The 72,089-nt window shown below is 44.8% G+C and overlaps 1 protein-coding gene across 2 annotated transcripts; it reads right to left on the bottom strand.

The window, feature by feature from the left end:
• Window positions 1–42,379: 42,379 nt before the first annotated feature.
• LMNB1 (lamin B1) lies at window positions 42,380–58,999 on the bottom strand. 2 transcript variants are annotated; one of them, XM_040415977.1, is made up of 11 exons: window positions 58,387–58,998; window positions 49,948–50,104; window positions 48,018–48,143; window positions 47,520–47,690; window positions 46,757–46,882; window positions 46,429–46,649; window positions 46,102–46,327; window positions 45,909–46,013; window positions 45,443–45,562; window positions 43,737–43,853; window positions 42,380–42,927 (listed from the first exon to the last, which is right to left on the bottom strand). In XM_040415977.1, the coding sequence occupies exons 1-11, from the start codon at window positions 58,734–58,736 to the stop codon at window positions 42,895–42,897; spliced, it is 1,752 nt and encodes a 583-aa protein (XP_040271911.1). In that variant the 5' UTR covers window positions 58,737–58,998; the 3' UTR covers window positions 42,380–42,894. The 2 variants fall into 2 exon arrangements, with proteins under 2 accessions (XP_040271911.1, XP_040271910.1); XM_040415976.1 differs by lacking the exon at window positions 42,380–42,927 and adding an exon at window positions 43,641–43,664 and having other exon boundaries at window positions 43,710–43,853; window positions 58,387–58,999.
• Window positions 59,000–72,089: the final 13,090 nt, after the last annotated feature.

The following is a 72,089-nucleotide window of genomic DNA, read 5'->3' as shown; positions in this document are numbered from 1 at the left end:
CTTTTGGTTGTAGATGTAATAAGAAGTGGCTATTGTATAGAACTCGCCACTCATCCCCCAGACAGGTATGTTATAACACAAAGATGCTCTCGCCAAAAACAGCTTTTGTTACAAAATGCAGTAGAGGAGTTTATTTGAATGAACATACTAGAAACAGTTCTGGAGCCAGAGATTATCCACAGAGTTTATTCCAGAGTTTTTCTAGTCCCAAAGCCTCAGATAAGAAAAACAAATTTCAAATGAAAACAGTACTGCCAGCCCTAGCTCTAATAGAATCTGGAGATTACCTAGCAACGATCGATTTAAATGATGCATACCTACACATCCCAATACACAGGAAACATCGGAAATTCCTATGTATCGCGGTTTACAAACTTCACCATCTTCAGTTTATATCACTGCCATTCGGAATATCATCAGCCCTGTTTGCATTCACAAAGGTGGTCGCAGCAGTGGTAGCAGGTCTAAGAGAATCAGGAATGGCCGATGTCCCATATCTGGACGATTGGCTAGTAATAGCCAACAGCGCAGAAAATCTCAGTACTCATCTACAAATTATATTCTGTAGAGTGCAAAGCTTCGGATGAATCATCAATTGGCAAAAATTGAATATCAATTCGCACACAAAAACAATTTCTTGGATTCATACTAGACACAAGAACTATGATGGTTTCTCTTCCTACCCAGAGACTGAGAATTCAGAGACAGAATATATAGTACTTGAGGCAGGCCAGACTGGTGTCGCTTTGTCAAATGATGAGGACTTTGGTTCTCATGACGACCGCCAGTCAGGCAATATCATGGGCAAAGTGGCATACGAGACCATTGCAGTGGGAACTGCTTCAGAAATGGAACCGAGACCTCAACTCTCTGAACGAGAGAACGAGGAGAGAAGACAAGAGACTACCTGAGATGGTGGCTGGCCATAAAAAATGGCAGAACGTTTGCGCTTCCTGTGTGGACCGAGATAACAACAGATGCCTCAGCAACAGGTTGGGGTGCCCACAGAAAGGGCCAGATGGTGAAGGGCACATGGTCAGCAGTGGAACTTTCTTTACCCTCAAATCTCAGAGAGATGAGGGCGGTCCACTATGCACTGCTACATTTCCACCAGGCCCTGCAAGGGCAGGCTGTAAGAATAAAATCAGACAATGTCACCACGGTCACATATATAAACCGACAGGGAGGTACCAGATCCCTAACCCTCTGGAAAGAGGTAGACCGGATCTTTGCATGGGCAGAGTCCAGCATTCAGCAGATTATGGCTGTGCACATCACAGGGAAACACAAAACTATCACAGACAGACTAAGTTGCGATCTGCCCCTCTGGGGGAATGGTCTTTAGTCCAATATGTTTTTATTTGAATAACGAGTTGTTGGGGGTTACCCCAAATAGATCACATGGCTACTCGGGCCAATGCCAAAGTAGCCCGATTCTGTTCCCTTTTCAAGGAGGACGAACCTTGGGCCCTAGAGTCCCTCTCAATTCCTTGGGATTTTAAGCTTATGTACAGTCAGGTCCATAAATATTGGGACATGGGCACAATTCTAAAATTTTTGGCTCTGTACACCACCACAATGGATTTGAAATAAAACAAACAAGATGTGCTTTAACTACATCCAAATCAGGTGAACGGTGTAGGAATTACAACAGTTTGCATATGTGCCTCCCACTTGTTAAGGCATCAAAAGTAATGGGACATAATAATAATCATAAATCAAACGTTCACTTTTTAATACTTGGTTGCAAATCCTTTGCAGTCAATTAAAGCCTGAAGTCTGGAATGCATAGACATCACCAGACGCTGGGTTTCATCCCTGGTGATGCTCTACCAGGCCTATACTGCAACTGTCTTTAGTTCCTGCTTGTTCTCGGGGCATTTTCCCTTAAGTTTTGTCTTCAGCAAGTGAAATGCATGCTCAATCAGATTCAGGTCTGGTGATTGACTTGGCCATTGCATAACATTCCACTTCTTTCCCTTAAAAAACTCTTTGGTTGCTCTTGCAGTATGCTTTGGGTCATTGTCCATCTGCACTGTGAAGCACCGTCCAATGAGTTCTGAAGCATTTGGCTGAATAGGAGCAGATAATATTGCCCAAAACACTTCAGAATTCATCCTGCTGCTTTTGTCAGCAGTCACATCATCAAAAAATACAAGAGAACCAGTTCCATTGGCAGCCATACATGCCCACGCCATGACACTACCACCATCATGCTTCACTGATGAGGTGGTATGCTTAGGATCACGAGAAGTTCCTTTCCTTCTCCATACTCTTCTCTTCCCATCACTCTGGTATAAGTTGATCTTGGTCTCATCTGTCCATAGGCAAACTCTAATCTGGCCTTCCTGTTTTTGAGGCTCACCAATGGTTTACATCTTGTGGTGAACCCTCTGTATTCACTCTGGTGAAGTCTTCTCTTGATTGTTGACTTTGACACACATACACCTACCTCCTGGAGAGTGTTCTTGATCTGGCCAACTGTTGTGAAGGGTGTTTTCTTCACCAGGGAAATAATTCTTCGATCACCCACCACAGTTGTTTTCCGTGGTCTTCCGGGTCTTTTGGTGTTGCTGAGCTCACCTGTGCTTTCCTTCTTTTTAAGAATGTTCCAAACAGTTGTTTTGGCCATGCCTAATGTTTTTGCTATCTCTCTGATAGGTTTGTTTTGTTTTTTTAACCAAATGATGGCTTGCGTCACTGATAGTGACAGCTCTTTGGATCTCATCTTGAGAGATGACAGCAACAGATTCCAAATGCAAATAGCACACTTGTAATGAACTCTGGACCTTTTATCTGCTCATTGTAATTGGGATAATGAGGAAATAACACACATCTAGCCATGGAACAGCTGAGAAGCCAATTGTCGCATTACTTTTGGTCCTTTAACAAGTGGGAGGCACATATGCAAACTGTTGTAATCCCTACACCGTTCACCTGATTTGGATGTAAATACCCTCAAATTAAAGCTGACAGTAAGTCAGTCTGCAGTTAAAGCACATCTTGTTCGTTTCATTTCAAATCCATTGTGGTGGTGTATAGAGCCAAAAATGTTAGAATTGTGTCAATGTCCCAATATTTGTGGACCTGACTATGTGTTTCCACCCATCCCAATGATCCCAAAGGTCTTACAAAAGATCAAACAGGACCAGGTCTCAGCAATTCTAGTATGCCCATACTGGCCCAAGAGGGCATGGTTCACGCCTCTGATGAAGATGAGCCGCAACACTTACTGGAGACTTCCAGAGATTGCACGTTTGTTGACTCAGGGCGACAGATGTTTCCCACACCTGCGCCAGTTACAGTTGACTGGCTTGGAGGTTGACCATGCCATTCTAAGGCAGGAAAGACTATCATAGGCAGTGGTAAGCACTCTTCTACAATCAAGAGCGCAGGCCACAAATAAGGCATACTTGAGAGTTAAGAGAACTTTTTTCTTATGGTGTCATAGAAATCAAGTATCGCCAGATTGTCCTTCTGTCCAGGAGATCCTAAATTTTCTTCAACAAGGTTTTGATAAAGGACTAAAACCTTCGACAATGAAGGTTCAGATCTCGGCTTTATCTGCTGTACTAGGTACAAGGCTATCACAGGAACCGCTGGTGCAGAGATTTGTGAAGGCGGTCCAAAAAATCAGGCCACAGATTATTGAGCCGGTGCCAAAATGAGATTTGTGAAGCCGGTGCCAAAATGGGACCTTTGTGTGGTCGGTCCTTGACTAGCTATGTGAGATCCCTTTTGAACCTTTGCAGGATGTAGAATTAAAGGGGTTATCCGAGTTAAATAAATGTATTCTAATTGCTCTTATTGTAGTTCAGTGAAAGTTTCTTCAAATCACTTTCATAACCTATCTTTCACTATTTGGCCAGTTCAATTCAGGGTCATGTGACCCCTGACGTCTGCCAGCCGGCTCTGGTGATGACGTTTCGTTTACAGGCTTCTCCCTGCTTGAGGGAGTGGCCAGCCTCTGGTGCCCGCCCCTCTCCAGCTCTTCTAACACTGCCTCGGCTCTGGTATGCGATCGCTCATGCGCAGTACATACCAGAGCCGAGGCGATATCTTCTCCGGCAGCAGCAGTGGTGTACCTACCATATAGGCAGACCACGCAGCTGCTATGGGGCCCGTGAGAAAGAGGGGCCCGAAGTGGAGGAGAGGCCCCGCCCCCTAATTGCTCCTGTTTATCTTTCTAAAGCTAAAGGACCTTTGATGATGTCATCAGAGGTCCTGTAAGGGAACTGCACAGTGTAAAGTGTAGTTCCCAGGTTAGAACAGTGCATCTGCCAGGACCTGTGATGACATCATCTTCAACATCACAGGTCCTGCAGAATCTAGCAAAGGAACTGCACCAAAAATGGTGTAGATCCTAGGTTTCAAAGGTATATCTGCCAGGACCTGTGATGACATCATCACAGGTCCTTCAACCCCTAACAGCAAGTATTAGAAGTTCACAAGCAGCTCTGCATTGATCCATACAGACTGGAATGGAGTGGTAAGAGGAGGTCCTCCACTTTTCATCATTAACCCCCCCCTCCATGCCCTGTTTTTACTCATTGCTCACTCATGTATAATACTTCAGACAATTACAGTGACCACTACCTCATGTACCTCACACACACAGTGACCATAATGTATAACTGACCACATATTTCTGTAAACACTGCATCTGCAGTATTATACCTTCTATGTCTCACATCAATACACTGCTCTGTGTGTATGTATGTATGCATATATATATATACACACACACACACTGCATATATTACACAGTATTATACATGCAATATGTACAGATATAGTATATATTGCAGTGCACTGATATGTGAGGTACAAGGTATAATAGATGCAGTGTGTACAGATATATAGTATATACAGCAGTGTACTGACATGTGAGGTACGAGGTATAATAGATGCAGTGTGTACAGATATATAGTATATACAGTGGTGTACTGATATGTGAGGTACGAGGTGTCAATACACTGCTGTATTTACTATATACCTGTACACACTGCATCTATTATACCTCGTACCTCACATATTACACTACTGTATATACTGTATACCTGTATACACTGCATATATTATACCCCGTACCTCACATATCAGTACACTGCTGTATATACTATATACCTGTACACACTGCATATATTATACCGTGTACCTCACATATCAGAACACTAGGAAATATACTATATACCTGTACACACTGCATCTATTATACCTCTTTTGTGTGCCAGGGCTGTTTTGTAATCCCAATCTGGCCCTGATGGCATAAATTATAAAACGCAGCAGCAAGAATAGTTCATGGAACAAAAGGAGGGGCTATAAAAGGGGAATGAGGGCCCAATTTAGATTCCTGCTATGGGGCCCAGTGATTTATAAGTACGCCCCTGGGCAGCAGGGGCTAGAGGTGCCAGTTATTACCCGATCCCCTCTGCATCTGGGGATCGTTAGTTCAGCCCTGTCCCCTGTCCCCCCCCCCCCCCCCCCCCCCTCCCCTCACTAGTACACATTCCACATTGAACACCCCCTGGGAAAAATAAATAAATAATTGCCCATCATTTTATTTGATTCAGCTATATAAAATCCATATCTGCCACAAATATATGTATTTATCTAAGCAATATCCATATTGAATATATATTTGAATAATATAGATATTGCTTAGATACAGATAATGCTAATGGTACTTTCACACTAGCGTAAGTGTATTTTCACACTAGCGGCAGGACGTATCCGACAGGCTGTTCAACCTGTCGGATCCGCCCTGCCGCTGGACTGCCGCTCCGTCCCCATTGACTATAATGGGGACAGGGGCGGAGCTCCGGCGCAGCACGGCGAGAGGTCGCAGGACTAAGTCTACTTTCACACTTGCAGCATAGTGATCCGGCGAGCAGTTCAGACAACGGAACTGCCTGCCGGATCCAGCATTGCAAACCAACTGAAGGATGGATCCGTCCTTCCGGTCTGCGCATGCACAAACCGGGAAAACTGTGAAAAAGACAGAGGGATCCGTCCATCCGCATGACAAGCGGATAGATGGATCCGTTATTGCAATGCATTTCTAGACGGATCCGCACCTGGATCCGTCTACAAATGCTGTCAGTTGTCACACTGATCAGTGGATCCAGCAGGCACGCAGCTCCGACGACGGAGCTGCCTTGCGGATCCGACATTGCAAACCAACTGAAGGACGGATCCGTCCTTCCGGTCTGCGCATGCACAAACCAGGAATACTGTGAAAAAGACTGACAGAGGGATCCGTCCATCCGCATGACAAGCGGATAGACGGATCTGTTATTGCAATGCATTTCTAGACGGATCCGCACCTGGATCCGTCTACAAATGCTGTCAGTTGTCACACTGAGGCTACTTTCACACTTGCGTTCAGAGCGGATCCGTCTGGTGTCTGCACAGACGGATCCGCTCCTATAATGCAAACGTTGGGATCCGTTCAGAACGGATCTGTCTGCATTATAGTTCAGAAAAAATTCTAAGTGTGAAAGTTAGTCAGACGGATCCGTCCAGACTTTACATTGAAAGTCAATGGGGGACGGATCCGTTTGCAATTGCACCATATTGTGTCATCTTCAAAAGGATCCGTCCCCATTGACTTACATTGTAAGTCTGGACGGATCAGTTTGCCTCCGCACGGCCAGGCGGACACCCGAACGCTGCAAGCTGCGTTTGGATGTCCGCCTGCTGAGCGGAACGGAGGCCAAGCGGAGCCATCCTGATGCATTCTGAGCGGATCCGCATCCACTCAGAATGCATTGGGGCTCTACGGATCCGTTCAGGGCCGCTTGTGAGATCCTTCAAATGGAACTCACAAGCGGAACCCGAACGCAAGTGTGAAAGTAGCCTGATCGGCGGATCCAGCAGGCACGCAGCTCCAACGACGGAGCTGCCTTGCGGATCCGGCATTGCAAAACAACTGAAGGACGGATCCGTCCTTCCTGTCTGCGCATGCACAAACCGGGAATACTGTGAAAAAGACTGACAGAGGGATCCGTCCATCCGCATGACAAGTGTGTATTTATTTATTTTTTTGCAAAGTGCAGAGCAGGGTGAGGGGAAGGTCAGGTTGTTCACGCCCAGAAATATTCATGAGGCAGAGCTCAGGCTTTGTTGGTACACACCCCCTCAGCATGTACTTCAGCATGTAAACAAAGCAATAACAGAACCATGAAAAGGTGGACTTATGGGTTTTAACTTGATGAAATCTAGCTTAACCAAATTATATGTATATCCTGATGGATTTTAAGTGTTTTTTTAATTTTGCTTTCCCTCAAAGTCTGTTTTCTGGTTGCAATTACATCAGCTAAGCGCATTAGTGAGATTCAAGCCTTAGCATGTGCTTGATTTTTCTGCAAGACAAGATACTATTGAGAACGCTGACATCCTTCCAACCAAAAATATAATCTTTCAACAATCTAAACCAAATGATTGAATTGCCAATTTTTTGCCTAGATCCTTTTTCTGAGGAAGACAGAAGACTTCATTCCTTGGATGTGGGTAGGGCTCTGAAGATTTATGTTCAACGCACCAAGCAATTTAGGAAGACAGACCATTTGTTTATTTCCCATTCAGGAAGATCCAAGGGGCAAAAAATAACAAAAGCTTTCTTATCCAGATGGATAAGAGAAGCAATTACGAATTGTTATGAGCAAAAGGGCTTGGAATTTCCAAGACCTATTAAGGCACACTCAACCAGAGCTGTGTCCACATCATTGGCGGAAAGAAGTGCCATACCAATAGACCAGACCTGCAAGACAGCATCCTGAAGTTCACTCAATACATTCGTGAAGCATTATAGACTTGACATGAAGGAGGCAGGGGAACCAGTTTTTGGCAGAGCGGTAATATAGTCTGCGGTTTGAGATTACCCTCCCAAAAGGATTAATTGCTAAATCCCCATTGTGCTGCTGCTGCTGAAGGACGACAAGGAAAGCGTAATTTTGACTTACCGTAAATTCTCTTTCCTTTGGTCCAAAGCAGCAGCACATATTTTCCCTCCCAATAAACATTTTTTTGTGCTCAAACAGACGTGAGATGTAGTTTTATTAGGTTCAAGAAGTCATTATAAATGCACAATAGGCAATTACATAGTAGGGGCTCTTAAAGGGCAAAAGATTAATTAATTAATTGACATCTCCTCTCCTGTCTTCTAGGAGGATCAGAATCGCCATTGTGCTGCTGCTGCTTTGGACTAAAGGAAGGGGAATTTACGGTAAGTCAAAATTATGCTTTTTTCATATCCGTTCATTTATGTCATTAACAAAAAGAAAGAAAGAAAAAAAAAAAATACACATAATTGATATTACCATGTCCGTAACGACCTGATCTATAAAAGTATCATATTACTAATCCCGTGCGGTGAACATCGTAAAAGATAATGTAGAAAACAATGACGGAATTGCTGTTTTTGTTACCTCACCTACACAACAAAAAAAACAACAAGTGATCAAAAAGTCATATGTACCCCAAAATGATACCAATAAAAACTACAGCCCGTCCTGCAAAACACAAGCCCCCCCCCACACAGCTACATTGGTGGAAAAAAAAAAAGTTATGGACTTTAGTATATGACGATGCAAAATATCATTTATTTTTAAAACAAAAGTGATTTTATGCTGAAAAATTAGTAAAACAAACTATATAAATTTGGTATCGCCATAACCGTATAAACTGTAGGAAGGTGCAAGGGTCCATCGTTGACAGAAGGTATGTGTCACCGAGGTTCCTGGCCTCGATGAAGTAAGAGACAATATTTTCAGGTGTCAGCGGCAGCTAATGCTGATTGACACTTTGCTATTTTAGTATATCTGTATAGCTGATCTGGCACGGCTCTTACTGGGAATAGCCAAAGTGATGGGTTAGTGACTACTCCCCATGTTCCAGGCCGGGTCTTGACTGGCCTATAAAAAACCCAGCCAGCAGTGTCAGCTGAGAGTGGATTACTCCTCTTTGACAGTGGAGCTCTGTCAGTCTCTGTGTTGGGACCTGGGAGTTTGGGCCTGGATTAAGGCCTGCTACCTTGTTGGTGTGAAAGCAGGTGGATTTGGATTTGTCCAAGGACTTCTTCTTTGCCGCATGGTGCGAATGAACACGAGAATCACAAGGTGATTGTTTTCCTTGAAGCAGACTTTTTGTTTTGTCATTTACTTAATGTGTGAATAAACACTGAACTGTTTAATTCAAAGACTTTGTTGTTGCCTCTAAACTGCGTTCACTAACCTGCCTACCAGAGCGAATCCCCACAAAACCCACAGAATAAAATTATCATATTTACTGCAAGAGGAACCCCATAAAAAATAAAAAACACTGACACAATTGCCATTTTTACCCAATTCACCTCGACCATTTTTCTTATAAAACGTGATCAAAAAGTCATATGTACCGCCAAAATGATACCAACAAAAACTACAGCCTGTCCTTCAAAAAACAAGCCCCCACACAGCTACATTTGTGAAAAAAAAAAAAGTATGGACTTTAGTATATGACGATGCAAAATATAATTTATTTTTAACACAAAAGTGATTTTATTCTGAAAAAGTAGTAAAACATAAAAAAACTATATAAATTTGATATTACCATAACCGTATCAACCCACAGAATGAAATTATCATATCATATTTACCGCAAGAGGAACCCCATAAAAAATAAAAAACACTGACACAATTGTCATTTTTGCCCAATTCACCTCCGCAATTTTTTTTAATAAAAAGTGATAAAAAAGACTTATGTACCCTAAAATGATACAAGCCCCCACACAGCTACATTGGTGAAAAAGGGTTAATTACTCTTACCAGTAAATGGATTTTCCAATAGCCTCCCCAACAGCACTGACAGGAGGGTGTCCCCGCCCCCTGGAAGGAAACAACACGGAAGCTGAAGTTTAACCCCTTAAGGACGCAGGGCGTACCGGTACGCCCTATTTCCCGAGTCCTTAAGGACTCAGGGCGTACCGGTACGTCCTAACTTTAAATCGGGATTCCGGCGCCCCGGGGGTTAATCGCTTTCTGCAGTTTCTGATCCCCGCAGGATCAGAAACTTTAGTGTCCCTAAAATATGGATTTTACACCCCCCCCCCTGCACCCCTGCATGATTTTTTGCCGGCGGGTGGTGCAGGGGGGGGGAGTTGTGGGCGGTGCGGGAGGTGCGGCAGGCGGGATCGCGACCCCCCGCCCGCCTCCCCTTGAATAAATCGTTGGTGTACAGTGGGTACACCAGGGTGCCATCACATTGCTGACACCCTGGTATAAACGGCTGACATCGATGATGCGATGTCAGCCCTTTAACCCTTTCCATACCGCGGTCCGTACGGACCGCTGTATGGAAAAAGTTAACAGTAAGAGGGAGCTCCCTCCCTCTCCCATCGGGGGGCTGCAGTGCCTTTTAAGCCCCCCGATGGAGAGGGAGAGAGCCCCCAGAGAGCCCACTGACAGCCCCGTCCTTACCCTTCCCCGTCTGCGAAGTTCTGACCAGTACTGAGCAGACGGGGAAGGTTCCCATGGCAACAGGACGCCGTCTCAGGCATCCTGCTGTCCATGGTGCTGAACAGATCTGTGCTAAAAGGCATAGATCTGTTCAGACAAAGTGTAAAATACAGTACAGTACAATATATATTGTACTGTACTGTATTATACAGACATCAGACCCACTGGATCTTCAAGAACCAAGTGGGTCTGGGTTAAAAAAAAAGTAAAAATCAAAAAACACATTTATCACTGATTAAAAATGAAAAAAATACAATTCCCTACACATGTTTGGTATCGCCGCGTCCGTAACGACCTGATCTATAAAACGGTCATGTTACTTTACCCGAACGGTGAACACCATAAAAAAAAAAAAAAAAAAACTATGATGAAATTGAAATTTTGCCCACCTTACTTCACAAAAAAGGTAATAAAAGTGATCAAAAAAGTCGTATGTACGCCAAAATTGTAACAATCAAACCGTCATCTTATCCCGCAAAAATCATACCCTAGCCAAGATAATCGCCCAAAAACTGAAAAAACTATGGCTCTTAGACTATGGAAACACTAAAACATGATTTTTTTTGTTTCAAAAATGAAATCATTGTGTAAAACTTAAATAAATAAAAAGTATACATATTAGGTATTGCCGCGTCCGTATCGACCGGCTCTATAAAAATATCACATGACCTAACCCCTCAGGTGACCACCGTAAAAAAATAAAAATAAAAACGGTGTATAAAAAGCAATTTTTTGTCATCTTACGTCACAAAAAGTGTAATAGCAAGCGATTAAAAAGTCATATGCACCCCAAAATAGTGCTAATCAAACCGTCATCTCATCCCGCAAAAAATGAGACCCTACTTAAGATAATCGCCCAAAAACTGAAAAAACTATGGCTCTTAGACTATGGAGACACTAAAACATTTTTTTTGTTTTAAAAATGAAATCATTGTGTAAAACTTACATAAATAAAAAAAATTGTATACATATTCGGTATCGCCGCGTCCGTGACAACCTGCTCTATAAAATTACCACATGATCTAACCTGTCAGATGAATGTTGTAAATAACACAAAAAAAAAACGTGCCAAAAAATCTATTTCTTGTTACCTTGCCGCACAAAAAAGTGTAATATAGAGCAACCAAAAATCATATGTACCCTAAACTAGTACCAACAAAACTGCCACCCTATCCCGTAGTTTCTAAAATGGGGTCACTTTTTTGGAGTTTCTACTCTAGGGGTGCATCAGGGGGGCTTCAAATGGGAAATGGTGTCAAAAAAACCAGTCCAGCAAAATCTGCCTTCCAAAAACCGTATGGCATTCCTTTCCTTCTGCGCCCTGCCGTGTGTCCGTACAGCGGTTTACGACCACATATGGGGTGTTTCTGTAAACTACAGAATCAGGGCCATAAATAATGAGTTTTGTTTGGCTGTTAACCCTTGCTTTGTAACTGGAAAAAAAATATTAAAATGGAAAATCTGCCAAAAAAGTGAAATTTTGAAATTGTATCTCTATTTTACATTAAATCTTGTGCAACACCTAAAGGGTTAACAAAGTTTGTAAAAATCAGTTTTGAATACCTTGAGGGGTGTAGTTTCTTAGATGGGGTCACTTTTATGGAGTTTCTACTCTAGGGGTACATCAGGGGGGCTTCAAATGGGACATGGTGTCAAAAAACCAGTCCAGCAAAATCTGGCTTCCAAAAAGCATACGGCGCACCTTTCCCTCTACGCCCTACTGTGTGCCCGTACAGTAGTTTACGGCCACATATGGGGTGTTTCTGTAAACGGCAGAGTCAGGGCAATAAAGATACAGTCTTGTTTGGCTGTTAACCCTTGCTTTGTTAGTGGAAAAAATGGGTTAAAATGAAAAATTAGGCCAAAAAAATGAAATTCTCAAATTTCATCCCCATTTGCCAATAACTCTTGTGCAACACCTAAAGGGTTAACGAAGTTTGTAAAATCAGTTTTGAATACCTTGAGGGGTGTAGTTTATAGAATGGGGTCATTTTTGGGCGGTTTCTATTATGTAAGCCTCGCAAAGTGACTTCAGACCTGTAGTGGTCCCTAAAAATTGTTTTTTTGTAAATTTCTGAAAAATTTCAAGATTTGCTTCTAAACTTCTAAGCCTTGTAACATCCCCAAAAAATAAAATATCATTCCCAAAATGCTACAAACATGAAGTAGACATATGGGGAATGTAAAGTCATCACAATTTTTGGGGGTATTACTATGTATTACAGAAGTAGAGAAACTGAAACTTTGAAATTTGCTAATTTTTCAAAATTTTTGGTAAATATGGTATTTTTTTATGCAAAAAAATTTACTTTTTTGACCCAATTTTAGCAGTGTCATGAAGTACAATATGTGATGAAAAAACAATCTCAGAACGGCCTGGATAAGTCAATGCGTTTTAAAGTTATCAGCACTTAAAGTGACACTGGTCAGATTTGCAAAAAATGGCCAAGTCCTTAAGGTGAAATAGGCCTTCTCTCCTTACCTAAATCAGTAAATAATAGAGTACAAGGTAGAGATGCCAAAAAATTATATATTAATTCAAACAGAAAATTGAACATAATCGACTGAATGTCAGAAAAAAACAACATATGGGTGGGAAATACCCCAGTGCCGTTGGGGAAGCTATTGGAAAATCCAATTACCGGTAAGAGTAATTAACCCTGTTCCCGGCGCCTTCCCAACGGCACTGACAGTAGGATTAACAGAGAAATAAACTAGGGAGGGACTACTGCAGAAATAATTTTGCGTCCGAAGGAGAGGTCCTGGTTATGGACCACATCCAATCTATAATGCTTAAAGAAAGTCATTGGATTCACCTAAGCCGCCACTCTGCAGATCTGTTTAGAGATAGAAGCAGATTCAGCCCAGGAAGCTGACACGGCTCTTGTCGAGTGGGCTTTGAGACTTCTTGGAGGATCTTGATTCTTCTGGACATAGCCAAAGGTAATAGTGTCTCTAATCCATCTGGCGATTGTAGCTTTACTGGCTGCCCAACCTTTATTAGGCCTCTGGAATTGGAGAAGAAGATGGTCTGAATTCCTGAACTGTTCCGAAATCTTCAGGAAGGCCAGCACACATCGCCTTACATCCAAGTTATGGAATTTTTTCTCCTGATGAGATGAAGTTGAGGGGCAAAAAGATGGTAAGGTGATTTCTAGATTACAATGAAATCTCGATGCCACCTTCGGGGGGAAAAACGGGCAGTGTCATAGTACAATGCGGTCATCCAAAATTTAAAGATAAGGATGACGGCAGGAGAAAGTTTGGATTTCCCCAACCCTTCTGGCTGTAGTAATGGCAAGAAGGAAGGTGGTCTTCAGAGTTAGGAGCTTTAGAGAGATTTCCTCAATGGGCTCGAATGGAGGATCCATCAAAACCGTAAGGACTAAATTTAAGTCCCAGGGAGGGACGGAAGAACGGATGGAAGGGGAATCTCTGATGGCTCCTTTAACCTCTTTAGGAAACAGGGTGTACAGGTATTTAAGGACACAGGGCGTATCTGTACGCCCTGTGTATTTCCGATCGGAACAAGGTGCCTGCTCAAATCATTGAGCAGGCACCTTGGCTAAATGCGAGGGGGGGTCCCGTGACCCCCCCGTGTCGGCGATCGCCGCAAACCGCAGGTCAATTCAGACCTGCGGTTTGCGGCTTTTCATGTTGCAGGCGGCGGTGGTGCCATCAGGTCCCCGTGGGGCTGTAGGGGGGACCCGATGGCATGGAAGGCAGCGCGATGCCTTCCTGTGACGTGCCTGTGAGATCTAGCTCCCTGGATCTCACAGGCAGGAAGCTGTATAAGTAATACACACAGTATTTCTCATACAGCCAATGCATTCCAATACAGAAGTATTGGAATGCATTGTAAAGGGGATTAGACCCCCAAAAGTTGAAGTCCCAAAGTGAGACAAAAAATAAAGTGAAAAAAAAGTTGAAAAAATAAAGTTTCCCCCAAAAAAATGTAAAGTTTCAAGTAAAAATAAACAAAAACGTAATTTTCCCCAAATAAAGTAAAAAAGAAATTGGTAAAAAATAGGGGCAAAAAAAAAGTAGACATATTAGTTATCGCCACGTCCGTATTGACCAGCTCTATAAACATATCACATGACCTAACCCCTCAGATGAACACCGTATAAAAAACAAAATAAAAAACTGTGCTAAATAAACAATTTTTTGGTCACCTTACATCACAAAAAGTACAACAGCAAGCGATCAAAAAGGCGTACGCCCACCAAAATAGTACCAATCTAACCGTCACCTCATCCTGCAAAAAATGAGCCCCTACCTGAGACAATCGTCCAAAAAATAAAAAAAAACTATGGCTCAGAATATGGAGACACTAAAACATAATTTTTTTGTTTTAAAAACGCTGTTATTGTGTAAAACTTACATAAATAAATAAAAAGTATACATATTAGGTATTGCCGCGCCCGTATCGACCGACTCTATAAAAAATATCACATGACCTAACCCCTCAGATGAACACCATAAAAACAAAAAAATAAAAACTGTGCTAAATAAACCATTTTTTGTCACCTTACATCACAAAAAGTGTAATAGCAAGCGACCAAAAAGTCATATGCACCCCAAAATAGTGCCAATCAAACTGTCATCTCATCCCGCAAAAATCATACCCTACCCAAGATAATCGCCCAAAAACTGAAAAAAACTATGTCTCTCAGACTATGGAAACACTAAAACATGATTTTTTTTGTTTCAAAAATTAAATCATTGTGTAAAACTTACATAAATAAAAAAATTGTATACATATTAGGTATCGCCGTGTCCGTGACAACCTGCTCTATAAAAATACCACATGATCTAACCTGTCAGATGAATGTTGTAAATAACAAAAAAAAGTTGAAAAAATAAAGTTTCCCCCAAAAAAATGTAAAGTTTCAAGTAAAAATAAACAAAAACGTAATTTTCCCCAAATAAAGTAAAAAAGAAATTGGTAAAAAATAGGGGCAAAAAAAAAGTAGACATATTAGTTATCGCCACGTCCGTATTGACCAGCTCTATAAACATATCACATGACCTAACCCCTCAGATGAACACCGTATAAAAAACAAAATAAAAAACTGTGCTAAATAAACAATTTTTTGGTCACCTTACATCACAAAAAGTACAACAGCAAGCGATCAAAAAGGCGTACGCCCACCAAAATAGTACCAATCTAACCGTCACCTCATCCTGCAAAAAATGAGCCCCTACCTGAGACAATCGTCCAAAAAATAAAAAAAAACTATGGCTCAGAATATGGAGACACTAAAACATAATTTTTTTGTTTTAAAAACGCTGTTATTGTGTAAAACTTACATAAATAAATAAAAAGTATACATATTAGGTATTGCCGCGCCCGTATCGACCGACTCTATAAAAAATATCACATGACCTAACCCCTCAGATGAACACCATAAAAACAAAAAAATAAAAACTGTGCTAAATAAACCATTTTTTGTCACCTTACATCACAAAAAGTGTAATAGCAAGCGACCAAAAAGTCATATGCACCCCAAAATAGTGCCAATCAAACTGTCATCTCATCCCGCAAAAATCATACCCTACCCAAGATAATCGCCCAAAAACTGAAAAAAACTATGTCTCTCAGACTATGGAAACACTAAAACATGATTTTTTTTGTTTCAAAAATTAAATCATTGTGTAAAACTTACATAAATAAAAAAATTGTATACATATTAGGTATCGCCGTGTCCGTGACAACCTGCTCTATAAAAATACCACATGATCTAACCTGTCAGATGAATGTTGTAAATAACAAAAAAAAAAACGGTGCCAAAACAGCTATTTCTTGTTACCTTGCCTCACAAAAAATGTAATATAGAGCAACCAAAAATCATATGTACCCTAAACTAGTACCAAAAAAACTTCCACCCTATCCCGTAGTTTCTAAAATGGGGTCACTTTTTTGGAGTTTCTACTCTAGGGGTGAAATTTTATCTCTATTTTCCATGAATTCTTGTGGGACACCTAAAGGGTTAACGACGTTTGTAAAATCTGTTTTGAATGCCTTGAGGGGTGAAGTTTCTTAGATGGGGTCACTTTTATGGAGTTTCTACTGTAGGGGTGCATCAGGGGGGCTTTAAATGGGACATGGTGTCAAAAAAAACAGTCCAGCAAAATCTGCCTTCTAAAAACCGTATGGCATTCCTTTCCTTCTGTGCCCTGCCATGTGCCCGTACAGCGGTTTACGACCACATATGGGGTGTTTCTGTAAACTACAGAATCAGGGCTATAAATATTGAGTTTTGTTTGGCTGTTAACCCTTGCTTTGTAACTGGAAAAAAATGATTAAAATGGAAAATCTGCCAAAAAAGTGAAATTTTGAAATTGTATCTCTATTTTCCATTAATTCTTGTGGAACACCTAAAGGGTTAACAACGATTGTAAAATCAGTTTTGAATACCTTGAGGGGTGTAGTTTCTAGAATGGGGTCATTTTTGGGTAGTTTCTATTATGTAAGCCTCACAAAGTGACTTCTGACCTGAACTGGTCCTTAAAAAGTTGGTTTTTGAAAATTTCAGAGAAATTTCAAGATTTACTTCTAAACTTCTAAGCCTTGTAACGTCCCCCAAAAATAAAATGTCATTCCCAAAATGATCCTAGCATGAAGTAGACATATGGGAAATGTAAAGTAATAACTATATTTGTAGGTATTACTAAGTATTATAGAAGTAGAGAAATTGAAACCTGGAAGTTTGCATATTTTTCCAAATTTTTGGCAAATTTGGTATTTTTTTTTATAAATAAAAATTCTTTTTTTTTTACTCCATTTTATCAGTGTCATGAAGTACAATATGTGACGAAAAAACAATCTCACAATGGCCTGGATAAGTCAAAGCGTTTTAAAGTTATCACCACATAAAGTGACACTGGTCAGATTTGCAAAAAATGGCCTGGTCCTGAAGGTGAAAATGAGCCTGGTCCCTAAGGGGTTAATGAACCACCAGTTTGGTATCCATGAAGACCCCTAAAGCAGAGATCTGGACTCTAAGGGTGGAAGGCTTGAGACCTCTTTCCAGTCCTGCTTGGAGAAAGTCTAAGATCTTAGGGATATTTTCCAGGGCTTCCTGATGTATTTCGCATCCAGCAAACAGAAGGAAAGCCTTCCAAGTTCTGAGGTAGATTTTTGAGGTTATCTTCTTTCTATTCTTCAATAAGGTGGAGATCACAGCGTCTGAAAGAGGCCCTTCCCCTTAAGACTTAGCCGCTCAATTTCCAGGCCGTCAACCTGAGATGAGAGACCCCTGGATGAGTAACCAGACCTTGTTGCAAGAGACCTGGAAACACAGGAAGAGTCCAATATATTCCAGACGACAGGTTGAGAAGAAGAGGAAACCAGGCCCTTGTGGGCCAGTAAGGAGCTATCATAATTATTTGTGCTTTCTCCTCTGCCACCTTCATCAGGGTCCTCGGAATCAGGGTGAAGGGGGGAAACGCATATAGGAGCCCTACTGGCCAAGGGCAGGACAGAGCGTCTAAGATGTCCGGATGATCTTGAAGGAATAGAGAGCAAAATCTTTTCACCTTCCTGTTGGTTCGATTTAAGAAACAAATCCATGACTGGAATGCTCCATTTCTCCGTAATCTGTCGAAATATGTGGTGTCTAGCACCCACCCGCCCTCTTTCAGGGTCTGCCTGCTGAGAAATCTGCTACTAGATTGTTGCTCCCCTTCAGGTGAACCGCTGATAGAGATAGTAGGTGTTTTTCTGCCCAAAGAAATATCTCTCTTGTTACTGCTGCTAGAGATTTACTTCAGGTACCTCCTTGTCTGTTCAAAGAGGCCACAGTGGTGGTATTGTTCGAGAGAACTTTTACGTGCCCGAGAGGTCTGTTTGTATGAAGAGCCAGAAGGACTTTGTGGACTGCCTTGAGCTCTCTTAGATTTGAAGAGGCGATTGACATGGAATGGCCTCAGATGCCCTGAACCACTAAGTCTCCTGCGTGACCTCCCCAACCACGACTGCTGGCATCCGCAGTAACCACCAGTTGATTTTCCTGGCGCCAGAAAACTCCTGTCTGGAGATTTGTTCTTACTTTCCACCAGGCTAGGGAGTGCTTTACCCATAGTGGAAGAGTGACCTTCCTGTCTAGGGAACTTTTGTTGTCGTCCCAGGAATCCAATAGAAAAGCCTGTAGAATTCTGGTGTGGCTTTGCGCCCACCTGACCGCAGGGATTGTAGCTGTTAGAAATCCCAACATAGTCATCACATTTCTGATAGTCATGGATCTTAGTTCGCAGAATCGATTTATGTTCTGATACAGGTTTATCTGCTTCTCTTCGGGGAGAAAAGACATTAGTGAGCGGGAGTTGAGGAGGACTCCTAAAAAGATCTTTTGCTGGGAAGGAGCAAGGTCGGATTTTTTGAAATTTACTATCCATCCTAGTTCTGAAAAGGTAGTTTGAACGATGCTTAGATGGGACAGGAGACGGTCTTCCGTGTCAGCTGCAATAAAAAAATCGTCCAGGTACGGGACTATGAGGATACATTGCATATGACGATGAGCTGTTACCTCTGCGACTATTTTCGGGAAAATCCTTGGAGCCGATGATAGGCCAAAGGGGAGAGCCTGAAACTGGAAGTGACAGAGGCGGCCTTGCATGAAGACTGCAATTCTCAGGAATCTCTGGTGGTCTTTGAATATGGGCACATGATAGTATGTATCTTGTAAGTCCATTGTCACCATATAACAAAACTGAGGCAGTAGGTTTACAGTCGAGTTGATGGTTTCCATTTTGAACTTCTTGTAGGTTAGGCACTTGTTTCGATTTTTCAGGTTTATGATCAGCCTGAAGGAGCCTCCTGGCTTTTGAATCAAAAACCCTGGGGGATAGAATCCTTGCTGATGCTGGTCTTTTGGAATGGGAAGCAGGACTTCTTTCTGAATCAGGCCGGTTAGCTCGGATTCCGCTAAGAAGTTGGATGCTTGTTTGAGCATTGTCAGAGATGCTAGGATCTCTTCTCTGGGAGTACCTGCTGCAAAATGATCTTCCAGCTGGGACAACCATACGGACAAGGATCTGGCGGTACAGGTAGCAAAAATACTAGGCCTAAACATAGCCGTATTAGTTTCCCAAGCTCTTTCGAGCAGGCTCTCACACTTTTTGTCCATCGGGTCACGTAGTAACCCCATGTCCTCGAACGGGAGTGGCGACTTCTTAGAAATCCGAGCCACAGGTGCATCAATTTTTGTAAATTATTGCGAATCAGGAAAACACGTTTTTTAATTTCCCCCAGACCCTAGGAACATCTGGTCCTGAATGGATACACTCTCTTTTGTATCTTCCAGGTTCATGGTGGCTCTTATAGTTTTTAAGAGACCCTGGGTGTCTTCCGGAAGAAATAACGGTCTGCCAGACCCATGTTCTGAGGAGTTTGAGTCATCACTAGAGGCAATCTCCCCCTCATCTAAATCCAGCCCGTATAACAGAGCTATGAGATTTATAGAATGTAGAGGCCTGCAGGGAAGAAGGCGGTCACCTGGACTCCTCTGCTGCATTGACTTCTTCCTTAATAATGCTCCGCATGGAGTCCAAAAGAGAGGGAAACTTTTCAAACACAATCTTTTCTGTACGCTTAGGGCATAGGGCTTACTTGGCCTTAGAGCAAAAAGATTTTCGGCAAATAGCGCATTTCTTGCGGCCCGAATCAGCCCCAGGTGCCTTGGCGGTGGAGGTTTCTCTACCCTATAAGTAATCAAATTTACGAATTTAGTAGGATCCCAGTCCATACATAAAATTTCCACCAAAAATAAAAAAATAACTCTAGAAATCCAGCTCCAAGCAGAACAGGGGAATCTTTATTTCAGCGGTTAAAAACTTCCAGTACAGGATATATTGTTATGCGTTTAAGACCTCTTTTCATTTTGGGTCCTTCATCATGACATGATGTCATGATGAAGGACCCGAAATGAAAAGAGGTCTGAAACGAGCCGACATCATAGGAGCAGATGAGACACCGCAGAAACCGGCGTTCCCAGCTCTTTTAAACGCCGGCATCGGCGTGCCGCTGACGTCATGACGCAAGCGCAGTCATGTGATGTCGAACGTCATGCCTACGCCGCCCGCAGCTAGTAACAAGATTCCCGATAGTCTGGGGAGTCTCCGCCCACAGTACACCAAGTAAAGATATTTCTTTCTTGCTCCGGACCGGGAGCAAGCGACTGGAGCCCGGGGCTGCCTTCCGGTGAAGGACTTAGGCCAAAGGATGGGGAAGGGAGGCAACGCGTCCCGGAGGTCCCCTATCCTCTGCACGGCCCTCCCAGAGACTGGGGAAGAGGCCAGGCCATGCATCTAGAATTCTGGAGCACACAGGAGGAGCGTCCGCACGACCCGGGGACAGGAAACAACACTGATTTAGGTAAGGAGAGGAGGCCTTTTAAACTTCAGCTTCCGTGTTGTTTCCTGTCCAGGGAGTAGGGACACCCTACTGTCAGTGCCGTTAGGAGGGTAAAATGTCATTGATGTTAGTATATGGTGATGCAAAATATCTTCTTTTTTTTTTAAGGCTACTTTCACACTTGCGTTGTTCTTTTCCGGCATAGAGTTCCGTCACAGGGGCTCTATACCGGAAAAGAACTGATCAGGTATGTCCCCATGCATTCTGAATGGAGAGTAATCCGTTCAGTTTGCATCAGGATGTCTTCAGTTCAGTCGTTTTGACTGATCAGGCAAAAGAGAAAACCGTAGCATGCTACGGTTTTATCTCCGGCTAAAAAAACTGAAGACTTGCCTGAATGCCGGATCAGGCATTTTTTCCCATAGGAATGTATTAGTGCCGGATCCGGCATTCAGAATACCGGAATGCCGGATCCGTCCTTCCGGTATGCGCATGCGCAGACTGAAAAAAAGGTGAAAAAATAAATGCCGGATCCGTTTTTGCCGGATGACACCGGAAAGACGGATCCGGCATTTCAATGCATTTTTTCGACTGATCAGGCATTTTTAAGACTGATCAGGATCCTGATCAGTCTTACTAATGCCATCAGTTAGCATACATTTTGCCTGATCCGGCAGGCAGTTCCGGCGACGGAACTGCTTGCCGGATCTCTCTGCCGCAAGTGTGAAAGTAGCCTAACACAAAAATGATTTTATGCTAAAAAAGTTGTAAAACATAAAAAAAACTATATAAATTTGGCATCGTTATAACCGTATCAACACACAGAATAAAATTATCAGATCATATTTACCGCAAGAGGAACCCAATAAAAAATTAAAATAAAAAACTGAGACAATTGCCATTTTTACCCAATTTCCCTGCACAATTTTTTTTTATAAAAAGTGATCAAAATGATACCAATAAAAACAACAGCCCGTCTCACTAAAATCAAGCCCCCACACAGCTACATTAGTGAAAAAATGTTATGGCCCCTAAAAACTATTTCAGCAAATTACATGCTAGAAAACCCCGATGCCGCTCCTTTCCTTCTGAATGCTGCTGTGTCCCCAAACAGCGGTTTACAACCACATATATGGTGTTGCCCTATTCATAAAAAATGCATAACAAATTATGGGGTGCATTTTCTCCTGTTAACCCTTGTGAAAAAAAATAATATAGGGCTAAAGCAACATTATATTGGAAATAAAAGTAAATTTTTCATTTTCACAGCCATGCCTTTCTAAATTCTATGAAACGCTTGTTGGGTCACTACTAGATTTATTGCTTAAGGGGTTTAGTTTAAAAAATGTGGTCAATCTTGGGGGGTTTTCTTTCTAGGGGTACCGCAGGGTCTCTTAAAATGTGACATGGCACCTGAAAACATTCCAGCAAAATCTGCCCTCCATTAACAATATGGCGCTCTTTTCCTTCTGTGCCCTGCCATGTGCCCATATAGCAGGTTACAACCACATATGGGGTGTTTCTGTAAACTGCAGAATCAGAGTAATAAATATTGAGGTTTGTTTGGCTGTTAACCCTTACTGTGTAACAGGAAAAATGGATTAAAATTAAAAATCTGTACAAAAAAAAATGAAATTTTAAAATTTCCCCTTCATTTTGCTTTCATTCTTGTGGAACACCTAAAGGGTTAACAAAGTCTGTAAAATCAGTTTTGAATAACTTGAGGGGTATAGTTTCTAAAATGGCATAATTTAGGGGTGATTTCTACTATATAAGTCCCACAAAGTGACTCCATAATTGAACTGGTCCTTAACCTCTTAAGGACATAGGGCGTACAGGTACGCCCTTGTGCCCTGGTACTTAAGGACACAGGGCGTACATGTACGCCCTGTGTATTTTCGATCACTGCCGTGCGGCTGGCAGTGATCGGAACCCGGTGCCTGCTCAAATCATTGAGCAGGCACCTAGGCTAAATGCGCGGGGGGGTCCCGTGACCCCCCCATGTCGGCGATCGCGGCAAACCGCAGGTCAATTCAGACCTGCGGTTTGCTGCGATTTCTGAAGTTTCTGGTCCCCGCAGTCCCTGACCGCAGGGATCAGAAACTTTATATGCCAAAAAAAAAGTTTTATTTACCCCCCCCCTGCACCCCCGAATGATTTTTATGGTGGCGGGAGGTGCAGGGGGAGGGTTGCGGGCGGTGTGGGCGGTGCGGGAGGCGGGCGGTGCGGCAGGCGGGATCGCGATCCCCCGCCCGCCTCCCCTTGTATAATCGTTGGTGTCTAGTGGGGATACCAGGGTGCCAGCACATTGCTGGCACCCTGGTATAAACGGCTGACATCTGCGATGCGATGTCAGCCGTTTAACCCTTTCCATACAGCGGTCCGTACGGACCGCTGTATGGAAAAGGTTAACAGCGCAGGGAGCTCCCTCCCTCTCCCATCGGGGGGCTGCTGTGCCTTTGCAGCCCCCCGATGGGGAGGGAGAGAGCCCCCAGAGAGCCCCCCGAGAGATCCCCTCCTTACCCTTCCCCGTCTGCGAAGTTCTGAGCAGTACTGAGCAGACGGGGAAGGTTCCCATGGCAACAGGACGCCTCTCAGGCGTCCTGCTGTCCATGGTGCTGAACAGATCTGTGCTGAATGGCATAGATCTGTTCAGTGTAAGTAAAATACAGTACAGAACAATATATATTGTACTGTACTGTATTATTCAGACATCAGACCCACTGGATCTTCAAGAACCAAGTGGGTCTGGGTCAAAAAAAAGTGAATAAAAGTGAAAAAAAAGTAAAAATCAAAAAACACATTTATCACTGATAAAAAATGAAAAAAATAAAATTCCCTACACATGTTTGGTATCGCCGCGTCCGTAACGACCTGATCTATAAAACGGTCATGTTACTTTACCCGAACGGTGAACACCATAAAAATAAAAAATAAAAAACTATGATGAAATTGAAATTTTGCCCACCTTACTTCCCAAAAAAGGTAATAAAAGTGATCAAAAAAGTCGCATGTACGCCAAAATTGTAACAATCAAACCGTCATCTCATCCCGCAAAAATCATACCCTACCCAAGATAATCGCCCAAAAACTGAAAAAACTATGGCTCTTAGACTATGGAAACACTAAAACATGATTTTTTTTGTTTCAAAAATGAAATCATTGTGTAAAACTTACATAAATAAAAAAAAAGTATACATATTAGGTATCGCCGCGTCCGTATCGCCCGGCTCTATAAAAATATCACATGATCTAACCCCTCAGATGACCACCGTAAAAAAATAAAAATAAAAACGGTGTAAAAAAAGCCATTTTTTGTCATCTTACGTCACAAAAAGTGTAATAGCAAGCAATCAAAAAGTCATATGCACCCCAAAATAGATGCCAATCAAACCGTCATCTCATCCCGCAAAAAATGAGACCCTACTTAAGATAATCGCCCAAAAACTGAAAAAACTATGGCTCTTAGACTATGGAGACACTAAAACATTTTTTGGGTTTTAAAAATGAAATCATTGTGTAAAACTTACATAAATAAAAAAAATTGTATACATATTAGGTATCTCCGCGTCCGTGACAACCTGCTCTATAAAATTACCACATGATCTAACCTGTCAGATGAATGTTGTAAATAACAAAAAAAAAACGGTGCCAACGGTGTTACCTTGCCGCACAAAAAGTGTAATATAGAGCAACCAAAAATCATATGTACCCTAAACTAGTACCAACAAAACTGCCACCCTATCCCGTAGTTTCTAAAATGGGGTCACTTTTTTGGAGTTTCTACTCTAGGGGTGCATCAGGGGGGCTTCAAATGGGACATGGTGTCAAAAAAACCAGTCCAGCAAAATATGCCTTCCAAAAACCATATGGTGTTCCTTTCCTTCTGCGCCCTGCCATGTGCCCGTACAGCTGTTTACGACCACATATGGGGTGTTTCTGTAAACTACAGAATTAGGGCCATAAATAATGAGTTTTGTTTGGCTGTTAACCCTTGCTTTGTAACTGGAAAAAAAATATTAAAATGGAAAATCTGCCAAAAAAGTGAAATTTTGAAATTGTATCTCTATTTTCCATTAAATCTTGTGCAACACCTAAAGGGTTAACAAAGTTTGTAAAATCAGTTTTGAATACCTTGAGGGGTGTAGTTTCTTAGATGGGGTCACTTTTATGGAGTTTATAATCTAGGGGTGCATCAGGGGGGCTTCAAATGGGACATGGTGCCAAAAAAACAGTCCAGCAAAATCAGCCCTCCAAAAACCAAACGGCGCACCTTTCACTCTACGCCCCGCTGTGTGCCCGTACAGTAGTTTACGGCCACATATGGGGTGTTTCTGTAAACAGCAGAGTCAGGGCAATAAAGATACAGTCTTGTTTGGCTGTTAACCCTTGCTTTGTTAGTGGAAAAAATGGGTTAAAATGGAAAATTAGGCAAAAAAATGAAATTCTCAAATTTCATCGCCATTTGCCAATAACTCTTGTGCAACACCTAAAGGGTTAACGACGTATGTAAAATCAGTTTTGAATACCTTGAGGGGTGTAGTTTCTTAGATGGGGTCACTTTTAGGGAGTTTCTCCTCTAGGGGTGCATCAGGGGGCTTCAAATGGGACATGGTGTAAATAAACCAGTCCATAAAAATCAGCCTTCCAAAAACCAAACGGCGCACCTTTCACTCTACGCCCCGCTGTGTGGCCGTACAGTAGTTTACGGCCACATATTGGGTGTTTCTGTAAATGGCAGAGTCAGGGCAATAAAGATACAGTCTTGTTTGGCTGTTAACCCTTGGTTTGTTAGTGGAAAAAATGGGTTAAAATGAAAAATTAGACAAAAAAATGAAATTCTCAAATTTCCTCCCTATTTGCCAATAACTCTTGTGCAACACCTAAAGGGTTAACAACGTATGCAAAATCAGTTTTGAATACCTTGAGGGGTGTAGTTTCTTAGATGGGGTCATTTTTGGGTGGTTTCTATAATGTAAGCCTCGCAAAGTGACTTGAGACCTGAACTGGTCCCTAGAAATTGAGTTTTTGTAAATTTCGGAAAAATTTCAAGATTTGCTTCTAAACTTCTAAGCCTTATAACATCCCCAAAAAATAAAATATCATTCCCAAAACAATTCAAACATGAAGTAGACATATGGGGAATGTAAAGTCATCACAATTTTTGGGGGTATTACTATGTATTACAGAAGTAGAGAAACTGAAACTTTGAAATTTGCTAATTTTTTTCAAATTTTTGTTAAATTAGGTATTTTTTGGTGCAAAAAAATTTTTTTTTTTGACTCCATTTTACCAGTGTCATAAAGTACAATATGTGACGAAAAAACAATCTCAGAACGGCCTGGATAAGTCAAACCGTTTTAAAGTTATCAGCACTTAAAGGGACTCTGGTCAGATTTTCAAAAAATGGCCTGGTCCTAAGGTGTAAAAAGGCTGTGTCCTTAAGGGGTTAAAAAAGTGGGTTTTGGCAATTTTCTTTAAAATTTTAATTTTCTTCTAAACTTCTAACTTCCTGAAAAAATAAAATGACATTTACAAAATGATGCAAACATAAAGTAGACATATAGGGAATGTAAAGTAATAACTATTTTATGAAGTATCACTATCTGTCTTAAAAGCGGATAAATTCTAATTTTGAAAATAGCTAATTTTTCCACATTTTCTGCAAATTTTAGGTTTTTTTATGCATAAAGGTAAAACATATCAACTCAAGTTCACCACTAACATGAAGTACAATGTGTCACAAGAAAACAATCTCAGAATGGCTTGGATAAGTAAAAGCTTATCCAAAGTTATTACCACATAAACTGACACGTCAGATTTGAAAAATGGGGCTCCGGTATTTTGTCCAAACTGGCTGTCGCTTGAACGTGTTAAAGAAGTGCATGTCTTGGAGGGAAAAAGCCAGACTTGTTTACCACTAAAACCAGACAGACTGACCTTTTGAATGTCTGTTTTTAGCTATAAGGAGAGCAGTCAGAGCCCCTAGTGTTCTGCAGTTAGGGACCAGTGCTTGGAGGGGAGACTCATGGCAGCCTGCATGAGTGACCAGAAGACGCTGAGATGTGAATGCTGAGCCACAGACCATGGGTCGCCAGCCTTGTGACCAAGGAGCCACCTGGACTACTGAGCTACAGACCGTGGGCCCTTGACCAGGATGCCAGCCTTCTGAGAGAGAGAAGGACAGCTAGCTCAGGCCTTTCCTCAGCATCAAATCCTTCTTCTGCCAGGGAGGAGACTGGAGAAGAAAGCTCAATGCCCAATACCTGTATTGTTTTGTACCTGAATCCCTCCAGTAAAGCACTCTGTTTACTGCAGACTCTGACCCTCTGGACTTATTTCCCAATAGGGTGCACCATGCCTTACCATCCCTTCAGGAGAGCAGCAACATGTGGTGACACCTCGACGGTGTCCGGGGGACCCAGCGTATCTGTCTGTCTGACATCCATATGGTGTGCGTGATTTTCACTGACCCATAGACTTACATGGGCGCGTTTGGTCCAGGGCACTGATCAAAGTAGGACCTGCTTCCGTTGCTTTTCTGCGGATGCATGGAACGTAAAATTTCACGGAAATGTAAACAGACCATAGATTTCTTATGGGTCTTTAGGACCTGGGTAAAGGACCTTTGATGACATCACTGCACTCATCACATGATCCATCACCATCATGGATCATTTGACGGACCATGTGATGAGCGCAGTGACGTCATGACAGGTCCTTTTCCTCCTGCACAGCAAAGAAGAAAGAAGACAAGCCGGGCTGCGCAAACAAGTGGATTAAGGTGAGTAAAAAAATTTTTTTTAACCCCTCCATCACTATTTTACTAAGCATTCTGTATTAAGAATGCTATTATTTTCCCTTTTAACCATGTTATAAGGGAAAATAATAATGATCGGGTCCCCATCCCGATCATCTCCTAGCAACCGTGCGTGAAAATCGCACCACATCCGCACTTTCTTGTGATTTTCACGCAGCCCCATTCACTTCTATGGGGCCTGCGTTGCGTGAAAAACGCACAATATAGAACATGCTGCGATTTTCACGTAACGCACAAGTGATGCGTGAAAATCACCGCTCATGTGCACAGCCCCATAGAAATGAATGGGTCCGGATTCAGTGCGGGTGCAATGCGTTCACCTCACGCATTGCACCCATGCGGAAATCTCGCCGGTGTGAAAGAGGCCTTAGGGTGCATTTTAGATTTATCCTGAAATTTCACCCACAAGCCAAATATACCTTTTTGTGAGTAGTGTATATTATAGTAATGTAAGAAAAGCAGGCCTATGAAGCTGCATGCACGCAGTAGTATACTCCTGGATTTTGCTATGGCCAGGTCAGTTAAATGGAGGTGTGAACCTTCCTTTATGACAATCAGTATATGACTTTGTAGCCAATGTAGCCACTTCCGATTTGCAGCACAGGACTACTTGTGTTACTTAACAATGCAGCAAATGTCTCCTTTATCTGTGTCAATTTTGCACAAACTGTACTTTGTATCACGAAACAGATGCGAAGCAGCAGCTGTGTATCCTCATGCTCAGATGACTTCCTTTTCATGCAGCTGCTGACAAACCTCGCCAGAAGACGGCCAGCAAGTGGGTTGACAGTGACATAAGGGTTTCCAGCCTCAGCATCAACCTCCATCACATTTCCCACACGAAGGTTAATTTTTACAACTGCAAAATGTTATTGTTGGGGAACAAAATTGGCATGATTTCCATTACAGAAGAAAGCCAAAAATGTTGCTCCTTGGGGCAAGTGTAATAGAGATTCATTTGGAAACTGCAATTTTTGTTTGTGTGTTTCACACAATTTCTTCCCCTCTCAGAAAACCCCAAAGAACCTCAGTGCATCACACCCATTTTCATACCATAGGACAAACCCACAATTCTATTCACAGGTCATTTGCACCTCACGGTCCTACTAAGCCCATGTTAGATCACTATAGAATCACATGGAAAGTCAAGGCTGGTCCTATATGAGGATTAGGAAGCCACTTAGGCAGATTTTTGTACCCTTCCCTCCAAATCACAACTGGTTTCTACATAGGAGGTTGCTTCTACAAAGCAGGTCTATGAATAATTTCAGCATTTTATATGCAGATTTCATGTTTTCTTCTGTGTAGTAGTTGTGCAATGTAGACACAGCGTATGAATGTTATCAAGCAGGATTATCAGATTGATATATATATATAGGGGGTAGAAGAATGGCTTTGTGCCAGAAAAGTGCCATGGTTTTAGCAGTTTTGTCTGGTGTAGGAAATGTGGAACATTTAAAGGGGCTCTGTACCTATATCTTACTGATAATCACTGTTCCCTCTAAGGCTACTTTCACACTAGCGTTTTTTGCGGATTCGTCATGGATCTGCAAAAACGCTTCCGTTACAATAATACAACCGCATGCATCCATCATGAACGGATCCGGTTGTATTCTGTCTTCTATAGCCATGACGGATCATGAACTCCATTGAAAGTCAATGGGGGGACGGATCAGTTCTGCATTGGGTCAGAGAAAACGGATCCGTCCCCACTGACTTACATTGTGCGCCAGGACGGAACCGTTTAGCTCCGTATCCCAGGACGGATAGAAAAACGCTGCAGGCAACGTTTTGATGTCCACCTCCAGAGCGGAATGGTGACTGAACAGAGGCAAACTGATGCATTATGAGCGGATCCTTTTCCATTCAGAATGCATTAGGGCAAAACTGATCCGTTTTGGACCGCTTGTGAGAGCCCTGAACGCATCTCACAAAGGGAAAGCCAAAACGCGAGTGTGAAAGTAGCCTAAGCTGTGTTCTCCAAATTTGAAAGAGTTAAAAATTCCAAACTCTGCAACAGGTAAAGCTTTTATTGGGCTCCTTAATACTGGTTAGTATGCTGTTTTAACCCTCTCATCTCCAGAGTGCACAGCTAAGAGGGAACAGTGCTGATGATTAGGGCTGCAGTAAACAATTATTTTAGTAATAGAGTATTCTACCGATTATTTTTTACAATTAATCGAGTACTCTAAAAAGAAAAAACGAATAGACTGTTTTCCTTTATAAAAACTCAGACCCCCTGCCATCAGTCCCCAACACCCTTCGTTCCGCCCAGTGCCATCAGCTCTCCCCCACCCCAGTGCCATCAGTCACCCTGTCCTTTCTTAGTCACCCCAAGTGTGGGCATGTCATTGTCCTGTGCCTCAAGTGTTAGCACATCTTTGTCCTGTCCTTTGAAGAGTCAGTGTATGATTGTCAAGTACCTCCAAGTGTTAATGTATCAATGTCTTGTCACCCCAATGGTCAGCGTGTCCTTTTCCTTGCATTACCTTGCACCCAGATTTGCGTTATTGAAGATCTGGGATATGCCATTTGGCAGGAGTCCCCCAGAAGTAAGTGCAGGGGCTCTGGGCAGCATAAAACTAAGTACAATCCAGGAGTGCACTTTAAGTCTCATAACTGCGCTCATCCTCCATCCAGCTCCGTATTTGCTGTCTAACTTTCCATCATAAGTTAGTAATGCAGCTCTTTAGTAAGCCTTCTGCAGTGATGAGAAATCCAGCTCAAGTAAACAATCTACAGGACGGCCACTTTGCATATCAGTGTATGTGAATGTTTAATGTCAGTGACACGGAGCCACTGTGTACAGAGCTCACCCTCTTACTTTTCCAGCAGGGGCACCACCGGCGACACTCCATCGTCGACCAGCACGTCAGGTCACGGCATGCGGACGTCAGTGCAGCGCGGGACCATGGACAGTGTCCGGAGGGAGGCCCTCTGCTGGAAAGGCAAGTATCCCGAGCACATTCTGGCCAGCAGGAGACGATGGAGCGAGAGTTACAGCAAGTGCTTCACTCCCGCTCTGTGGTCAAGTGACACAAACGTACCCTCGATGCAAAAAATTTGCATTGAGGATTTTTTTGTGTCGAATTGCTCGATTTAATCAAGTACTCGTTGCAGCCCTACTGATAATCTATCCTATTTCACTGGCCTGGGCATGGCTTAGCCCCATTGAAGGGAATGAGGCCAACCTACACACAGGCCAGTGAAATAGTCGTGACATCACTGGCCTGCAGGAAACAGCAAGAACTGTGAGTGCCGCTACCTTCTCGAACAGCTATCAGCAGGTGTCAAACTCCTGCCGATCAGATGCTGACGACCTATCCAGAGGACAGATAGTAATAAAAGGGTGCAGTACCCCTTTAAGGTTTCATGACATTTCCAGCCCTGTGCATTTACTGGGAGTACAGAGGTTTAGTTATATTTTTAGCTAGTATATCACGCACAACATACGGAAATACCACAAAAAAATAAATCATAAGTCCACTCCAGTCCCCTGGTAAAAAGATTAACAACCATTATAAGGCGTGACAAGAGTTCAATGTGAGAAACTCACAAGATCACACAGCATTATAAATGATTTGTGCTGTGTCCCTGCAAGACTTGCAGTCTACTGAATTACACTGAAAGCATTGTCAGTATAATCCAATAGATTCAAGACCACACCATAAGGCTGCATTCACACACCAGCCCGGCACCCCCCATTGAAATGCCTATTCTTGTCCGCAGGCTGCGGACAAGAATAGGACATGCTCTATCTTTTTGCGGAGCTGCGGACCCAAAATCGGGGCCGCGCTCCGCAATTGCGGCTGCATCCGCACCCATTCCGCAAAATTGCAGAAAGGATGCGGACCCATTTTGCGGACGTGTGAATGGAGCCTAAATCATTATAATGCTGTGTGATCCTGAATGGGACCTCACAGCGAGTTTTTCACTTGTCAGTGTCTGGTCTTACTGGCAATAAAATCAGAGCTCCCAAAGAACTTGAGGTGGACTTTTGTTTAATGTAAACAAAAAAAAGTAGACCCTTAAATGACTTCAAATATTACCCCCATATTATGGGAAGAGCATCAGCATAACTTGTTTTTTTATTCATTTTAAAAGGGTTGGGCCAAGTTTGGAAGTTCTCCACAGAATAGGGGATAACTGACTGATCGGTGGGGGGTCTAACTGCTAAGACCAATACAGGGAAGGAGGGGGTCCCTTTCCCCCAATCTGATGAAGCAGTACATCAAGCATGCTCCCTACTGCTCTATTCATTTTCTATGGGTCCACTGGAGATATCTGAGCAGCAGAGTGTATGCTTCACCTACTACTCCATCAGAACAGGACCCCCTCGTTCTCTGGATCGGTGGGGATCCCAGTAGTTGGACTCCCACTGATCTGTTACCCCGTACCCTGAGGTTAGGGGGATAGCTTCTATATTCATGTTGCTATAGAAAAAGTTGGAACAAAACATGTCTGGTGGGAATACTATTTGCTAACATCTATGGTCCATCTTGCGGCCCTTACTAACATCTATTAGTGAGGACCTCGTGGCAGGCTGAGTCCGGCGTTTCCAAGATGACACAGCACATGCACTAGAAGCCGTCTGCTTCAGGGACAGCTCTTTTAAGAAGGGCAGAGCCAAAAGCACACTGCACCCGAGATGCTGGCACAGCCTTACAGCTCCCAGAGCAACTGCTCTGACATCTAGCGGGATGCAGCACCTGAAGACTTGGGCTTCATTCACACAGTCAGTGTTCGGTCAGTGATTTCCATCAGTGATTTTGAGCCAAAACCAGGAGCAGATCTTTCCATTATACCTTATGTCTGGAGACACAATCACTGATGGAAATCACTGACCAAAAACACTGACATGTGAATGAGGCTTTACATGGATGAGGCTTTATTGTGGATAAGCAAATGGATACAAAATACTGCATTCACTAATTCTATTGCGACCAAGGACATAATACTGGATTTATTCACATTATGTTACACAGTTGGAGCCATGCAAATGTGAGGATGGAAATCTATTTATATTTTTTAACCATATATTACATTATGGGAGATGTAGCAGTGAGGGCCCCACACGGCTACAGATCGGAACTGCATATGTTTACAATTTTATGTACTGTACATGTATAACAAAATATTTAAAGGGGTTCTGCACTTTCATTTAACTGATGATCTATCCTCTGGATAGATCATCAGCTTCTGATCGGCGGGGGTCCGACACCCGGGACCAACGCCGATCAGCTGTTTGAGAAGGCAGCGGCGCTCCAGCAGCGCCGCAGCCTTCTCACTGTTTACCGCCGGCCAACTGACGTCACGACTAGTATCAACTAGTGTGGGCGGGGCTAAGCTCCATTCAAGTGAACAGAGCTTAGCCCCACCCACGCTAGTTGATACTAGTCGTGACGTCAGTTGGCCGGCGGTAAACAGTTAGAAGGCTGCGGCGCTGCTGGAGCGCCGCTGCCTTCTCAAACAGCTGATCGGCGTTGGTCCCGGGTGTCGGACACCTGCCGATCAAAAGCTAATCTATCCAGAGGATAGATCAGTTAAATGAAAGTGCAGAACCCCTTTAATTGTCAGTACTTCATCCGCTCTGAAGCTGTTTTGTTGCATAGTTATACATTTTGACCTGTGGGTAACTGCTCATGGAGCTAGTGTCTAGTCATACCCCATAGGTATTTAATGAGCATTTTCCTAGTAAAATATTTTAAAACGATTTTTTGTTATGTGCTTTATCAATAGTACCATTTAGAGTTGTTGCGATACCAAATTTTTGATTCGGTTTCGATACCATGAAAAAGTATTGCGATACTCGATACCATGCGAAAAAAATAAAAATAAAAATGATGATTACACTTACCGGTAATCGGATTTTCCTAACCCCACGATAGCACCTTAGAGAGATGGCTCCTCCCCCAGGACAGGAAACCTGCAGCATAAAAAGGTGGAGCCACTCTCCCACCTCAGTGAGTTTCCAGAGCATGAGAGGGACTCCCCTTTACGTTAGTTTAAATCTTATACATATATACACGACACCCGTGAACACACAGCCCCACAGCAAGAGGGAGGGAATAAAGAGGTGCTGTCGTGGGGTCAGGAAAATCTGATTACCGGTAAGTGTAATCATCATTTTTGCCCTCCCCCACGACAGCACCTTAGAGAGAGATTTCAGAGATCATCTTTAGGGTGGGTGACAGAACTCAAGACCCTTGTGCCAAAGAGTAGGTCAGAAATAGAATCAAGCTGAAGCCTATAGTGCTTATAGAAAGTGGACGGAGAAGACCAGGTGGCTGCCCTACAAATCTGTTCAATGGATACGCTGGCCCTCTCCACCCAGGGAGTGGACACCGCCCTCGTGGAGTGAGCCCTCACAGAAACAGGAGGAGAAACACCAGATACTGAATACGCCAGGGATATAGCTTCTCTGATCCAGCGGGCGATAGACGCCTTAGAGGCCGTATTACACATTTCCTAACCCCACCGATCCGCAACACACCACGGACGTGTGACTGGAGCCTAAGGGTAAGCAATTTAACTGAGCAAGAATCTAGTGGCTCAAACGGATGTTTGGTTAAGGCATTCAATACCAAGTTAAGATCCCAGGGAGGAAATCTGGAGCCCTTCACTGGCGTAACTCTGTCAACTGCCTTAAAAAACCTAACGACCCATGGGTCCATGGCTAAACTCCTCCCCAAGACTGACAATGCTGACACCTGCACTTTCAGTGTACTCTTTGCTAACCCGAGGGACAACACTCTCTGGAGGAATTCTAACACCTGAACCACCGAGTGTTCTAACGGCCAAGAAACTCTTTCTACGCCTATAAAGGACAGGAACTTTCTCCAGACTCGTGCATAGATAACGTTCATCACCTCTTTCCTACTTTTCATTAGAGTGGAAATTACTTCCTTCGAAAATCCCTGACTTGCTAAAAATGACCTTTCAAATTCCACGCCGAAAGGTGTAGAGACTCTACTTCCGGGTGGAACACTGGACCCTGCGACAACAGGTTTGGGATCCCTGGCAGAATCCATGGGTCCGAAACTGACATGGCTCTCAAAAGGGAAAACCATGTCCTCTTCGGCCAGAAGGGCGCTATTAGGATCACTCTTGCTTCCTGGTACCTGATCTTCTTTATCACTAGCAGAATCAACTGTAGAGGGGGAAAGGCATAACCTAGAGGGAAGTCCCATCTCTGGAGGAAGGCATCCACTCCAGATGGGTACTCCCTTGGACTGAGGGAAAATAACTTTTCTACCTTCCTGTTTTCCCTTGTGGCGAACATGTCCACTGACAGAAGACCCCATAAATCCACTATCTGGGAGAAAATCTCTGGATTCAGAGACCATTCTCCCTGACGTAACCTGTGGCGACTTAAGAAATCTGCTTGAGAATTCTCGACCCCTCTTATGAGAAATGGCTGAGAGATGTAGCACTCTCCCTTCTATCGCCTCGAAAATCCATTCCGTCTCTCTCTGTAAGGAATCTGACCTGGTTCCTCCCTGACTATTGAGATATGAGACGACCGCCCGATTGTCGGACATTACTCTCACATGCCTGTTCAGGATCATTGGTAGAGCTGCTCTCAAAGCTAGTAAGACCGCTCGTAGCTCTTTCCGATTTGAAGAAAAAAGTCTCTGGCCCTGGGACCACTCTCCCTGAAAAATCTGATCCTCCACATGAGCCCCCCATCCCCAGGGGCTGGCGTCTGTAGTTACTACTACTGGTACCAGAAAGGACCAGGGAACTCCCCGAGTCAAATTCTCTGCTCCCTTCCACCAGTTCAGAGATGAAAGCGTTAGATCTGATAAGTTTATGATCGACTCCAGGGACGTCCCTGACCGTTTCGTGGCAGCCAGGATCTCTCCTTGTAGTTGCCGAGAGTGTCTTTGAGCCCACTGAACTGCTGGCATACAGGATGTCAGAACTCCCAACAGGGACATAGCTTTCCTTATGGACAGGGCCTCTCCTGACTGAACCCTCTGAACTACCTCCTGAACCCCGGCAACTTTCTCCACTGTGAGGAAAGTTGTCTTCTGTTTGGAATCCAATACCAGGCCCAAGAAAACCTGACTTGTTGATGGCTGCATTCTGGACTTCTGGAAGTTCAATAACCATCCTAGGGACTGAAGAACATCCATCACTCGATTCAGTGCCCTGACACACATCTCCCGAGACTGGGCCACCACCAGAAAATCGTCCAGGTAAGGCATGAACGTGATGTTCTCCTTTCTGATGAAGGAAGCCATCTCCGCCACTACCTTGGTAAAGATCCGAGGCGCCATAGAGAGGCCAAAGGGAAGTGCCTGGAACTGAAGAACACCGGAATCGGTTTTTACAGCCACCCTGAGGAATCTCTGGTGGTCTGGATGTATCGGTATATGATGGTAGGCATCCTTTAAATCCAGAACCGCCATATGGCATCCTGGAGATAAAAGATAGATTGCTGACCTGATCGTTTCCATTTTGAATTTTCTGGCCCTCAGAAATATGTTCAGGTGATTTAGATTTATACAAATAAAGCAAGGTGGGGAGCGGCACCACTGCACCGGCTGGGCGCACACAGAACACAACGCTGGCGTGGCTAAAGGAGGACACACACGTATGGAGGTGCTCAGCTGGGCAAAGCAAACAAGATAGAATGCGTACTCAATAAAGAAGTGAAGATAAGTAGCGGCACTCACCCGTGCGTTTAGAACAGCTTTATTATTCAAAAATCACATGAGGCAGGGGGCGGACAGATCCAGAGCAAGCATTGAACAGCGGCGGCCGTTTCGCGCTACATGCGCTTCTTCTGTAGCCAGCCAGAAGAAGCGCATGTAGCGCGAAACGGCCGCCGCTGTTCAATGCTTGCTCTGGATCTGTCCGCCCCCTGCCTCATGTGATTTTTGAATAATAAAGCTGTTCTAAACGCACGGGTGAGTGCCGCTACTTATCTTCACTTCTTTATTGAGTACGTGTTTTAGATTTATAATCGCCCGGTATGACCCATCTGGTTTATTTTTTTATTTTTATTTTATTTATATTTTTATTGTAAATTTTCACAATATAACAGGGAATAACAACGTTTCAAGGTATAGGCTCGCAGGCCACATCGGGGTACTGATAAGTATTGAGTGAATACAAGTTAGATACCAGTATTATGCACAGTACATGAGCTAAGATACAAGTCAATTTCTAGCATCTATGAGATGGATTTTCGATAAATGAGATATTTGTAAGGCTAGGTAACCAAGACCCAAATAAGGTGTTGAGAGCATGTAGAGGGATATTTTAGTCTATTGTTTGGGGTGTAAAGTCATCAGAGCTGACTTATGGCATGAGGAATATTTATATAAAATAGTTTCAAAGGTGTTCCAGCTAAATTAGGTTCCAGGAGATAATCTAAGATTTAGGGGATCTGTATTTAGACCACAATGACCATTTTTTGAGGAAGGTCAGATGAGTGCGAGATTCCCAAGAAGATAATTCCTCAAACCTGTGCATCTGATAAATTTTTTGAATCCATTGGTCTAGAGTTGGAACAGAAGTCTGGAGCCAAAATTTAGGAAGCTGAAGACGAGCCGCCAAAATCATCTGTGTAAATACAAAAGGAGGTTTGGCATTCACCTTTTCTTGAGGGAATGAAAGAAGGGCAATTTGCGGAGAAGGTTGGATCATTGTACCACAAACAACATTAGCAGTAGAGAAGACTTCACTCCACTATTTCTGGATAAGAGGGCATGTGCACCAAATATGGAGGAAGGTTCCTCTCTCTCCTAGGCACCTCCAGCACACATCAGAAGCAGATCCAGCATATCTCGTTATCTTATCTGGCGTATTGTACCATCTTGTAAGAATTTTGTAGCTGTTTTCCTGGATTCTGACGCAGCGGGAGGCACCATGGGGGGATTCAAGTAATTTAGGTAAGGTTTCAAGAGGAAATATGATGTTTAGATCTGATTCCCATTGTGTAACAAAGGATGGTTTAACCATCATAGAAGGTAGACGCAGTTTGCTGTATAACCTTGAGATAAGTTTTCTGGGTAATGTTTGTAAGGAAAACAAGGCCTCCAACCAAACTAAGGGACGAAAGAGATCTCCTATTTTAATGTGTTGTTTTAGATAGGCCCTAAGGTAAGCAACTGAAATAAAATCGCGTGGGTGAGGGTTAAGCAGTGTATTTGTGTCTTTTGAATCCATCCATACTCCAGTAGGAAGAGCTAGAGAGATTATTGGATTTGAAGAAGACATCAATCCTGTTGAAGTGGATTCTCTCAGTGTGAGAGGGCCCGTGTTCAGTACATCCGCAACCGATAGTGTGGGTGAAGGGAATGGGATAGAACAATGTGTGGAAGATAGCCACTCTCATGCTTCCAATGTGGCCCAGACAATCGGGTAATGAGACATATGGCCAGAAAAGACAGTCTCCTGGCCCAAGAGAAGTGCTCTAGCTGGTCTTTTCAGTATTTCCAACTCTATCCGGACCACAGCGGAAGACGGAGAAGCGCTTAGCCAGGCTAATGAACGTGTTAGGAGAATAGCCTTCCCATAAAGCTCAAGGCTCGGCAAACCTATTCCCCCAGCGTGTCTAGGCCTAATGAGGAGATTAGAAGAAAGTCGCGCTTTCTTTCCATTCCAAATGAAGGACCTGAATTTTTTCATAATCAAGTCATAATAATGTTTGGGGACAGGAATGGGGAGAACCTGCTGTAAATATGTGAGTCTAGGTAGTTTCTTCACTAGGAACAGAGTAGAATAGAAACCTCTCTAACTCTGGGACAGAAATCAACACCTTTTTTTATTTCTTGCAGAATTGCAAGAGAAGATCTTGATATCACAAATCTTTCTGCGGGATATCTCAAGAATTCCAATTTGAGGCCTTCCTGCAGAAGTCCTACCAGCCATTTTCCAGCAATCTTCTCCCAAGAAGGAAGGAAGAATTTTAATCTTCCTCCTACTGGGATCATGGCATCATTGCTTTCCTTGTACGGGCTGAGGCTGATATGAACAAAAAAAAAAAACGTATTCCCAGATCTAGGCCTTGCTCCCTATCTCCCATCAGTTTTTTTACTCTGGAATCTGGACGGGTTCCAAAAGGGCCGTTTATACTGCTTAAACTGGGTGAAGGACTCCTGAGGAAATTTTCTATCTGCAGCCTTTTCAAGCAAAGAGTCTAGTTCAGACACAAAAAGAAATTGGCCATCACAGGGAATGCTACATAGCCTCAGTTTCAAAGGCATATCTCCCCCTTTCCAATTTTTAAGCCACAAAGCTCAGCGTGCAGAATTGGAAAGGGATGCGGCTCTGGGCCTCCAGTCTCACCGCATCCACAATAAAGTCTGCGGCCTTTTGGAAAGAGGGTATGGAAGCTAACAACTGCTCTCTAGGACACCTGTCCCTGATCTGCCCCTCCAGTCTATCCAGCCAGAGACCTTGCAGCTACTGTGGCGGCTATACTAGGCCTGAATGCCACTGCAGAAGACTCCCAGGAACTTTTAAGAGAAGAATCTATTCTCTTATCTAAAGGGTCCCTTAAAAAACCCATATCCTCAAAAGGCAAGGAGGATCTCTTAGAAATTTTTGAAATGGCTACATCAAGTCTAGGGGCCTTATCCCAGGATGTTGATGCCTCTTCCTCAAAGGGGTACTTCCGTTTAAAGGTTTTTGAAATGAATGGCTTCTTCCATTCCTTCTCTATTACCGCTAAAATAGATTTATGAACAGGGAAACATCTACACTTTCTCTCCCCAAGACCCTCAAATAGATTATCTTCCTACTGGCTTTCAGGGACACTAACTTCGGACATAAGAGATTTCAAATCTTTCAGAATACTCAGTCTCTTCTGCCACCGTTTTCTCAATGCACTGCTGACAGAGCTTCTCAGAGTATAAAGATGTCAGCAGGCATTTGCAGATAGAATAAGGAATGCCCTTTTTCTTGGTAACCACTTTTTTAGGCACAGTCGGCAGCAGGATCTCAATGTCTGCGCCTTCAGACCTCCTTTCCTCTTCCATAATAGTAGGTAATCCTGCATGTAACCAATATTGCAAATAGTTACGATGTGCCACCGAGTGCCCCTCTCACCTGAGAGATCCACTGTATCCTGCAGACCCACCACGCCACAGACACCACTCTGGACAGTACTTCTGCTGACTATCGTCTCCCTCCGACAACCAGAATGCAGCCGCAGAGAATGCGAACATCCGGATCTCTGCCATACCTGAAAACTGTTTAAAGATGCCAGGATGCCGAACTTCCGGTCACCTGACCGGAAGCGCACGGCCGTGGAACGCATGTACTTCTTGTATGACGCCATCACATCGCGTCTGCGCCCAGTGGTGTCCTGGCTGGTCTGCGCTGCCACTGGGGCCTTCTGGCCACACTCACCACGATGGTGCAGTCGTCCTCACCTGAGGGATGTGCCCCTTCTGCGGACTCCCGGTCCTTGCCGCTTCCTTCAACCCTACACCTGTGGGCGAGGAATCTCTAAGGCAGGTAAACAGGAATTAGTGTCACTGACCCTCCGGTATCTACCAGGTCAGGACAACTGAACTGCAGGCTCCCGCACCAGGACAGGAAACCTCACTGAGGGAGAGTGGCTCCACCTTCTTATGCTGCAGGATTCCTGACCTGGGGGAGGAGCCATCTGTCGTGGGGGAGGGGGAAAAAAGCCACATGCATTCCACATTTTAAAAAAATGGCGAATCACGCATTTTTTGTTCCGGCGTTCACCTCAGATATTTTTAAATATTTTAATAGTTTGGACTTTTCTGATGTGGCGATATAAAATGTATAAATAATAAACATATTACATATGTGAAATTGGGAAAGGGGTTGATTCACACTTAATATTTCGGTGGGCTTTTTTTTTTTTTACACTTTATTTAATAACTATTTCCCCCCTTAGGGGCTAGAACCTGGGATTTTCTTCATCCCTTTTCCTATTCACCCTGATAGAGCTCTATCAAGGTGAATAGGACTTCACACTGTCCCTGCTGCTCTGCACACAGCATCAGGGATGTTACCATGGCAGCCAGGGCTTCAGTAGCGTCCTGGCTGCCATAGTAACCGATTGGAGCCCCAGGATTACACTGCTGGGGCTCCGATCAGAAGCTGGCACCAATGAGGGGGAGGGGAGAGGACCCTGTGGCCACTGCCACTAATGATTTTAATACTGGGAAGGGGGGGGGGGGGGGGGTTGAGTGGGGCCAGCGCACTGTGCCACCAATGATTTTAATGAGGGGGGCCCACCAAGGATAATTACCCCTTATAGAGAAGGTGGGCATTGGCAGATCAGCGACAGTTAACCCCTCAGGTGCTGCACCTGAGGGGTCAACTGCTGCTGATCGCAGCTCCCTGTCAGAGGCAGGGTGCCGGCACCAGCCTCCTGTATTATGCATTAAAGACTACTTTTCCTGTGTCCAGACTTTCAGTATTAGGCTACACAGCAGCGCCCAGAGATGTCCCAGCACTTACCATTATTCCTGGGCGCCGTGCCGCTCGCCTGCTGTGCCCCATTACTGTCTCCTCTCCTGCGCCATATGCTAATTACTATTGGAGCAATGGGGAGGAGACATCAGCTTCTCTAGTAGGCGTTCCTTCTCCCTGCGCTGCGATTGGACAGCACTACAGCCAGGGAGAAGGAACGCCCACTAGAGAAGCTGATGTCTCCTCCCCATTGCTCCAATAGTAATTAGCATATGGCGCAGGAGAGGAGACCGTAATGGGGCACAACAGGCGAACGGATCGGTGGCCAGGAATAATGGCAAGTGCTGGGACATCTCTGGGCGCCGCTCTGTGTAGGGAAAGTCATATCAAAGGTGGCGCAGTGCGCCCACCCCTCTCAGTTCATTAGTGGCAGCAGCACAGGGGGAGGGAGAGACCGCTTCCTTCTCCCCTGTGCTGCTGAGGGAACATGAGCACGCCGACAGCAGCGCGCTCATGTTCAGAGATACTAGACTGCGCAGCCCAGTATAAAAAAAAAAAAAAAAATGGAAATCCTAGTATTGTATCGATACCAGGACAAAAGTATCAATTGGGTATCAAAATTTTGATACCTGCAACAACCCTAGTACCATTTTCCTACTCAACTAGGCACTTAAAGTCCTGGACGCTATCGTGCCATAAAATCATCCTGTAACAGCGCCAACATGTCTGGTGTACGGATTTTACTGTGGGTCGCAAGCTTGGCTAAATTCTGGCATGGCACAATGTGCTATAGAGAGATGTGAGCCGAGTGGAGCAGGGTTAGGCAGAAGCCCACTCCACTCAGTTAAATCCTGGCATAGCACACCTGTACAGGGTACTGATGTGTTGTGCCAGAATTAAGCCAAGCTTGACCGGAGCACCGGCAGGAGCAGCGATCTGTGCTCTGGCCTGTGAAGCATTCCCTGCAACCCCCAGTGAAATCCATCAACGCTGTACTAGAATAATGATAGTATGACGCGACAGCACCTAGGAATTTGGGTGCCTTATTAGGAAAAACAGCATTACTGATTAATTAGGCTATTTAGATCATTTTAGAAAAGTTGTTACTCTTTATATACAGGTCCAGGATGCCCAGTCATTACTGGGCACTTACAAGGACAATATACAGATTGATGGTTAGCCAAGATTTCTCAGAGTCTGAATGAGATGGAAGCGAGAATAAAGTAATGTTCTGGATGGTTTATAAACAGCATTCATAATCAGGTCCATAAAAGATTTTATACCATGTACAAAAATAAGAGAATCAAATTAGAAAGTTTTTTTTATTTTATTTAAAATGGTGTCCTATTTAAAATAGCTATGACATCACCCAAACTAATCTAAAAAAAAAAAAAATATATAACGTACAATAAAACTGCTGCATTTTTCACATAATACAAGTAACACCTTTGCAATAAAGCTGAGGGCTAAAATGGTTTAAAATTTTGATTTTGTGATAGAAAGTAAAAAAAATGCAGTACAAAAATGCTGGAAGCACAAATGCCATGTGCCTCCAATCAGAGCACCTTTAAGTGCAGTCACTTAGGACTGTCAGGTGACAACACATGGCCTTCACATTTTAGATTCCGATTCATCCAGGATCTATCAGTGTATAACCAGTCAATTCACATTTTACATGTTTCAATTGAAGCAATGGCCAAATGCCCATTACTGTATTTAAAAAGGTAAGGCCATTAACTTGGGCATTTTATGCTGTATACCAGTGAAGCATCAGTTCCGAGAGGCTCATCTCTGTAGCCAGGCTGGTGACAGCTCTACATTATAGCACAGCTTCTGTTGTCAGCAGCCTACAAGAGACAAGGAACAAAAAAAATTAAAATCAAAGACAGCAGTTACCTCTATATTCACTCAAATGTCATCCTTTGCCTGCAGGTCGAATATGATCACTAAAGTTATGCACCGACTACAGTTCAGTTCTACACTATTAGCCCATGTTCTACAAAGCATTACACACTTCAGGGGAGCTTTGAGACCGATGCTTTCTGTGCCAGTCTTGATATCCCCTGCAATGCCAGAGGACACACCTAATTTGTGATAAGCATAGGCCTAGTCATATTAGGGGCATTCTTCAGCAGTCAGTTGCTATACATCTGTTTAGGCACAGTCAGTTTCTGGCTTTATTTACACCAGAAAGTTGGCATAAATGTAGACAATTCTGTTGTGGAGGCTGGGCACACCACCTTTCTGCCTTCGTTTCACCCCCTTTTGGAAAAGTGTTAAGCGCGGCACAAAAGCCGCTTGTAAGAAAACGCAAACATGTGCGACTTTAAGGTCATGTATCTGGCACAGGGAGATAAGTCACCTCCCTTGTGTCACCATTTTTCAAGTTCACTGAATGGAAAATACTAAGATCTATATACTGAAAGTTATAGTGTGTATACTTTGCTGTTTTGTTGCAATGTAAGTTGCACTGGTTTTTGGCTGTAGTCACTAGTGAGTGTTTTTTACCAATGTATCACATTACTAGGTGTAGCGCAGCCCAAGCTCCGAGCTTTGTGACAACTGGACATGACTGTCAGATAACCTCACCCCCCCCCCCCCCCCCCCAACAATTTAAGTTCTACAAAACCATCAATACTAAAAGGTCCACTCTTACCTGTCGACGTAGCCGGTTTTCTGTCTCAATCTCTTCTGCTACCTCTACTTCCTCTTCATCAACTTCTTCCTCCTCGGGTATAGAGGTTGTAAACACAGTCGTCCTTTGAGCCACTTCCTATTTTTTACAAAAAATAAGAATCATACTGATAAACATAATTCACAAGCCATTTGTTATAGACATGTCACTGCAAACGTAGGCAGCTCTCACCTGTATATCCTTATCTTGAGCCCAGACATAGCGTCTGGGTACGCTACAGGTTAAACTTCAGAAAAAACTTGGTGGTCCAGCTCCAAATGATCAAGGTATAAATCTTTATTCAAGCGGTTTAAAAATATTCCACACAGGTACACTTGTGTTACGCATTTCAGACCATGATCAATAAAGGTCCTTCCTCATGAAACATGGTTTGTACCTGTATGGAATATTTTTAAACCGCTTGAATAAAGATTTATACCTTGATCATTTGGAGCTGGACCACCAAGTTTTAACAGACATGTCACACTGGACTGCCAGGTAGCATGTACCTCTTGCATCTGTGCAATAGATTGATCAGCAAGTCATATCCATCACGAAGACTAACGACCAGTGAATACCAGGCCAACCTTCACCAGCTGTCATTTACTAAAAAACTGTTAATGTTGGCCATAAGAAATCACTTGTAACTGGCTAATATTTTACCATCACTGGCAGCGACTGTGCAGTGGTATTACAACAGGGGAAGATTATGGATTTTCCAACTATTTTTCCATCATTAAAGCAAATCACTTAAAGGGGTTATGCAGGAAGAAGATTTATAACTTATCCTCAGGATACATCTGTATCCGATCCACAAGCTTGCGACACCTGCTGATCAGCTGTTAGAAGAGATCTTGAGGACTGACATTGTACATGGTCACATGGCATAGTTGCAGTTCAGCCCCATTCAAGCCAATGTACGGCACTGTGCTTTAAAAGCTGCATCGCTCACCAGATCTTTGAGCACAGTGGCTCCCTGTAAGAGGTGATAAATGAGGACGCCGGAGCTTGGACACTGCTGAAGTGATCATATTGACCTGCCCTAAGGATAAGTCATAATTACCTTTCAGGATAACCCATTGAAATGATGAAAAATGACATGGGTGAGAAAGTATGTGTTACAATGAGAACACTACACTATAGACCCTATGAACAGGATAATTCTAGTAGGGGTTTTCTAGGCTTTTTATATTGATGACCAATGCTCGGGATAGGTCATCAGTATCAGACCAGCTGTATGAAGAGAAGGCGTGCACAGTCTCCAGTCTCTTCCTGCTCACCACTGCCATGTCTATGGCAAGCAGGAACAGAGACAGCACGCATACACGGCACATGCCTTCTCTTCATACCGCTGATCAGTGGGGGTGTCTGGTGTCAGCCCCCACCGATCGGATGTTGATGACCTAGCCTAAGGATAGGTCATTAGTATTAAAAGCATGGAAAAACCCCTTTAAATATGTGGTTTTAAAGGGGCAGGGTGAGGAGAATCCAGAATACCCCAACAAGTGAAATATTCCAACATATAGGCTTCTACAAGACATGGGAAATGGCAAACGGTTGTGGTAAGCATTCCGCCACATTTGCATTGTGGCTTCAACATGTTGTCTGTTCAAAAGGAATTCCACAAGTCATGTAACTTCCTTGTAATGAAGCTTCACACCTTATTCCATGAACTTATATCAACGTACCTCTCCCTGAGAGTTTCTCAACACAACTTTGACATCTTGACCAGTGCCCCAAGAATTCTGGTTCTTCCAGATGAGGTCAGAGGGAGGACTTTGAGGGACTCCAGCATTAGCAGCCCAGATCTAGGAGGAGTAAAAAAAAAATAAAATAAAAAAAAATTATAGGTTAATTTATGATACATGTCGGGGAAGGGCAAAGAAAAAAATAAAAAATAAAAAAACTCTATCTTCTATGTTTCGGACCCAATGCTGGCGCCAGCTTACAAATGCTGATTTAAAAAAATACTTCTTAAGTAAAATGGCCTAAAGGAAAGTTTTATACTGTACATAAGAGTCAAACACTGCATGGACCCATAAGTCATTACTCAGACTTGAAAACTGAAAAGGAGAACTTCAAAGATAGGCATTCATGCTACAGGAAGTGGGCAAGAGAATAGTGAATTACAAGTCCATTCTGAAAGCGACTTACCGTAACAGTCTGTCCTGCTTTAAGCACATATCTTGAGGTAAACTTGTAGTTGGCTGTTGTCTCTCCAATTGTTCTGGCGATCTCCCAGCCTCCTAATGGTTGATCCTGAAAGCACAATTTTTTTTTACAGCATTACATTACACCAAATATGCTGAAATTGGCTACCATGACGATGTAGACTAGCCAGGCCTACCTGGTCAGAGTTGTTCTTCAGTCGGATAAATTTGCCGTCCACATCCAATTCTTCGACAGCTACATTGCCAGATGCAGAAGCAGAGTGGGCAATGCTCACACTACTGCTCGCCTCAGACTCTTCTACATCTACCCGCTTTCTTTTGCCTCTGGTGGTTCTTACACTACGGCTTGAAGAAGCTCGAGATACAGTCACACGGGATGAAGGACTGGGAGAAAGCTTTAGCCTAAAACACAGGAAGAGAAGTTCAGGTCATTAGTGGGTAAATATATAGCACTGGACGAGGATAAGCAGGAGGTTTCACATGCAGGTTGTCCCCCGCCTTACCTTTCCTCTTCCCCTTCCAGCAGTTTGCGGTATGCACTTATCTCCATATCCAAGGCAAGTTTGACATCTAAAAGCTGTTCATAGTCTGAAAGCTGTTGTTGCATCTGGTCCCTTATGTCAGCCATTTCCCGCTCCCTTTCTGCAAGCATTCTGCGACAAGAATCCTTTTCTTTAGCAAGTAATTCTTCCAACTCTTGCATCCGGTCATACCATGCCCTAGACTGAAGAGAAGCTTCTTTATATGTGGCGTAAAGAGGAAGTCATGCTCTTATGCACAGATATCCAAAAAAAAAAAAAAAAAAACAAACACACACACAGAACTTTATACCTCTTTCTGCAAGTCTGACAACTGGCCCGTGAGGCTGTCGATCCGCAAGCGGCTCTCCATTAGCTCCTCCCGAGTACTCCGAGCCGTACTGCTGTTCATCTCAGAAGAAAGCTTTGCATTCTCCAGCTGAAGATGAAAGAAGACATGTAGAGAAGCGGAAGCACGCCTAATTTGTACACTGTGCTAATGTCACCAACAGGAACTGAGTATTTCTTAAGGTAATGTATCCGGTCTCTTTAAACATAATTGATACAGAAAATAAAAAGAAACCTTAAAAGACCTGTAGCCTGTCCTAAAAAGTAGAGCAAGTACTTTCCTTAAAGAGGACCTGTAACGTCTGACATGTCTTAACTTCTTGCACTCCCCATGTAATAATGATGAGCATCTATTCTTACAACTATGATGTACCATTTCTTTACAATTTCTGCTAGTTAATGAAATGTTAACAGTTTGAAATAAAAGTCCAGATGGGCGTTACCAGTTAGTTCCTGCAGAGTGACACTAGCCGCATTGATTGGATAAGGTCAGAATACTGTAGAGTATTAAAATGTATGGGCTCAGTGTAGCAAAACTCAGCTGAAGTCACATGAGGCTTCGATATTCCTATCTGTGGATTTAAAAACACTGACCTGAAGCTTGATTCACTCAAGCCTAGTGGGGGAGGTGGTCAGGTAGCGCTTTGTCAAATGCATGTAGAAGTGGCTGAGAAAGTAGTTCCATACATAGGGTTTTGTAAAATATGCAACTTTAGCCCCAAACTGACCTTCGATTGATAAGTATGCTCAAGTTCATCTTTATAGATCTTAACTTGGTCTTCCTGCTGCGACCTCATGTCCGACAGCGCCTGAGCAAGCTTGTATTCATACTCAACCAGACGCCCAGAATCTACTTCTACCAAGCGGGTTTCATGCCGTCTTCTAGTTTCTTTGATCTCCTGTAAATAAAATAAAAAGTCGGTTGCGATTTATGATAGATGTGAATATGCCCTCTCACACAAGATCTGTCGTTCAAGTCAGTCCCAACAGTAGAAGTCTGCTGTGCTTCCAAGTTTATTTTCTACAAACCCCAATTACATGTAAGGAACACATTTTCTTGTTAATATCGGCTGAAGATTTGAAAAATGGGACTTTTGAAAATGGAAGCCAAACGTGTACAAGAAACCAATCACCTTCTGAAAGCTTTGTATCTTACAGGGCCGACGTGTGAAACAACCTCACCCCAAGGACGTACCCAAGTATTTCGGACTCATGCACGGAATTACCTCTTCATGTATATTTTTCCTGAACTCGAGGTCTTCCTTCAGAGACTGGCATCTATTTTCAAGATCCACTTTGATTAGAGTTACATCACCGAGCTGCGACTTCAACTTTGCCAACGCAGACTCAAACTGAAAGAGAAGTTAATACATTTTACTACAAAAAACTATTTGTACGGTTTTCCGAGTCCCAAACTTAAGCTCTGTAGAGATGAATGAGTAAGAAAATTTCTGTGTAGGGATACAGTCAGATGCTCCTATGGCCAGCTTTTTGTAGAACCAGTCTGCCATAAAGGAGCTCGAAGCTTTTCTATGGCTCCAACGTCTAAAGGAAGTTCTTGTACATTGGATACCATATAAATTCAAAAAACCAAAACCATGCTGAATCAGACTTACCTGCTGCAGATGTATGTATGGTTCCAGGGTCTTTGCCGTTCTTCCACCAACTTCCCCTGTCACTTCAAGTGGCCTTTATCATTTACAGAAAATTAATACAAGCCAAGTATTGTATTATCCATATTGTTTCCTTTGCTGTCTCGATTCATTTTTCCATACTATACAATTACCGTTTCCATGGTTACAACTAGATGAGCGAATTTCATATTTTGAAATTCATTCATGCTTTGTTTACTGGTAAAAGATGAATTGCGTTATGGATTCTATTACTACGGACCATAACGCAATTCTATGACAGAATGCATAACGGAATGCCTTTAGTCCTCTCCTGCATAACGGAAGCTGGATGGATCCGTTATGCAGGCCACAGACTCCTATTATGACTGAATGAATAACCAAATGACTCTAAAGGCATTCAGTCATGGAATTGCATTATGGTCCATGGTAACGGAATCCATAACGCAATTCACCTTTTACCAGTAAACGAAGAGTGAATGAATTTCACAACCTGAAATTCGCTCATCTCTAGTTACAACCACTCTACAATCCAGCAGCGGTGGCCATGCTTGCACACTATAGGAAGGAAAAAAAAAAATGCACCAGCCTCTTTGGTGGCCGGGTGCTTCTTCCGGTACTGTGCAAGCATGACCACCACTGCTGGATTGCAGGGTGATCGCAACAATGAAAACGAGCCGTGTATAATGTGATGGAAAATGAATCCAGCCAGCAAAGGAGGCAATATGGACAATCAATACATTATGAAGTGCTTTGTATTAACTTTCTCTACATGATAAATGCCATGTGTTGAAGTGAGAGAAACCCTTTAAGGAATCTTGTGTCAATCATTCCAGAACTGGAGTAAAGGCTCTGAATGACCCAATTCAGTGTAGCTCAGGAGAGCACGAGATCACATGATTGACCCGTCAGCTGCTTAAAATTAAAAGTTTTTTTTTTTTTTTTGACATTGTGCAGTTCAAGATCTGCTGGTCATGCGAGACACTGGTGCATAGCTCGTCAGGGTAAGAATATATGTTGAAAGACTACCTTCAAATGGGTAGAGTCTCTGCCATATTCGGCTGCTGCAACGCGCGTTCTTCTCTCAGTGCAGTAATCAGAGCAATGTAACAGTGTGTACACATGGACAGGCCTACATCCACTCAAAGTGTACACTGAATGAATACAGAAAGTATATTACTTTATTATACAACAGATAAAAATGTGCTTAAACAAGTTGTCCAGGAGTTTGCCATTGATCGCCTATCCTCAGACTGGACCAGCAGTGGTTGGGAAGCCCAGCGATCAGCAGTTTCAGGATAGCTCCGATTGTTTGCTAGTGGACGGAGCGGACAACATTACCGCAGATATGAGCTCCATCCAATAAACGGAGCCGTTCAGTTCTAGCACCAGAGTTACTCAAAGACAGCACAGGGTGCAGGTGCAAGGGTTGGACCCCTGCCAATCTGATATTGAGGGCCTATCCCGAGGATCCCATAATAAATATTTATTAGGACATACAGAAACTGATTACACAGGTACTCACTTGCTCAATCTCAGCTTGCAGATTTTCCACCTCTTGCTCCAGAGCTTTCTTCTCGCTCTTTGCAGTGACGAGCGCAGCATCTGTGGTGTGGAGAAGAGCCTCGCTGTCCCGAAGCTTGGCCTGAAGACCACCGAAGTCCGATTCCTTCTTTGAGAAGCTGGAATAAAAACAAACCACACACTTAGTCGGAAAGTAGATATGAAGCTGTAAATAAGGGTACATTCACATATCCGTTTTGTGGTCCACAAATCACGGGTACCAGTCGTGTGCATTCTGCAAAATGTGGCAAGTCTTATGACACGCTCTAAAATGTTCCACGGGGTCCCGGAATGGAACTATGGATGTTAACAGCGCACCGTTTGCATCTTTTGCAGCCCAACATGTGTCCCGCAGAAATAAGGTCATGTGAACGGACCCTTAAACAAATCTCACTTGTACGGAGTTCTCTGCACACAAATGTGCTCCAAATTGTGTGTTAGAAAGTCAGGAAAATATCAATGAATTCCGGAAGTTATGGCAGATATCTGAAAGTGTATGTGTCGGGGGAGAGGACCCTGCACACAAGAGCTTACAATTTACAACCTAGATGTTGGTTACCATTCTAGAACTATAGTCATTTTAGTCGGGAGAATAAAAAAAGCCGCTTCCTGATTAGGTGCAATCAGTAGGGATGTCCTGATACCGATACCAGTATCGGGACCGATACCGGGCATTTGCACGAGTACATGTACTCATGCAAATGTCCCCGATACCACTGCCGATACCTGTGCGCCGCTTCTATGTGTCTGTGTCAGTCCGCAGCCTGCCCCTGCACCTCGCACAGCTAACAGCTTCAGAGGCAGCAGCAGGCACTGTGTAATAGGAGCCGACAGTGGAAGCTAGCTCCGCCCCGCCCCTCCCCACCCTCCAACCAATCAGAGACTCACAGCACAGGGAGCGTAGTGCAGGGACTCAGAGAATCGTCTGACAGTTTATTAGTTAAAAGAATCCAATGAGTCACAGACTGTGTCACCGAGTCCCTGCCAGGCTTCCTGCTCTGCGGCTCCCTGTAAGTCCGTCCGGGGGAAGGGGGGCATTATTAGCATAGCATGTAGTGGAGCTGGGTGTGTACAGGGTGCATGTAGCAGAGCAGGAAGTCTGGCAGGGACTCGGTGACACAGTCTCTGACTCATTAGATTCTTTTAACTAATAAACTCTCAGACGATTCTCTGAGTCCCTGCAATAACTATACATTGTAATTACATCAGTCTGCTCCAATGCATTCACTGCAGCAGAGCTGTGTTTGCCAGGAGCGAGTCCCTCCAAAGGTGATAGTGTCTGTCTTCTATGGCCCTGGTCCTTCCCTTCCTGCTTGCAAGCTGCACATTGATCTCTAAAAGCAGGCATTAGGGCAAGAAGAAATATACATTACTGTATGATGGCCACAAGACTTATACTGAGGAGGGGGGCTTCAAAAATTGTTGTCCTGACTCCTTACAGTATGTCTCCTTGTGGCTGCCCCCATACAGCATAACGTCTCCTTGTGGCCGCCCCATACAGCGTAACGTCTCCATGTGGCCGCCCCATACAGTATAACATCTCCTTGTGGCTGCCCCCATACAGTATAACGTCTCCTTGTGGCTGCCCCCATACAGTGTAACGTCTCCTTGTGGCCGCCCCATACAGTGTAACGTCTCCTTGTGGCCGCCCCATACAGTGTAACGTCTCCTTGTGGCCGCCCCCATACAGTGTAACGTCTCCTTGTGGCCGCCCCCATACAGTGTAACGTCTCCTTGTGGCTGCCCCCATACAGTATAACGTCTCCTTGTGGCTGCCCCCATACAGTGTAACGTCTCCTTGTGGCTGCCCCCATACAGTGTAACGTCTCCTTGTGGCCGCCCCATACAGTGTAACGTCTCCTTGTAGCTGCCCCCATACAGTATAACGTCTCCTTGTGGCCGCCCCATACAGTATAACGTCTCCTTGTGGCCGCCCCATACAGTGTAACGTCTCCTTGTGGCCGCCCCATACAGTGTAACGTCTTTGTGGCCCCCATACAGTATAATGTCTCCTTGGAATGTTATAGTTCTGTTTTTGGGCCTTTTGGTTGGTCAGTGGTCAGAAAATACATGTGTGTGTATTTTATTGTTAAAATTAGTATCGGTAATTGGTATCGGTGAGTACTTAAATAAAAGTATCGGTACTCGTACTCAGTCTTAAAAAAATGGTATCGGGACATCCCTAGCAATCAGAAACCCTATTGGCCACTAGAGGGCGCTGGAAAAGAGTTAAAGGATATGTATCACCAGAAATTGTATCTACCAGTTAAAACCCAATATTAACATTTTTCAGATCTTATTTTCTGATTGCAGATTTATCAGAACATGATTATGGGGGCTGCCATCTTGCCTGAGCTGTTCTTAACAGCATTAACAAAGCATTAAAAAAATTGCTTTATGGCAGCCACATGGGCCATAGACAATTGTCAGGAGGCAACCTCATTGACCTCTATGGGGAGAGTCTAGGTATGCTCTGACCTGTGCAGAGCTCATTGTACAAGAAAACAAGGTTTGACCTGTTGTGAATGGTGGATCCTGTCTTATCTGTCAGTCTAATCCTGCCTGTAATATCACCTCTGTCTATAGATAAGTAGATAACTGCAGTAAAGTGATGGGTTTTGTTTAAAGACAGAGAAAATTTAAATTCCCACCAAAAATTTATTGAAATCATGATTTTTATGTTATAATGTTTAACAATAGATAGTTTTCTGATGACAAATTTCCTTTATTAGATTTCTAAGTGTATGTTCACAACTTCACACATCAGATTTTAGAGCATATTCCACTGCAAAAGCGGTTTAAAATCCAGCTCCTACTGCTATCAATTGGAAACAGCATAGTTCATATGGCGTGGATTTTAGGGCTCTTTCACACTTGCGTTGTTGGGATCTGGCATGCACTTCCGTTGCCGGAGGTGCCTGCCGGATCCGGAAAAACGCAAGCGTACTGAAAGCATTTGAAGACGGAACCGTCTTCCAAATGCTTTCAGTGTTACTATGGCACCCAGGACGCTATTAATGTCCTGGTTGCCATAGTAGGAGCGGGGATCGGGGGAGCGGTATACTTACAGTCCGTGCGGCTCCCGGGGCGCTCCAGAATGACGTCAGAGCGCCCCATGCGCATGGATGACGTGTCCAATGCGATCACATGATCCATGCGCTTGGGGCGCCCTGACGTCACTCTGGAGCGCCCGGGGAGCCGCACGGACGGTAAGTATACCGCTCCCCACTACACTTACCATGGCTGTCAGGACTTTAGCGTCCCGGCAGCCATGGTAACCACTCTGAAAAAGCTAAATGTCGGCTCCGGCAATTCGCCGAAACGACGTTTAGCTTAAGGCCGGATCCGGATCAATGCCTTCCAATGGGCATTAATGCCGGATCCGGCCTTGCGGCAAGTGTTCCGGATTTTTGGCCGGAGCAAAAAGCGCAGCATGCTGCGGTATTTTCTCCGGCCAACAAACGTTCCGTACCGGAACTGAAGACATCCTGATGCATCCTGAACGGATTTCACTCCATTCAGAATGCATTAGGATAATCCTGATCAGGATTCTTCCGGCATAGAGCCCCGACGACGGAACTCTATGCCGGAAGACAATAACGCAGGTGTGAAAGAGCCCTAACTGTGAGGAAATAGGAAAATTCTGGCAATTGAGGGGGGGGGGAAAAAAATACGGTATATAATAAAGAAATACTGCAGCGGGTACAACTGCAAATCCACTCAAAAGGATTGTGTTATCAGAAAATGACCTAACTTTAAACATTGTTTTTTTTCCATAGTTTCTAGCTACAGTACAATTTAAAAATAAAAAAATATTAAATAAATCCTAAAATCCTGTAGTTCTCACAGATATCAATGACCTATCCTCAGATACCTCACCAATACTGCACTCCCAGGAGACCCCTTTAAGCTGCTGGAGGGGACAGAACAGCTCATTTCGGGCACATAGGACAGTGTTCTTCACAGGGACTTCCTTAGTTTCAGTAATTCTATTTTTCTTAAAGGGCTTCTGTCAGCCCACTAAACAGTTTTTTTTTTTGTTTAATAACCCCTACACTGCGATCTCTCCATACATAAGTAAAATAATTTTCGTTCAGTAGAATTAGAGAAAACGCTATTTTTATAAAATGTAAATTACCTGGCTACCAGCAATTAGGGCGGCTACTTGCTGGTAGCAGCCTCATCCTCCGATCCTAATGACGCCCCCTCCGCTTGTTGATTGACAGGGCCAGGGAACGGAATCGTTCTCTGCTGGCCCTGCCTGTTTTCATTCAATATCTGGCGCCTGCACCTATCTTCAATCTGCGCAGGCGCACTGAGAGGCGGCCACTCACTCGGCCGCTCCATCCTCAATGCGCCTGCGCTGATGACGTCATATCTAGACCCAGCACCGGCGCATTGAGGAGCGAGCGGCCGAGTGAGTGGCCGCCTCTCAGTGCACCTGCGCAGATTGAAGATAGGTACGGCCGCGGCGCAGGCGCGAGATATTGAATGAAAACAGGCAGGGCCAGCAGAGAACGATTCCGTTCCCTGGCCCTGTCAATCAACAAGCGGAGGGGGCGTCATTACGATCGGAGGATGCGGCTGCTACCAGCAAGTAGCCGCCCTAATTGCTGGTAGCCAGGTAATTTACATTTTATAAAAATAGCGTTTTCTCTAATTCTACTGAACAGAAATTATTATTTTACTTATGTATGGAGAGATCGCAGTGTAGGGATTATTATTAAACAAAAAAAAAAAAAAAAAAACGGTTTAGTGGGCTGACAGAAGCCCTTTAAGGTGTTTTTCAGGGGGGATTTTTAATATTGATGACCTGTCTTCAGGACAGGTCACCAATACAAGACTGGTAAGGGCATTAGGTGTCATGCGCAGCCTTCTCTTTACCCAGCTGATTGCGCGCGCGCGCGCACGCGCCCCCCTGCCAATCTGATAAGGATGACCCATCCTGAGGACAGGTCATCAATATAAAAACCCTGGAAAACTCTTAACACTTGATGTCTCATTATACCTGCTCCTCTCTCCTCAGCTCCCGGACTAATGATGTCTCATTATACCTGCTAAGGACCTAGATGTGAGTGATGGATGTAAAGCTCCCTGTCCTGCTGGGCCTTCAGCGCAGCAAACCGCTCACCCGGCTTTTGGTCAGACCAGACATCCCCTGTAGTAGCACACGGACATAATACTCAACCTGCGGCCCTCCAGCTGTTGTAAAACTACAACTCCCACAATGCCCTGCCGTAGGCTGTTCAGGCATGCTTGGAGTTGTAGTTTTGCAACAGCTGGAGGGCAGCAGGTTGAGCACATCTTCCCTCACAGCAGCAGTAAACACCTAGATGCGTCTATAGGTGATCTCTGTGCTGACTACTGAAGGACAATACAGTGCATAGAACTGCCAAAAAGCTATAATTCTGCAGCTTTAAAAGTAATGGCCTATCCTCAGGTTACTAGCTGATCAGCCTGGTTAACCTTGTAAGGGACAACACCATCACTGCAGCACTGTCCCATTGACTCCAATGGCATTGCAGTGACAAGTTGTCAAATTCACACCCAAACAGCTGATCGGCGGAATGTGAGGATAGACCACCACTTAGTAAAGACCAGACAACCCCCTCAAACTTGCAGAATTAGATTATGCCGATTTTGGCCACAGCAATGGGACACAGGTAGATCCAGCATGGACTGGTCACAGAATGTGCCTATGTCACCCAGCTGATGAACCATCCTGACCCATTGCAGGGATGAGTTAGCAGTCCTCTAGTTACCCCAGTTCAGCAGCGTGTGCGCTCTGTTCAGGTCCATGTCCGATATAACCCCCAGTGCAAGATATATTTATACTTCAACTTGCTCTTTAATCCTGGCATCATATACTGCAGTATGTGAGAATCAACTGAGGGGCAGAGGAAGGACATAGGTGCCAGCAAGCGGGCACACTGGGCACCTGCAATAACGCATCTACGGAACAGATTTCCTTATAAGCACTCCAGCTTCCAGGTGCAGGAACAGCATTTCACCTCACGGGGGCAGCACTGGACAACATGCAGCATAACCAAGTCTCTGTAAGGCTACTTTCACACACGTTTGGTGCGGATCAGTCATCGATCTGCACAGACAGATCCGTTCAGCCATGCTCAACCTGTGGCCCTCCAGCTGTTGCAAAACTACAACACCCATCATTCCCTGACAGCCTACAGAAGGGCATCGTGGGAGTTGTAGTTTTACAACAGCTGGAGGGCCGCAGGTTGAGCATCCCTGGTTCAGATAATACAACCGTCTGCATCCGTTCAGAACACAGTGCTTTTAAGAACAGACAAGCAGTCCCATACAACTAGCATTACCAATCTAATCAGCCCAGAAGAAGCACGTGGGGGGTTAAGACTTCTTACAGTCAGACGATTTGACCAGACCTAAAGCAAATGGCAGTGTGTAGTATAGACGTCCTTTGTATATTCTGGGCTAGGTCTAACAGCAAGTGCATGTCAGCTGCGAGGGCTCACATTACACACCGGGCCCCATTCCAGGAGCAGCTGCCAGGGGCACATCATCTGGCCAGTGGGCAACGTCAGGCACCTGAGACCACTTTGGAACGTCTTAGCTAGCAGAAAGTAAAGATGTCAAACTCCACCAAACCCGCAGGTCAAGAGACCGCACATATTAAGCTACTTTCACACCTGCGTTAGGTGCGGATCCGTCTGGTATCTGCACAGACGGATCCGCAACAATAATGCAAACGCTTGTATCCGTTCAGAACGGATCCGTTTGCATTACCATGAACAAAAAAAACATTTTTTGTTATGATAACGCAAACGGATCAGTTTTGACTTACACTGAAAGTCAATAGAGGTGGATACGTTTTCAATTGCACCAGATTGTGTCAGTGAAAACGGATCCGTCCCCATTAACTTACATTGTAAGCATTGTTTTGGTGTCCGCCTCCAGAGCGAAATGGAGGCTGAACGGAGCCAAACTGATGCATTCTGAGCGGATCCTTATCCATTCAGAATGCATTGGGGCTAAACTGATCCGTTTGGGGCCGCTTGTGAGAGCCCTGAACAGATCTCACAGGCGGACCCTGAAACGGCAGTGTGAAAGTAGCCTTACTACCGAAGAGCAACAGCACACAAGACGTCTATCAGTAACAGGAGGGGGATCTGACCCGGGCCACTAGTGCGCAGGAATACTGCCGGAGCCTGGCCACTAGTGCGCAGGAATACTGCCGGAGCCTGGGGTCTTGTGGACAACACATCCTGTGCACATGTCAGATCCATGATGACCACCAAAGTAAAGGTCTCTAGATCTGCACAATACGAGAGCAGGAATCCTCCACATCCTGATCACACATGGTCAGAAGCTGGAGAGGACTTCAGGAAGCTCACTCCTAGGATATAGTCATAACCGGTTATAAAGTCCGGTCCGAGATCGGCACACAGCGCACCGCCCACCATGAACAGACCCTGGAAGACTAAATAACTGAGCTCAATACAATAAATCCAGCTCCTTATTACACAAGACCCAGTCATTAGAGGAATCTCTCCATCATTAAAGATGTAAGTGCAGAAGAAACCTAATGATGGTCCTCAGGACCATGACCCACTTTTAGGAATTAAGTAAAGTGGAGACCACCACTTCTCAGACCGTCTGTAAAACCCTCCAGTATGTCCATCTGTGGTGTGACCAGGTAGTCTGGGGTCACCGCTCGCCATCTGTTCCCAGCGTCGGATGCCCCCGTGACTACGACATCTCAGGACATGAGAATTACTGTAACATGTGCAGCCCACCGGATGTGTACGGGGCATCGGATTGAAGCTCCAAGACCGAGCAGCTTGCTATGGAGAAAGGGGGGGTAGCACTTGTTTTTTGGCAGCCTGGGAGGAAGCCGGGAGGGTGTGAGCAATGTACGAAGGGTACAGTACAGCAGAATGGACATGGGGGAGGGGTGACAGCCATCAACTGACAGGATTCCACTCTAACCCCAAACAATGAGCCCTTCTCTATAAAGTCAGCAGCACAAGTGATTGGCAGGGCACATTACCCAGACCAGGTGCCCCGGGACAGCTGACACCACACCAGGCTATTAATACACAAAGGGTTAAAGGGGCACTGACCATCCCCCGGTTCACTCCAGTATCACGTAATCTATGACATGCTGGATAGCACACTGACAGCAAGCAGAGATGTGGACTAGCTCACACACAGACACCTGGAAGTCTCTCCCTGTCCCCTTTGTGCTCCATAGACAAAGCATCAGACAAGATCTAATGGGCACCAGTCTGTAGGGGGCGCAGTGAGCCCTGGCAGGATGGATCAGCACTACTATAGAGCGAGGCAATGAATGGGGGGGAGGGGCGCAGTAACGAGATTAACCCAATGCTAACGCCGCCGTGCACACGATGCGGCCGCTCACCTGAGCTGCAGCTGCTCGTAGTCGCCCCGCAGCTTGCCCAGCTCGATCTGCAGCTTGGCCCGCTCCCGCGCAGTGTCGTCCAGGCTCCGCCGGGCGTCCGCTAGCTCGGTCTCGTAGAGGTCCTTCAGGCCGGTGACCTCCCGGCTCCGCACCTCCTCCCGCTCGGTGACCTGCAGCTGCAGCACGCTGTTCTCCGACTCCAGGCTCCGCACCTTGTCGATGTAGACGGCCAGGCGGTCGTTCAGGTGCTGCAGCTGCTCCTTCTCCTGCAGGCGGGAGATGCGCGTGGGGCTGAGCGGGGTGCTCATGCTGCTCCGCCGGCTGGACTGCCTCGGGGTGGAGGTCGCCATGGGCTACGAGACAATGGAAGGCGCCGTAAAACAACCGGTCCCGGCTCCACACTAAACTTTATACCGCCGGCAACGAGGATTCAATGGGCAGAGGCAGCGCCGACTCCTCACGTCAGGACACGGGGAACAAAATAAAAACCCGGACTGTAGAGAGAGACGGCGGAAGAAGGTCCCGGTACCAGGGCTCAAATCCCGCTGCTGCACGATACGCGACGCCGTGATCTCCCCGCCAGGAACAGCGGCGAGTGAGAGGCTTGGCCTCAATATGGCGCCAGAAAGGTCACGTGGTGCCCCGCGGCCAATAGAGATCGGGGACGCGCCCACACTCTGAGGCTGAGACTAAATTCAAATTGGAGATTTAGGTGCGGGGGATGACTGGGGGGGGGAGGCTGCTACAATGGGAGGGGGTTGGTAACAGGGCTGCACCGCAACACGGAGCTTATTGTCATAGCAAAGTATGGCGGCCGGGTCCAAGGGAGACTGAGGGCTTTGCGGCGTAAAGAGCCGTTCACACACTGCGGTTTTATGTGTAGACAGAAGTCTTCTAGAAGCCGGCAATGTGCTGAGATCTGCTGTACACATAAGATTAGCAGCTATTACTGCGGGGGCTGGCAGTCCTCTGCTACTCGGGTTATACCAGGTTATCTGCTCTCCAGAGGGTAATAGATTGGTGGGGGTCCCTGGAACCCTGTACCCCGCAATGATTGGAGCAGCTGGTTGAGCATTGTCCTGCCGCTCTGTTCATTCTCTTTAGGCTACTTTCACACTAGCGTTTTAGTTTTCCAGTATTGCGTTCCGTCATAGGGGCTAAATACCGGAAAAAACGCTTCTGTTTTGTCCCCATTCATTGTTAATGAGGACGGAACGGAATGCTCCAAAATGCATTCCATTCCGTTTAGTTGCGTTCCCATACCGGAGAGCAAACCGCAACGCGTCGTATTTTCCTTTCCATCCTGGGATGCGGAGCAAGACGGATCCATCATGAACCCCAATGCAAGTCAAAGGGGACGGATCCGTTTTCTCTGGCACAATAGAAAACGGATCCGTCCTCCATTGACTTTCAGTGGGGTTCATGATGGATCCGTCTTGCTCCGCATCCCAGGATGGAAAGGAAAATACGACGCGTTGCGGTTTGCTCTCCGGTATGGGAACGCAACTAAACGGAATGGAAACGGAATGTTCATGACGGACCCGTCTTGGCTATGTTACAGATAATACAACCGGATCCGTTCTGAACAGATGCAGATGGTTGTACACTGCTCAAAAAAATAAAGGGAACACAAAAATAACACATCCTAGATCTGAATTAATTAAATATTCTTCTGAAATACTTTGTTCTTTACATAGTTGAATGTGCTGACAACAAAATCACACAAAAATTAAAAAATGGAAATCAAATTTTTTAACCCATGGAGGTCTGGATTTGGAGTCACACTCAAAATTAAAGTGGAAAAACACACTACAGGCTGATCCAACTTTGATGTAATGTCCTTAAAACAAGTCAAAATGAGGCTCAGTAGTGTGTGTGGCCTCCACGTGCCTGTATGACCTCCCTACAACGCCTGTGCATGCTCCTGATGAGGTGGCGGACGGTCTCCTGAGGGATCTCCTCCCAGACCTGGACTAAAGCATCTGCCAACTCCTGGACAGTCTGTGGTGCAACGTGACGTTGGTGAGCGAGACGTGATGTCCCAGATGTGCTCAATTGGATTCAGGTCTGGGGAACGGGCGGGCCAGTCCATAGCATCAATGCCTTCGTCTTGCAGGAACTGCTGACACACTCCAGCCACATGAGGTCTAGCATTGTCTTGCATTAGGAGGAACCCAGGGCCAACCGCACCAGCATATGGTCTCACAAGGGGTCTGAGGATCTCATCTCGGTACCTAATGGCAGTCAGGCTACCTCTGGCGAGCACATGGAGGGCTGTGCGGCCCTCCAAAGAAATGCCACCCCACACCATTACTGACCCAATGCCAAACCGGTCATGGTGGAGGATGTTGCAGGCAGCAGAACGTTCTCCACGGCGTCTCCAGACTCTGTCACGTCTGTCACATGTGCTCAGTGTGAACCTGCTTTCATCTGTGAAGAGCACAGGGCGCCATTGGCGAATTTGCCAATTTTGGTGTTCTCTGGCAAATGCCAAACGTCCTGCACGGTGTTGGGCTGTAAGCACAACCCCCACCTGTGGATGTCGGGCCCTCATATCACCCTCATGGAGTCTGTTTTTGACCGTTTGAGCAGACACATGCACATTTGTGGCATGCTGGAGGTCATTTTGCAGGGCTCTGGCAGTGCTCCTCCTGTTCCTCCTTGCACAAAGTCGGAGGTAGCGGTCCTGCTGCTGGATTGTTGCCCTCCTACGGGCTCCTCCACGTCTTCTGATGTACTGGCCTGTCTCCTGGTAGCGCCTCCATGCTCTGGACACTACGCTGACAGACACAGCAAACCCTCTTGCCACAGCTCGCATTGATGTGCCATCCTGGATAAGCTGCACTACCTGAGCCACTTGTGTGGGTTGTAGACTCCGTCTCATTCTACCACTAGAGTGAAAGCACCGCCAGCATTCAAAAGTGACCAAAACATCAGCCAGGAAGCATAGGAACTGAGAAGTGGTCTGTGGTCACCACCTGCAGAACCACTCCTTTATTGGGGGTGTCTTGCTAATTGCCTATAATTTCCACCTGTTGTCTATCCCATTTGCACAACAGCATGTGAAATTGATTGTCACTCAGTGTTGCTTCCTAAGTGGACAGTTTGATTTCACAGAAGTGTGATTGACTTGGAGTTACATTGTGTTGTTTAAGTGTTCCCTTTATTTTTTTAAACAGTGTATTATCAGTAACGGAAGCGTTTTCGCTGAACCCTGCCGGATCCAGCAAAAACGCTAGTGTGAAAGTAGCCTTAGTATTTTCGGATACAGGGACTACAGCACCGCCATCTCCAGCAGACCCGTAGATGAAACCACCTTGCGGGGCTCTGTTCTCTATATAGGTGTGGGTCCCAGCACCTATAAGATAATGGGGGCATATCCTAGCGATATGCCCCCATTGTCTATGATGAGACTACCCCTTAAATGGGGCCAGAGAGACCCGGAAGGCTGTTCCCTGCCAGATCTCTGAATGCTAGTGTGAAACTAGCCTTAGGCTTCTTGCAGACGAGCGTTCCTCCCGCAGCGAGTCCACAGCGCATCGCCCGTCCTGACCTCCCAGCACTGCCGGGATCACATAGCGTTATATTGATTTATGATGCTATGTAACCCTTAGAGGTCAGGAATGTATCGGATAAGACTGACATAATGCTGTGTTCCTGCCCAGCCTCAGCTGTACCGAGTTCTGCTCCCAGTCAGTACAGCCGCCATCACACTGGGATTGACATCGTTTGAATATATATCACAGGAGCAGTGCTCAGACTGGAAGATACAGCTCACATGCCGCGTGTTTCCCGGACTGAATACACTGCTGTGAAACTGGCCTAAAAGAGTAGCTCTAAACCAAACCCTTTCAGAGACACAGTGGGGGTCTTTGTTTCCCCTTTAGCGTACGCCTCGTCATAAATTAGGCACACCTCCGGCAGTCAGTGCACCAGGAGTTAAAACTACTGCAGTTCACGGTGTCCGCTACGCCCTCGACACTCCCAAGTATCAAAAGAAGCGCAAAAACGACTGAGCAGCAAAATATTGGTGCACAGACATTTAAAATGTTGCAAAAAAGGCCCTTTTTTACACCAAAAATAGGCATCTCGCTATTCATAAATGACCCCCACGGTCCATACACACTGCATAACATCATTAACACAGCAGTTCACTGTATCAGCTTGCACTTTGGATGTTTGCACAATGTGCTCAATAAAAGACAGGAGCAGTACAACTGTTTGTGTTATTAGGTTAGTTAGCTTGTGTTTGTCTAGAATTGTAACTTATCTAACAATTAGTCCACATTGTTTAAGGAGTTGTCCGAGTTATATAAAAACTAGGACAACCCCTCTAAGGCTACTTTCACATAGGGGTGGGCGATATGGCCTAAAATCTATATTGCGATATAATTTTAAGCATGTGCGATATGCGATATATTGTTTTCTATATTGGGGGGGGGTTTAAACTTTTTTTTTTTTTTTTACTTTTTATTTAATAACTATTAGCCTCCTTAAGGGCTAGAACCCTTGTCATATTCACCCTAATAGAGCTCTATTAGGGTGAATAGGACTTTACACTCTCCCTGCTGCCCTGTGCTTTGTGCACACAACAGCAGGGAGATTACCATAGCAGCCAGCCTCTGATGTGCCCCCCCCAGCCTCTGATGTGCCCCCCCCAGCCTCTGATGTGCCCCCCCAGCCTCTGATCTGCCCCCCCCCCCCAGCCTCTGATCTGCCCCCCCCCCCAGCCTCTGATCTGCCCCCCAGCTTCTGATCCGCCCCCTGTGGTAACTCAAACCCACCCCCCTCCCTCCCCAGTATTAATCATTGGTGGCAGTGGCCACAGGGTCCCCCTCCCCCATCATTGGTGGCAGTGGCCACAGGGTCCCCCTCCCCCCCCATCATTGGTGGCAGTGGGCAGTTCCGAACGGAGTCCCAGCAGTGTAATGCTGGGGCTCCGATCGGTTACCATGGCAGCCAGGACGCTACTGAACTCCTGGCTGCCATGGTATGTTAGTGAGCAGCATTATACTCACGTGCGCTGTGGCCGCCGGGCGCTCCTTCTCATAGGTCTGTGCGGCGCATTGCTAATGCTATATAAGCATTAGCAATGAGCCGCACAGACAGAAGAAGGAGCGCCCGGCGGCCACGGCGCACATGAGTATAATGCTGCTCACTAACATACCATGGCAGCCAGGACTTCAGTAGCGTGACTCCTGGCTGCCATGGTAACCGATCGGAGCCCCAGCATTACACTGCTGGGACTCCGATCGGAACTGCCCACTGCCACTAATGATGGGGGGAAGGAGGGGGACCCTGTGGGATATGGCCGGCACATTCATTGGTGGTGCAGTGGCCACAGTCCCTCCCCTCCTCCTACTCTGTCCTCATTGGTGTTCAGCGGCAGCCGCGCACAGTGGGGAGGGACTCCCTCCACTGTGGCGGCCGGCTCATCAGGAGAAAATGGTGCGCGCAGAGAGCGCGATCATATCGCGGTCCGGCGATATAGGCGATATGGCGAAAATCTATATCGTGGCCCAAATTTATATCGCATATCGCCTATACTGCCCATCCCTACTTTCACACTAGCGTTAATATTTTCCAGTATTAAGATCTGTCATAGGGTCTCAATACCGGAAACAAACGCTTCCGTTTTGTCCCCATTTATTGTCAATGGGGACAAAACATAACTGAACAGAACGCAATGCTCCAGAATACATTGCGTTCTGTTCTCATACCGGAGAGCAGCATGCTGCAGTTTGCTTTCCATCCTGGGATGCGGAGCAAGACGGATTCGTCATCAGTGATGGCCAGTTCGCACTGTTCGCCAGCAAACACATGCGGGCTGCCATCTTGACTCACAAGTCCGGCGATGCACAGGTAAGCCCTAACCTGTGCCGGGAGCCGGTCTTAAACAAATGCGGTCACCGGGAGCAGGCAGTTCCGAGAACAGCCCGATGAAGGCCCCCGGCAGCTGTTCTCGGAACTGCCTGCTCCCGGTGACCGCATTTTATTTCAGACCGGCTTGCGGCGCAGGCACAGGTAAGGGCTTACCTGTGCATCGCCGGACTTGTGAGTCAAGATAGCAGCCCGCATGTGTTCGCTGGCGAACACTGCGAACTGGCCATCACTGTTTATCATGAACCACAATGCAAGTCAATGGGGACGGATCCGTTTTCTCTAACACAACAGAAAACGGATCCGTCCCCCATTGACTTTCAATGGAGGTTATGATGGATCCGTCTTGGCTATGTTAAAGTTAATACAACCGGATCCGTTCATAACGGATGCAGATAATTGTATTATCAGTAATGGAAGCGTTTTCGCTGAACCCTGCCGGAAAACGCTAGTGTGAAAGTAGCCTAAAACTGCTTAAAATAAAAAAATAAGGGGGTAATTTATGATGAGAAGTACGCCACTTTTTGGCCTACTTTTGACGCATATTCGGTCGCAAAGGGGATTTGCAGCCAAATCTGCAACTTTTCAACACTCCCACCACTTTTCGGAGGTGGTGGAAAAAAGGCGTGTGGCAGGGATGGGGGCCCATCTCATTTATCATTTTCTACGGCTTAAATTTATGCCAGCAAGGAAGATTTAAGCAAGTCGCACAGCCAGCACCTAAGAGTTATGTAGAGGCCGACGCCTCTACATAACTTCAGCGCATCACGCGCTAGTGCAGGGTTATTAAGAGTCTAAGGCCCCTTGCAGACGAGCGAGTCCGGATGCGTTGCAGCAAACCCGCGCGAGTAGGTACACAATTGCAGTCAGTTTTGACTGCGATTGCGTTCCGTTGTTCAGTTTTTATCGCGCGGGTGCAATGTGTTTTGCAGGCGCGTGATAAAAAACTGAATGTGGTACCCAGACCCGAACTTCTTCACAAAAGTTCAGGTTTGGGTTCAAGGCTGTGTAGATTGTATTATTTTCCCTCATAACATGGTTATAGGTGAAAATAATAGCATTCTGAATACAGAATAAACAACAAAATGAGCCCTAGGTTGGAGCCCTCGGGATGAAAACTCACTTATTATACAAAAGGTCATCCAGACCAAAAAATCCCTTTAGGGGTCCCAACAAAAAAGTTTAATGTATATAAAACGAATTCTTTAATTTGTACCTTTAAAATTAAACCTACAGACGACAGATCATGAACAATTAAAACTATCAGGGACTGGCAATATGTGACTTGTAGTCTTGGAATTGCTGGGAGGACTGAGTGGGTGCTTTATTTATCTGTGTGTTTATGGATGTTATTACCACATTGTGTTATATGGAACAGACTCACGTCCATCTGTCACCATCCACAGTAGCCACTGGGGACGATTAGGACTTATCACAAATTGGCGATCAGGCAGCCACACTGTTTAAAATAAGTCTGTGCAACACTACTTAGCAGTTTTCTGCTCAATTCACTAGGTGCACACACAATGTGGCTGTCTGTATTACCACATATCAATTGTTCCCTGCCAGCGTTCATGCACTGTGGCTATTTGTATTACCACATTCAAATTGCTCACTTGCGGCATTTATACACTGTGGCCATTTGTATCGCCTCATTCAAATAACTCACTGCCAGCGTACATACAATGCGGCTATATATCACCACCTGCAGATTATTCGCTGCCAGTGTTCATATAATGTGGCTATTTGTCTCACCACGTACAAATTCACTGCCAGTGTTCACACAATGTGGCTATTTGCATTATTACCACATGCGGATTGTTCACTGCCAGTGTTCATACAATGTGGCTATTTGCATTACCACATGCGGATTGTTCACTGCCAGTGTTCATACAATGTGGCTATTTGTAACACCACGTGCAGATTCACTGCCAGCATTCACACAATGTGGTTAAATACAATGTGGTTAAATGTGGTGAATACAGACTGCATAGTACAATAGGGCTGGAGGGGTTAAAAAATAAATAAATAATAATTTAACTCACATTAATCCACTTGTTCGCGCAGCCCGGCATCTCTTCTGTCTTCATCTGTGAGGAATAGGACCTTTGATGACGTCACTGCGCTCATCACATGGTCCATCACATGATCTTTTACCATGGTGATGGATCATGTGACGGACCATGTGATTAGCGCAGTGACGTCATCAAAGGTCCTTTTCCTGTGCACAGCAAAGAAGAAGACAGAAGAGAAGCCGGGCTGCGCGAGCAAGTGGATTAAGGTGAGCTATATTATTTTTTATTTTTTTTAACCCCTCCAGCCCTAAAAATCGGCATGTTTGGTGCCCAGACCCGAACCCGGACTTCTTCACAGAAGTTCGGGTTTGGGTTAGGTGTTGTGTAGATTGTATTATTTTCCCTTATGACATGGTTATAAGGGAAAATAATAGCATTCTTAATACAGAATGCTAAGTAAATTAGGGATGGAGGGGTTAAAAAAAATAAAAAATTAAACTCACCTCATCCACTTGTTTGCGCAGCCCGGCTTGTCTTCTTTCTTCCTCTTTGATGACCTGGGAGGAAAAAGACCTTTGGTGACGTCACTGTGCTCATCACATTGTCCGTCACACGGTCCATGATGGATCATGTGATGGACCATGTGATGAGCGCAGTGACGTCACCAAAGGTCCTTTTCTCCCAGGTCCTCAAAGAAGAAGAAAGAAGACAAGCTGGGCTGCACGAACAAGTAGGTTCATCCCTAATTTACTTAGCATTCTGTATTAAGAATGCTATTATTTTCCCGTATAACCATTTTATAAGGGAAAATAATAATATCGGGTCCCCATCCCGATCGTCTCCTAGCAACCGTGCGTGAAAATCACACCGCATCCGCACTTGCTTGCGGATGCTTGCGATTTTCACGCAGCCCCATTCACTTCTATGGGGCCTGCGTTGCGTGAAAAACGCAGAATATAGAACATGCTGCGATTTTCACACAACGCACAAGTGATGTGTGAGAATCACCGCTCATGTGCACTGCCCCATAGAAATGAATGGGTCCGGATTCAGTGCGGGTGCAATGCGTTCCCGTCACGCATTGCACCCGTGCGGAAAACTCGCTCGTGTGAAAGGGGCCTAAAACGGCGGTCTTAATAAATGACCCCATAAATATATACTCAACCCGTTTTCACCTCTGCTACTTCCTGCGCTATGCTCTGTTCCTCACTGCTGCTATTTGTTTTTCTGGCTGCAGAAGTGATGTTATGTGTACACAGGTCACTGCTGCAACAAGTCACTGGCCTCAGCAGAGACGTCCCGTGCACGGCTGAGGCCAGAGATTGGCTGCAGCAGTGACCTGTGCACGGAATGTCACCACTGCCGCCAAGAAGTTTAATATTTATTCATTTGTTATTTTAGATCATTTACAGGGATTGCCGGAGTTTTTTATTTAACTCGGACAATGCTTATAAAGGGGTATTCCAGTTGTTTGAAGTTAATCTCTAGCCACGTGATATTGGTATTTTATGTGATAGACCAACACAAAGTAGCAAGTATGTGTGAAGTGAAAAGAAAATGATATATGGTTTTCAAATGTTTAATTAATAGAAATCTGGAAAGTGTGGAGGGCATGTGTATTCAGCCCCCTGTACTCTGATACCCCTAAATAAAATCCAGTGTGACCAACTGCCTTCAGAACTCACCTAATTAGTAAATAGAGTCCACTTGTCTAATTTATATCTCAGTATAAGGCCTCATGCACACGACCGTTCTGTTTTTTGCGGTCCGCAATCCGCAGATCCGCAAAAAACAGAAGCCACCCGTGTTGCCTTCCGCAATTTGCCCGATTGAAGTGAAAAAACAGTGGCTCGGATGCGGACCCAAACAACGGCCTTGTGCATGAGGCCTAACTGGATAACTATATCTGTTCTGTGAAGGCCTCAGAGGTTTGTTAAAGAACATTAGTGATCAAACAGCATCATGAAAACCAAGGAACACACCAGACAGGTCAAGAATAAGGACTCATGCACACGGCCCAGGGATATTAATACTTTTTTCAAAGCACTGTACATTTTTCTATAAATGTAGACCTTAACCGCTTGCCGCACATGTAACGCCGAAAGGCGTCATTGCGGCGGCTCTCCCAGGCTACGCTAACGCCGATTGGCGTCATCTCACGTGAGCCGAGATTTCCTGTGAACGCGCGCACACAGGTGCGCGCGTTCACAGGATCGGAAGGTAAGCAAGTGGATCTCCAGCCTGCCAGCGGCGATCGTTCGCTGGCAGGCTGGAGATGTGATTTTTTTAACCCCTAACAGGTTTATTAGACGCTGTTTTGATAACAGCGTCTAATATACCTGCTACCTGGTCCTCTGGTGGTCCCTTTTGTTTGGATCGACCACCAGAGGACACAGGTAGCTCAGCAATATGTAGCACCAAGCACCACTACACTACACTACACTACACCCCCCCCCTGTCACTTATTAACCCCTTATTAGCCCCTTATTAGCCCCTGATCACCCCATATAGACTCCCTGATCACCCCCCTGTCATTGATCACCCCCCTGTAAGGCTGCATTCAGATGTCCGTATGTTTTTTACGGATCCACGGATACATGGATCGGATCCGCAAAACACATACAGACGTCTGAATGGAGCCTTACAGGGGGGGTGATCACCCCATATAGTCTCCCTGATCACCCCCCTGTCATTGATCACCCCCTTGTAAGGCTCCATTCAGACGTCCGTATGATTTTTACGGATCCACTGATACATGGATCGGATCCGCAAAACACATACGGACGTCTGAATGGAGCCTTACGGGGGGGTGATCAATGACAGGGGGTGATCACCCCATATAGACTCCCTGATCACCCCCCTTTCATTGATCACCCCCCTGTCATTGATCACCCCCCCCCCCCCCAAAAGGCTGCATTCAGATGTCCGTATGTTTTTTACGGATCCACGGATACATGAATCGGATCCGCAAAACACACACAGACGTCTGAATGGAGCCTTATAGGGGGGTGATCAATGACAGGGGGGTGATCACCCCATATAGACTCCCTGTCATTGATCACCCCCCTGTAAGGCTGCATTCAGATGTCCGTATGTTTTTTATGGATCCACGGATACATGGATCGGATCCGCAAAACACATACGGACATCTGAATGGAGCCTGACAGAGGGGTGATCAATGACAGGGGGGTGATCAATGACAGGGGGGTGATCACCCCATATAGACTCCCTGATCACCCCCTGTCATTGATCACCCCCCTGTAAGGCTGCATTCAGATGTCCGTATGTTTTTTACGGATCCACGGATACATGGATCGGATCCGCAAAACACATACGGACATCTGAATGGAGCCTGACAGGGGGGTGATCAATGACAGGGGGGTGATCACCCCATATAGACTCCCTGATCACCCCCTGTCATTGATCACCCCCCTGTCATTGATCACCCCCCCCTGTCATTGATCACTCCCCTGTAAGGCTCCATTCAGACATTTTTTTGGCCCAAGGTAGCGGAAATTTATTTATTTTTCTTACAAAGTCTCATATTCCACTAACTTGTGTCAAAAAATAAAATCTCACATGAACTCACCATACCCCTCACGGAATCCAAATGCGTAAAATTTTTTAGACATTTATATTCTAGTCTTCTTTTCACGCTTTAGGGCCCCTAGAATGCCAGGGCAGTATAAATACCCCACATGTGACCCCATTTCGGAAAGAAGACACCCCAAGGTATTCGCTGAGGGGCATATTGAGTCCATGAAAGATTGAAATTTTTGTCCCAAGTTAGCGGAAAGGGAGACTTTGTGAGAAAAAAAAAAAAATCAATTTCCGCTAACTTGTGCCAAAAAAAAAAAAAATCCTATGAACTCGCCATGCCCCTCATTGAATACCTTGGGGTGTCTTCTTTCCAAAATGGGGTCACATGTGGGGTATTTATACTGCCCTGGCATTTTAGTTTGAAATCAAAATCTGTAAAAAATGGCCGGTGAAATCCGAAAGGTGCTCTTTGGAATGTGGGCCCCTTTGCCCACCTAGGCTGCAAAAAAGTGTCACACATGTGGTATCTCCGTACTCAGGAGAAGTTGGGCAATGTGTTTTGGGGTGTCATTTTACATATACCCATGCTGGGTGAGAGAAATATCTTGGCAAAAGACAACTTTTCCCATTTTTTTATACAAAGTTGGCATTTGACCAAGATATTTATCTCACCCAGCATGGGTATATGTAAAATAACACCCCAAAACACATTGCCCAACTTCTCCTGAGTACGGAGATACCAGATGTGTGACACTTTTTTGCAGCCTAGGTGGGCAAAGGGGCACACATTCCAAAGAGCACCTTTCGGATTTCACCGGCCATTTTTTACAGATTTTGATTTCAAACTACTTACCACACATTTGGGCCCCTAGAATGCCAGGGCAGTATAACTACCCCACAAGTGACCCCATTTTGGAAAGAAGACACCCCAAGGTATTCGCTGATCGGCATAATGAGTTCATAGAAGTTTTTATTTTTTGTCACAAGTTAGTGGAATATGAGACTTTGTAAGAAAAAAAAAATCATCATTTTCCGCTAACTTGTGACAAAAAATAAAAAGTTCTATGAACTCACTATGCCCATCAGCGAATACCTTAGGGTGTCTACTTTCCGAAATGGGGTCATTTGTGGGGTTTTTGTACTGTCTGGCCATTGTAGAACCTCAGGAAACATGACAGGTGCTCAGAAAGTCAGAGCTGCTTCAAAAAGCGGAAATTCACATTTTTGTACCATAGTTTGTAAACGCTATAACTTTTACCCAAACCATTTTTTTTTAATCAAAGACATGTAGAACAATAAATTTAAAGAAAAATTTATATATGGATGTCGTTTTTTTTGCAAAATTTTACAACTGAAAGTGAAAAATGTCATTTTTTTGCAAAAAAATCGTTAAATTTCGATTAATAACAAAAAAAGTAAAAATGTCAGCAGCAATGAAATACCACCAAATGAAAGCTCTATTAGTGAGAAGAAAAGGAGGTAAAATTCATTTGGGTGGTAAGTTGCATGACCGAGCAATAAACCGCTAAAGTTGTGGAGTGCCGATTTGTAAAAAAGGGCCTGGTCACTAGGGGGGTATAAACCTGTGGTCCTTAAGTGGTTAAAGAGGACCTTTCACCTTGAAAAACATTGTGAACTAAGTATGCTGCCATGGAGAGCGGCGCCCGGGGATCTCAGTGCACTTACTATTATCCCTGGGTGCCGCTCCGTTCTCCCGTTATGCCCTCCGGTATCTTCTCTCACTAAGTTATAGTAGGCGGTGTCTGCCCTTGTTCTCCTGGGCGTCTCCTTCTCCTAGGCTGCAGCGCTGGCCAATCGCAGCGCACAGCTCACAGCCTGGGAGAAGGAGACGCCCACAGGACAAGGGCAGACACCGCCTACTATAACTTAGTGAGAGAAGATACCGGAGGGCATAACGGGAGAACGGAGCAGCGCCCAGGGATAATAGTAAGTGCAGTGAGATCCCCGGGCGCCGCTCTCCATGGCAGCATACTTAGTTCACAATGTTTTTCAAGGTGAAAGGTCCTCTTTAAAGGGAACCAGTCACCTGGATTTTGTGCATAGAGCTGAGGACATGGGTTGCTAGATGGCCGCTAGCACATCCGCAATACCCAGTCCCCATAGCTCTGTGTGCTTTTATTGTGTAAAAAAGACGATTTGTTCCATATGCAAATTAACCTGAGATGAGTCCTGTCCCTGACTCCTCTCACGTACAGGACTCATCTCAAGTTAATTTGCATATGTATCAAATCGTTTTTTTTACACAAT

The sequence above is a fragment of the Bufo bufo genome, chromosome 2 (assembly GCF_905171765.1).
Source record: "Bufo bufo chromosome 2, aBufBuf1.1, whole genome shotgun sequence".
NCBI lineage: Eukaryota > Metazoa > Chordata > Amphibia > Anura > Bufonidae > Bufo > Bufo bufo.
The sequence above is the reverse complement of the archived record's forward strand: the minus strand, read 5'-3'. Positions and strand labels throughout refer to the sequence as shown.

Excerpts from the sequence above, each read along its gene's own strand:
- LMNB1 (XM_040415976.1), bottom strand. The coding sequence starts at position 58,736 with ATGGCGACCTCCACCCCGAGGCAGTCCAGCCGGCGGAGCAGCATGAGC. Across the intron at positions 48,144-49,947 it reads TGCAAGCTGAGATTGAGCAA|TTTGAGTCTGCGTTGGCAAA; the intron begins GTGAGTACCTGT and ends CTTCTCTTTCAG. Across the intron at positions 46,650-46,756 it reads TGTCAGACTTGCAGAAAGAG|TCTAGGGCATGGTATGACCG; the intron begins GTATAAAGTTCT and ends GCTTCTCTTCAG.